Source organism: Nuphar pumila, chromosome 7 (assembly GCF_984573655.1).
Source record: "Nuphar pumila chromosome 7, dmNupPumi1.hap1.1, whole genome shotgun sequence".
NCBI lineage: Eukaryota > Viridiplantae > Streptophyta > Magnoliopsida > Nymphaeales > Nymphaeaceae > Nuphar > Nuphar pumila.
The window spans coordinates 24,551,796-24,623,884 of record NC_143255.1 but is presented as its reverse complement, the minus strand read 5'-3'; the positions used below and the strand labels follow the sequence as shown (position 1 = coordinate 24,623,884).

At 36.1% G+C, this 72,089-nt stretch overlaps 1 protein-coding gene across 3 annotated transcripts; it reads right to left on the bottom strand.

Moving 5' to 3' along the window:
• Positions 1-27,973: 27,973 nt before the first annotated feature.
• Positions 27,974-52,437, bottom strand: LOC149831564 (uncharacterized). Of its 3 annotated transcripts, none has more exons than XM_090013964.1 (14): positions 52,312-52,437; positions 52,115-52,233; positions 44,479-47,446; positions 44,284-44,391; positions 44,110-44,210; positions 43,818-43,908; positions 43,385-43,495; positions 43,221-43,286; positions 40,142-40,201; positions 39,459-40,013; positions 38,628-38,747; positions 38,401-38,520; positions 28,683-28,829; positions 27,974-28,203 (listed from the first exon to the last, which is right to left on the bottom strand). In XM_090013964.1, the coding sequence occupies exons 3-13, from the start codon at positions 47,362-47,364 to the stop codon at positions 28,764-28,766; spliced, it is 4,284 nt and encodes a 1,427-aa protein (XP_089870090.1). In that variant the 5' UTR covers positions 47,365-47,446; positions 52,115-52,233; positions 52,312-52,437; the 3' UTR covers positions 27,974-28,203; positions 28,683-28,763. The 3 variants fall into 3 exon arrangements, with proteins under 3 accessions (XP_089870090.1, XP_089870088.1, XP_089870091.1); XM_090013962.1 differs by having other exon boundaries at positions 44,479-47,388; positions 52,312-52,387; XM_090013965.1 differs by lacking the exon at positions 52,312-52,437 and having other exon boundaries at positions 44,479-47,442; positions 52,115-52,213.
• Positions 52,438-72,089: the final 19,652 nt, after the last annotated feature.

Genomic DNA, 72,089 nt, shown 5'->3' with positions numbered 1-72,089 from the left:
AAATCTGACATATACATTAGAAAAACATAATAATGGTCAGTTTTTATTATAAAAAATAAAAATAATACTTTTTTTCACTGGAGGATTATTCCTTACCTGCGAGGATAGCAAACATTAACCATACATAGGATTTTGAAACCCACCACCCACCCCAATGGAAAACCCTGTCAAACCTAACAAATAGATGTTTTATTGGATTTTTGGTATTTTTTTTTTTCAAAATTTCAACCGTACAGATGTAATCTATATGCTTGTTTTTATAGAAAACAGTTCTTGGAGTGTTTGATTAAGATGCATGGATACAATTTTATAAGTTTCAAAATTTAATGACATACAATTTTTATAATTTTTTGAGACTCCAAATAATATTTTTTATCCAAGATTCATGATCTAAGTATATTGATTTCTAGTAAATCAATCATGCTGAACACATCTGTATGGTCAGAATTTCAAAAAAAACATTTTTTTTATTTGGTAGGTTTGGGACCGTTTTCATTGGGAAGTTTTTCATCCCCCCCCCCGACCACACACACATAGATATATATATGATAGTTTTGATTCAATCTAATAATATTTTTCGTGCATAATATAAAATAAAATGTATATACTACATAAAAAGAAATATAAATGTTTAATGTAAGAAAATATAAAACATCCCATTTTTATATGTAGCCAGTGTAAGCATAAATATCATATAATAAAAACATGATTTTGTGTTAAAACATTAATATCAGGATATTTTGGTTGTTTAATATGATGAATAAAACATCTCATTTTTTTCATGATATTTTAAAAGTATTACTGGGATTTTTAAATAAGACAAAATAAGACACCAGCCTAGCTCGATTAGGGCCCTATAGGCACACATACCCATGAGCACAACCGGCCTAACTTGATTTTAATTGGTGATTGGGCTGGGCCGTTAGGCCCAACCCAGTTAACAAGCCGGGCTTATCAGGCTATATATGCATTTTGCAATGGACCCAGCCCAATTACTTTATCGAGGCAGGCCCAGTTCGACCTGTCAAAAGTTAGGTCAGTAGCCGGCCAGATATGTATCCCAATGCCCCCTCATACCAAAGTTGACTTGGCTGAATGCTGCCTGATGCTGGAAGACCCTACAACATTCATTTGTAGTCAACCAAGCCTGGTCCATAACTTGGCTCACAAGTTAAGTAAAGGATGACAATTGAATTGGTTGCTCCAAATTCAAGTCTATACACCACCACCACCGTACTACCTTCTTACTATGCGTTATGCCCCTTCAAATTGTTGGTGTCTTCAGAAGAAGTTGCAAAAGAGGCCCACCAAACCAACGGAGGCTCCACTTGGTCAGTAGAAGCTGTCAGTGCGCGTCTTCTTGTGGCCGGACATTGCTGGTTCAATACCGAGTGGTACCTTGAATAATAACTGGTAGGGTCTGCCTAACCCCATATTGCCTTTTTATTATTAAAAAAAAAAAAGGGCCCACAAAGCATTATTTGAGAAAGTGCACCCACTAAGTTAGGGGGGCAATATTAGTAGTTGTGATTTCACAGCCTTAATGCCAATATTCTTTTTGTTTGTTTAATGGCAAGGAATCTGCCGGGATGTCAAGTTGCTGATAGCCCATTTGATGGGTTACTCTTATATATATATATATATATATATATATATATCCTATAAAATGTGGGGCCTATGAGATGGAAGACATTCAAGGGTAACGGCATACTTTTAGGGCACGTTCTGACTTGCTTTCTCATTTGAATGAGAACATAAGCAGCCGAACATAAACAGTTGAGCCGTGAGAAAGTGAATTCCATTTGCCTTTTCAAATGAGAGTCACTTTTTTATTTGCTTGATATATTCCAAATCACATGAGACCCGTGTGATTTTGAATCTCAAGCAAATCAGAAATTGATTCTTAATCATGTTTTTTTAAAGGTGCAAACATACCTATACTGTGCAATGTGATTGCAGCTGACCCACCCTTACGTACCAGTTACTGGCCCTGCTCAACAACTCTGCAGTGCACAAAGGCAATGCAGCACACTTGTTTGGGGTGCACAAGTAGGGATTCTGAGACGGGATGTCAGACAGAACTCAGACAATCACGTACAGTTTTAAGCATGTGAGGAGAGAACTATATATGTGAGCTCATCATGAATAATTATAGCCAAAATCTTTAAACCTTTCTTTAGTTAAGCATAGTTAGAGAGAGAACCCATATTCGACCTTTCAACTTTTCTTTCGCTGAGCACAGTTATAGATAACCCCTATTAGATTCAAAACTGAGATCCCACCCTTCAATCATGCTAGTGCAACATAACCATCCAGCTATCTCATTTGACTCCAAAAATCTTACAAACTTCCTAACTGTCTACTGCAACGTTGCTGAATGAGTACATGAAGGTCCTTTGCGGCATTTGTAAGAGCTTGAATCATGAACGAGGACTTTGAGTCATGCCCTATAACAGTTTTGATTTTTTGGATATTCCAATGGGAAACCTCCCCCCCCCCCCCCCAAAAAAAAAACATTGACCTTACATTGGCTGGCCTGCAGTTGGTGAAACCCTTGAGGACCTTCCTACCCAGGTACACCCAGCTTCAACCTTGCAGCAACGGATGCCACCTGTGGGTTTTGAACTTGTGGCATCCTATCAACTTGATGGCATTCACATGTTTTCCCTACCAAATGAGCAGAGCCCTTGTGGGCTATAACAGTTAGTCACACCTATAATTAGCAAACTCCTTTTAAAACTTCTTTTTTGGGTAAAACTTTGGAAACTCAAAAAAACCCAGTGTTGTCTCTTTCTAAAACTCCATTTCAAAAAATCCACAAAAACACTTGTTCTTAACAGAGAAACATTTAGAATACAAAATATTGTATTTATGGAATTTTTTTTTTTTAGAAAAACTCAAATACAGACACAAATTTGTTGGAGCTTAGGTTGAATCATGTCGTGTCTTGAATTTGAACCCTTTAGTTCCAATTTGTCTAACTAGATTTTCAATGAAAACTCTCATATACATGTTCAAAGTTCAAACCAAATTAAATCTCTTTTAATCATACATACTATTTATTGATTAAATCAATATATCTTGTTTACTACAAATGGATTGGGCTTGATCATACCTCATGTTCACATTTGTGTAGACACCTAAATCTTGACCAAAATAGTTTTTTTACAAAGTTCCTTTTTGAAAGGTACTTCGAAACACTTTTGAGGTATATCATAGTTTAATCATAGTTTTGGCCTATAAAATGGTATTTTTAAGAATTTTATTCAAAAGACGAATTAAACTATAAGATTTCAGCTTTTAAACAAGACAAAAAACAAGTCAATTCGATATTCTAATCAAAAGTTATGACAACAAAGCTAAATCAAACATGCTATTGGATTTTCAGTGGTCTATATGTTTTTTAACTAGAAATCACTTCTTGGAGCATTTGATTTCAATGCGTGAATAGATTTTATAAGGTTTCAAAAATCAACGGCTCACAAATTTCCATACATTTTTTAGGCTCAAAATATCATTTTTTTTCATCTAAAATGCATGATCCAAGTATCGATTTCTAATAAATCAATCATGCTGACCATATCTATGGGATTACAATTCGAAAAAAATACTAAAAATCCAATGGCATGTTTCATTTAGCACAAATGTATTACCCATATATATATATATATATATATATATATATATTCGGTGCTAAATGGGCATTGGTATTAAATGAAACACAACATTTCATTTATGGGTTTTTTTCAAAATTCTGACAGTACAAATGTGATCTATGTTTATTTTTACAAGGATCATTTATTGAAGCATTTGATTCCGATGCATGGAGAGGTTTTTAATTATAAAGTTTCAAAAATCAATCGCCTACAATTTCTATACATCTTAGAGGCTCCAAATACCATTTTTTCATCTAAAATGCATGATCCAACTGTTGATTTCTAGTAAATCAATCATGTTGAACACATCTATATGGTCAGAATTTTGAAAAAACACTTAACACTAATGTATTACCCACACACACACACACACACATATATATATATATATATATATATATTGTTACAATCGAAATAGGACACTTAAATCCTCATCAAAATTGGGGAGGATTCTGTGTATACTTTAACCTTAGCATGGACCACGTGCCCAATTCATTAAAGAATTGTGAGATTCGTGGTATTTAAATCTGTCACAGAGACAACCGATTTTGGCCGTGTGTACCTGGTAGCATGACACGCTGTTTCAGACATAGATTCGTATGGACGTTATTTACTATTGTTTAATAATTTTACATAATATTTAAATAAAAATTCATCTTAAACATTAAATGAAAAAACAGTTTCAAAAAATCCATCATCGGATCATGTTTAGGAAAAATTTTGAACTTTATGTCAAACCTGCATCTCGTATCTAGATATCCCCGTATCTTTGTGGCAGCATTAAATGCAATTCAATGCCATATATATATATATAGAGAGAGAGAGAGACTTAGATTTCTAGTCTTTTTTATCGCTTCCTTCGGAAGCTTCCACTTCAGATCGGGGTTTGGACTTATCAGGCTCATAATTTGAATTCAAAAGATTTCCGTGTCAAACCCGTTGCAGGCCCACAGCTTAATTTCCTGTCAACCCCCAACAAAAGAAAATCAACAAACACTGAACACAAAGAGACAAACTCATTAAGAAAAGAATTTAATGCACCAAAAGTCTCAGTGCTGCCTATTATATATATGTCATTCTTAAACCCCACATCAAACCATCCATGCACCACTCACAATCTTATGTTCTCACCCATCTCCTCCAAATCCTCACAACCCATCTGCCCTTTCACAGATTTCACTCACCACCACCACCAACATACAGAACAAGCCCTCCTCTTCATCTTTAGTTTGATTGTGCAAACTTAATGGAGATCTCCATGAGAAAAGTGTTGGCGGTGTTGGCCATGATTTGTGTTGTCTTCTGCATGTGGGCACAGCCTCTTGAAGGGATGAGGCCACTTGAAGAGACAAAGTTGAGAGAAAGAAGTTGGTTGCTATTTGAGTCGCTGCCAAAGGAGCCTATGGTTCCATCAACACCTTCATGCGACACCACCGTCCCGACTCCATGCCCATTCAAAGAGATGAACTTTGCTGGTGGTCGTGTAGTCCATGGCTCAATTATTCCCCTCCCTAAGCCCTACGTACCCAATTGAGATGATCAGTATCTGCCCATGTTGACAACTCTACACAAAGACTAAGGTCATCTAGATCAAAGGTCCTAGGAAATACAGCTTCCTTTCTTTTCATTTTTTTATATTGATTAAATTGTTTTTGAGAAAATATTGATTGATTTGTTGAAAATCAAGGTTCTGATACCAAAGTAAAAAGCAGAAAGTATATGTTAAATATTTCATACATACATACAGGAAAATAAAAACCTACAAAATGAGCATGATACTAAATGAAACATGCTAATAGATTTTTTATGTTTTTTTAGAAAATCTCACCCAATAGATGTGTTTGATTGATTTAGTAGAAATCAACACTTGGTTCATTCGTTTTGAACTAAAAAATAGTATTTGGAGCCTCAAAAATTTATGAAAAATGCAGGCTGTTGATTTTTTAGAACTTTTAAAAACCAATTCATGCATCGGAATCAAATGCTTCAATAAGTGATTCCTAAAAAATAAACATATAGATGTCAGAAAAAAATACTGAAAAATCAATACTATGTTTTATTTTGCATATATATATATATATATATATATATATATATATATATATATATATATATATATATATATATATATATATATATATATATATATATATATAGAGAGAGAGAGAGAGAGAGAGAGAGAGAGAGAGATCTTTCTCCTTTTCTTCCTTGGAACGTGGCAAGGCATTATAAAGAGGAGGTGAATCGTGGACCACACGAAACTAAGAAGGCTACATATGTGTTGTTAATTTTGAGGCGGTGAGTGAATTTTTCGTTTTGTTGGTCTTTAGATGATACATACAGTTTATGATGATGAGGTTAGTGTTAAATAAGAATGACATTTGTAAGTCAGGATTAAAGAAAGTGTGCAAGAAAAGTGTCTCATTTCCTTTGTCAATTCTTTCTTCATGAAAACAGTTGATTTTGGAATGGAATTTTATGTTGTGTTTCTGCATGTGGCTGGTGCTGCATGAGTTCATATTGTGTTCTCCTTGCCAGTACTACTCTCTCTCCCTCAAGCATATTTTTATTTTTAATTTGTGTTGGAGAAAAGCAACTAATCTTTTTTTGTCACCAAAAGGTGCAACATTGACTGTATGTTCTCCTTTCTGCCCACCAAAAAACAGCTTCCCCTCATGCTTTGACTTTCACCATCCAAACACGCTTCCAAGTTCTGATGGGATTCAATGCATTAGTAACCCAATAAGTTACACCGAGAAATAAAAATTATGAAAAATCAAACTCATTTCAATTTGCCATGTTGGCCAGAAAGTTTTGCTGGTTTTATTTAAAAAAAAAAAGAAAGAGGAAGAAGGTTGTTAATCTTACAAATCAAGAATGTTTACTAAAAAATTAAAAAAAACGGTTTAAAAAATTGAAAGTAAAGTTGTTCAGTATTGTAAACGAATAGTTTTATTTTTTTATCTGTGGACTCTACCATGAATATCTAAAAGCCATTGATATCGAACGTCGAACAACTAATATAATGTCAAAATAAATGTTAATATTTGAAAATTTTGAGGTTTCCTAAACATCCAGGAGTCGAGATCATGAGCAAAACACTGAACTTTAGAGGGATGGGATTGGGTGAGTTCAGTTTTTTTTTTTTGTTTTTTTGAAAGGCAAGCTGGGGTTAGGCAGACTCCTACCAGTTATACAACTATACTATTGGGTTTTGAGCCGGCAACGTCCCAATACAAGGTGACATGCACTAGTTAGTTCAGTTATTGTTGCTATGCCTATCAATATTTTTTTTCAATTTCAATAAAATTATTTAGTGTAAATTAGCTCATAAATCATTGTGGTTCCTTATGATTTGCGTCACTTGTTTAATACAAAGACGCTACCAATTCTACCAACGGGGCATAATACAACTGGTAGGGTCTGCCTAACCCCAGCTTCCTCTGGGGTAAAAAAGAAGAAAAGAAAAGAAAAAAGAAGCTACCAATTCTGTTCACGAACAATAGAGACCTATCATTAACTTGACAAATGTTAAGAGTAGTGGTTTGTCACTTGACATGGGATGATCACGGTTGAAACCCACCAAAGTCAGCCCTTTCTATAAGGTCAAAGCTGGGTGTACTTCCTTCAACAAATGGGATTTTATTCAATATACAGCCAAATCTAACTCTGTTTAGCCCAATTCAGTGGCCAAAAAACTATTTCCAATTATAATCCAATTCATCAACAGGGGCTCCGCTTGTCTGGCAGGAGCAGTTAGTGCACGCCACATTGTGCTAGGACATTGCAAGTTCAAACCCCAAATAGTACAGTTGTATAACTGGTAGGGGTCTGCCTAACTAGGGATGGCAGTGGACCGGGGGACAACGGGACCCCACCCCGCCTCGCCCTGTTTGGACCGGGGATGAAGGGCATGAAACGGGGATGGAGGCGAGGATGAAGGTTAAAATCTATCCCCGTGCGGGGATGAATTTACGCTTTCCCCCGCCCCGCCCCATTCCCGTCTCAATCCTTGCCTTTCCCCGCCCCGCCCCATCCCCAATCCTTTAAGGAATGACTATAGACCGAGGGGAAACGGGGCCCCACCCCGTCTCACCCCCGTTTGGACCGGGGATGGAGGACATGAAATGGTGATGGAGGCGGGGGTGGAGGTTAAAATCCATCCCCATTCAGGGATGGAGGCGGGGATGAAGGTTCAGATTTTGAAATGGGCGGGGGTGGAGACCTTGTCCCCCACCCCGCCCCAGTCCACTACTGCCATCCCTATGCCTAACCCCAGCTTTCTCTGTCAAAAAAAAAAATTATAATCCAATAATTCAGATAAGGTTTTGAATTTTGATACTAAATCTAACAAATATTTATATTTGATAGATATCTATATCCACTTACACGTAAACATTCAGATATAGTATGCGGTTTTCTCTTTCGATATACAATGTCCAACTTGAGAAACCTCAAGGGAACCAGAGGCCTTCCAATGTGCAGTCGCCAATGGGGGATTTTTATTTGTCAAGCAAGAAAAAAAAAAGCCATCAGCCTTTTTTTTTTTTTTTTTCTCCCTTGATCTAAAGAGCTTTTGTGGTTGTTTTTGTTTGGCCGGTGTCTAATATTGACGATTTTTTTCTTTAGTTGACATTGTTAATGCACCAACGAAAAGAGGAACAGATTTTCCGATTTTATTTTTTGAAAAGGCATGCTGGGGGTTAGGCAGACCCCTGGACCCCTACCACTTATACAACTATATGATTGGGTTTTGAACCTGCAACGCCCCAACACAAGTTGACGTGCACTAGCTGCTCCTACCAGACAAGGCGGAGCCCTCATTGGTACTGATCTTCAGAATTGGTAATATAGGCATCCCTCAGATTATTACCTTACGGTAGTACTACTACCCCAAAAGAAGATTACTCTTAGATTTTTGCACAGTGATTCTTACTTTTTATTTTATGAAGGATGGGGAAACCACCCTCAGGATCAGAGATATAGTCGTGCTAGCTCAACCTGCCGTAGTTAGTGTACACCTGTGGCGCATCCCTTGGCCAAAGAGTGCCGCCCAGCTTCGGCTGAGCAAGAGATAAGCAAGGACTTATCCCTTGCCTTCATTAATGCAAGGGGTTTGGCACTTACAAGAATGGAGGGGTGGTCAGGGCCCCTTCTAGTTCACCAAATCCCCCCTTGGGGCCAGTGATTCTTAGAGTTTAGCTATTGTGCCCAAAAGCAATGTCGTCAGTATAATTACGAATCGGCTGATTCGTATTGTATTGGCAAACAATTGATACGAAACAAGCTGAATTGGTTTATTTTTAAATAACTTTTAAAAGGGTTCAATTTTAATATTTTTCTGATGTATGTCATTTGCTGGTTAAAAATTGGCCGATTCATCTTTATTCAGTTCAGGATCGAAATCAACCAATTCCCTGAATCGTTTTGAAAATAGATTCAAGGTCTGAAAACATTGCCCAAAACCAATGTTCCACATTGAGAAGATTTTACTCAAAAGGGGTATTTTCTTATTTAATTAGTCAAAAACAGCAAACATTCATCTTTATACTTTCAAAAGCAGATTCAGACAAATTTTTCTAAAGTTTATTTTTGACTAATCATCAATTTTTTGGCGATGGTAAGTTGAACTTTATCTATAATAATAACGGGGGCTCAGCTTGTCTGGGTAGGAGCAGCTAGTGCACGTCACCTTGTGTTGGGACGTTGCAGGTTCAAAACTCAATGGCATAGTTGTATAACTGATAGGGGTCTGCCTATCTAACCCCATCTTTCCTTTCAAAAATAAAGTAACGAACGAGAAACATGTGACCACAATTGCTTAACAAACATAGATTCATAAGTATTAGGAGAGTATGTTGACGGAGCATGTGAACCATACGAACTAAGGGTGTATTGATTAATTGGTTGGAAGCTTCCCTCCACAAAGAACCATGTGAACCACGCTCAGATAAGATTTGGCCAGTACTAGATCGATTAATCGATACTGGCTAAATGGATTGGGGTTCCGATTTGAACAAAAGAAAAAAAAAACTCATATCTAATTTGATTATTTTTACTTGTAATCAGATTGGGATACCCAATGGCAAAATATCAAAAACAAGATCAGAATCCGATGTTTTTTTTTAGACAGAAACATATTTCATTAAGGATTGGAAGAATTACACCAGGTTACATGGATCGAACCACGAGAAATCACTCTTAAACATGAGTAGAAAATAAAAAAAACAGGTGTAGAGATGCGGGATGGGCGCACCAGGCCATTTAGAGTGCAACATAGCAAGGAGCTCACGATGAGCGGCTTCGGCAAGTACAGCTACCTTGAGTGCAGAGATTTATCCTCATGAATTCTCCCGTTACGTTTGAGCCATATAAAACGCCAAAGTATCAAGCAAAGGTATATTTTTTGCCCCCAATGTTTGGCAATTAACACAGCCCTTAGATCATGCACCCTATTCCAATGAGGGTCGAGAGTGTACCAAATACAGTATCAAAATTTTTGTTAGATATCAAATAAAGTCTGATCCTTTGAGGTCCCTGGACTAGGGTGGGATATGCAATTAACAGGCTTTCATATATTTTTTTTATTGGCAGACCCCTACCAGATTACAAGATGATTAGTAGGCACAATTACAAGTATGTGAATGAGGGAAACCAATAAGGTAGTCTGTCCTTCCACACTCTATATATTATTAGCCATAAAGTTCATTCTTGCCAATCTGCAGGCACAATAAACCAGCTCGCCATGAAGAGGCTAAAGGAATCCATATATGCTGAAAATATTTATGTTTTTTTTTGTTGGTAAGCAAGCTGGGGTTAGGTAGACCCCTACCAGTTCATTCATTCAGTATGGAGGAGTATACAAAATTGGAAGCGCGCCAGTCAGGGGGACGGTCCTTCCAAGATCTTTCCAAACCCCCTCTAGCTAGTTTTACTAAACATTTACACAAAAAATTGAGACCTGTATTTTTTGTCTCTAACTAAAATTCTGTCAAAACTCAAAAGTCTATTTACAAGATCAGCTGGTGTCGTTCAAATGCTCCATTCCTTATCACTTAGCATACCCTCTCTTCTGCTGCACCCTGAAACTATTATCTTTCCTTCATGAGACCAGAACCAATGTATGACAAGGAAATGATTCCCTTCGAGTATGCTCTACGAGTAAAGTGACAATTTATCTCAATGTGCTTTGTCCTCTAATGGAACTCAAGATTCTTAGCTATCTGAATAGACTCTGATTGTCACAATGCAAAAGAATCATGCTATCAATTTTGACTCCAATATCTTCCAACAACCATCACAGTCAAACAATCTTTGCTGCTTCAGTTGTGAAAAGTGACTCTTTGTTGCTTTTTGCTCTTCCACGATATCAAAGATCCATTCAAGAATATGCAAAATCTAGTGGTGGAATTTTTGTTCTGTGATACCCCTCCAAAATTTGTATCACAATAAGCCCTCAACTCTAATGCAGACAAAGCAAAAAAGAATTAGGCATAAATCATAGTGCCTTTGACATATCTAATGATCCTCAAAATTGCTGCCAAGTAAGTGGATCTAAGAGAACTCATGAACTGGATCACCATATGAGGTGCAAAAGTAATATCTAGTCTTCAAATGGTCACAATAAATCAAACTCCCTACAAGGTGCTGATACACTATGAGATCATCAAGAAGTTCTATATTTGTATGCTTCAATTTGCAATTGGCTTCCATGGGAGTGTCCATTTCTTATCATATGCTAACTTGGCTTTAGTAATCTACTTATGTTGTGTCAACTAATAACCTCTTTGTGAATATGCCACCTCAAGCCCCAGGAAGTACCTCAATGTGCTTAAATCCTTCATTTCAAAGTTCTCTACCAATTGAGTCTTTACATTCTCAATCATAACTCTATCATCACCAACGATGATCATATCATCTACATAAAACAAGAGTATGCATTGTCCTTGGCCATGCACGAGGAGCTTGTTTTAAGTCATACAATACTCTTCTTAATTTACATACTCTCCCTTACTATCTGAAATTCCTCAAGGCAATTTCATACATACCTTTTCAAATCTACATTAGAAAATGCATTTGTAACATCTATCTGCCATAAGTCTACTTAAGCGTGTCCCTGGCCCCTCTTTGTTGCTGTTGAGAATTCAACATATGAAGCATGAGGTTGCTTATAAACCTGGCTGTAAGCATACACTCATTGCCAAAATCATGACTCCTCTTGACAGACCAAAACATCTAACAGTTTTTTAACGTACGTTGAGAGAAATCAAGCATGAATTGATAGCAAGGCAATTAAGTAAATTATAATAAGAAAGAGGTTGATTTATTAGTGAAGTAATTCATAAAAAGAAAGAGATTTATTTTTGGGAGAACGAAATTCCTTTTATCCATAATTTTAAACATGGGCCACACGTTTTATGAAATTCCAAATATGGGCTAATTTTTCCCTAGAAAGTAACATCAAAGGGCTGCATTTATTATTCTCTTTTAACTCAGGTTAAATAATAAGTTAAATTACAACAATGGTCTCCATCATTAATTAAGAGTTTAAACTGTTTAGGTTTTCTTATTGATGAGGATGAATGAATACTTTTCAATGTTTATAAGAAACCCAAAGGAGTCACATTTTCTAATAATGTTGATAGGGTGTCAACGTGGTTTGATTCGAACCCAGGCAGAACCAGACTCGGGCCTGCATTGAGATGCTGGTACCAGGTATGGACATGGGTCCAATCAGACCCACCATAAGAGAAACCATACATGGATCCTATAAGGATTAAATGAACCAAACCCGAAGCATACCTGATAAAATAAAAATTGTTATGCTTTTTACATTGAAAAATAGCGGATCTTTGTCAAAACTCAAGTCCGTTCTGGCTCTGGTATGAAATTTCACAAACCATTCACCGCTCCATATATTAATTGAGCCCTTCGAGTTCGACCTGAATTCTAATTAGACCTTTTTATTTATCACCAAACCCTGACCTTATAGGGTTTAGTATGGATCAAGTCCAGGTCAAACCCAACCCATTGACAGCCCTAAATGTTGACCTGAGGTCCGTATTTGATTTTTCAAAAAAAGTTTGGCCCATATTTGGAATTTAAAAAAAATACGAGGCCATATTTGGAGTTTGTGACAAAGGAATGTCCTCTAAATAAAATTTTCCTTTCATTTTTTTCGACAGAGAAAGGTGGGTTAGGCAGATCCCCCACCAGTTATACAAATATTTCCTTTCATTTTATTAGTCATACCCTGGAATGAAATAAGTATTGTAAACAAGTTCTTTATCATCTTTAACGGCGGAGGCATGGGGTCCAAATCGAGGAATGGTCCAATGATCGCCACCTTTGGAAAAGGGGGAAGAGGTGTGGGACCCCACTCCTAAATGAGGGGGACAAGCATACTTGCATCCAGTGGTTGGGACCCAACATATCCAATGTGTTCAGCACCGATCAGTGGATCTGCTCACGATGTTCAAATCCCACCAGAGGTCATTTTTCCCACTCGTCCATTAAAAAAATACCTAAGAGAAACACACACAGCACTGTAGGAACGCATGTCCATGCGGACAAGATCTGGATGGAGCCCACCATCCCATCCAGTATGGACCAAGGTCTTATATATATAAAGAGAGAGACAAGCAGAGGGTGAATTTCATGAGTCTTTTGATCGACTTGGTTAACGATGCCAGCTTAATGGGAAACAGACTTTCCAGAGTTGGCAGGGAGTAGTATTGGCAGCTACCTTTTCTTTATATATATATATATATATATATATATATATATATATATATATATATATATAAGTCCGTGCTGCAAATGTGTATATAATATCAATGAGTTGAACGAGCAATACCTAATTGCATGTATTGAATCTAACCTTACAAATATAACCTACAAGGTCAGTTTGGTGGGGCTCAAACTTTAAATCACTGAATCTGTTATTTGTGCATGTTTTTTGGTGATTTAAAAATCAACGTTTGTAAATACATCAAATTTTTCTGACATGCAAAATGCATTTTTCATCGAAAATACCCATTTCAAGAGTCGATCTCTAATAAATTCACTATGCTGAACACATCTACAAGGTCAGATTGAATCAAAATAATTTACACTTGTACACTTCAAGTGATTGATAGAGTAGTGCGTAGGTGCATGCATGACCACTTCCGAACACGACAAATGCTCACATGATGGACATTCAGCATCATTGTTTTCAAAAAAAGACTTTAAGCAGCGGCAAAAGTCGTTGCTAAAGATCTGGGGCTGTTGACAGCAACTTTTGTTGTCGCTAAAAGTCTTAGCGGGGACCTTTAGCGGTGACTTTTGTCCTGCTAAAAGTGTATTTTGATGCAAACTTGTGTTGAGCATCCATCGCATAAGCAATGGATGCTCATCGCAAGTTGGTTTTGGTCATGTTTGAAAGCGGTCATGCACCTATGCATTTTCCTATTGGATGCACATCTAAGAAAATAATCGTACTACCATTGAGAATAGTGGTATTTCACAAAATAGCCAAAAAATATGACAATATTTCTCGCATACAACCCAACTGATTTTTGCTGAAATTTAGTGTATTTTTTATGATTCGCAAAAACATAAAAGTGACTTTCGCTTTCACTAATCCAACGAAACTCAACTTTTAACGGAGAGACTCACAATTTCAGCAAAACTCGTTTTGCCAATAAAACTCAACTTTCACCAACGAAACTGAGATTCGCTTATACATCAAAATAGTAAAACTCAATTGTGAAACCTAACCGCCAAATAACTAATGAATCTCAATTGTGACTTACTTTTTTTCAACTACTTTTTTTCTACTACCCCCATCATCTCCATCACACCACCACTGTAACCACTACCATTATCACTATCATCACTTCTTGATCTTTATCACCATCACCATAATGATCGCCACCATTACCACCATGACCATTTGTCACCATTGTCATCACCACCATCACCACTATCATTATTATTACCATAATTACTATTACCATCACCACCATCACCATTCCATTACTACCACTTCCGTCCACCATTATCAACACCATTACAACCATCATCACCATTGCCACTATCTCCATTCAACATAATGAAAATGGTGATAGATGGTAGTGGTGATGACAATGATGATTGGTGGTGGTGGTAATGATGATATTGGTGGTGATAATAGTAGAAAAGTAATGGTAGTAATCGAGATGGTTGTAATGATGATGGTAATGGTGGGAAAGTGGTGGTTGTAATGATGATGGTAACTTTTGTTAACAAGATCAGTCTCTTTTGAAAGTCGACATCCTAAATTTTTTTGATATTTTGAGAAAAAAATAAAAAATTTGTTTTCTTAGTAAAAAAATCTCTACTTTTTTTTATATCATTTTGGACAGAAAAGCTCATTGGTATTTTGGCATTACAAATGGTGTATCTTCGCACTCCGAAATCCAAATCTCATGTTTTTTTTCTTTTTGAAGATAATACCATCCTCTTGAAGGTTAGTTGATGATTTTTTCTTGAATCTTGAATATAGGATTTTGCATTAGGTGCATGCATACATATTAGGTTTAGGTTTTTATCACATATTTAGAAACCCAAGCTGGAGAAATTCATGTCATATAGAAAATAAAAACAAATACAACCTCCAACAAGTTAGGGTTTGTTTGGGTCACTGCTTGATTAATTGCATGCTCTTCATATTTTTATCCCCTCTTTTATTGGGGTTTTTTGTAATTCTCACATCTTATCATTCAGATCTCTGGATCCCTCCACTAGTACTTTTAAGCGATAAGCTTGGATATATAAGTGGTACCTTAAAACTGGATAATGCATTCATCAGTACCTTTAAGTGGTTAGCTTGGGTATTTCGATAGTGGATTCAAAAGGGAGCCTTGACCCATAAAACTCCAAGAGACCTCCCATATCCGTGGATACATCTTTCGAGGAGAATTAGGGTACCCATCAATTTTGAAAAGCTCTCGTTACTTGTTTAGGCCTATGTGAACTAATTGCTTGGGGTATAATGAATACCTAATCTAAAGCTTAAAAACTCTAAATCAAATCCATCCTACAGGAACCACTTCTAGATAATCTCATGTACATGATGTCACCCCATATGATGCCAAACATCATATTTAATGATGGTCTTGAAGAAAGGACCTATACTAACATTTTTTATAAGTCTATGGATGACCGAAAAAAGAAAAAAGCCCCAATATTCTTTGAGTCCAGCTCATGATGGTACCCTCATTAGTCTTTAAAATTCATGTCTTCATGTAGGTTACGAGATGGGTAATTTCAGCACAAATGAGTCTAGCAAAAATCAAGTTTTAAAGAAGTCATGTATTCAAAGCTTAGTCTGAAGAAATGTACCTTGACCAATCTCGTAAAGCTCTTCATGTGGGTTACGAGATGGGTAGTTAAAGGTGCCTAAACATACATGGGGCAAAAAAGAAAAACTTGCATAGGTTCTGAAAGTTCACTTTAAAGGGGTTTATCATCATTAGCAACCCGCATGAACTCAGCCTAGGCTCACAATGGTCAAACAACAATTTGAGCCCTTCCACCACTCTTACTAAAGGAGACCAGCATACTTTGAGTAACTTAACAACAAGTCAAAACAGAACTATAATAATATCGACGAGGAAAGATCTCTTGCATGGGTCATCATCCCATAGCCTTAGGTAAGCCTTTAAAACCTGAACTTTGTATATAATTTTTTTGAAAAAATAAAAAAATTAAAGAAAAAATCATTTTTATTAAATCTTAAAAAAATGAAAAAGTCAAAATGATAAAAAATATATTTTCTTTTTTGGGGGTCCAAGCTATGCTCTTTTTTGCATGAACATGCTATTTTGTTGACAAGACTAAGGAAGCTTTTGTCAAACTCTTCTTTTATTTTCTCTGATTATTCTCAATGATGACTTTCTATCAAAATCATGTGGGGGCATGTCAAATGAGTATGAACCTATTAAAAAACCAAGAATAGGGCATCATAAAGCCATCTCATCCAAATCTCTTAGACAAGAGAAGACCTTTAACAACCAAGCATACAAACAATCGCTCTCAAACTAACTCAGCCTCATTTGACAAGACTCAAGTGGTCTTAAAACCCCAGTTTACCACTAAACACTAACCCGACCTTGTTTGACAGGACCCACAATGGTCTCGATATTTCAGTTATCCCAGACACTGACCCGACCTCATTCGGTGGGACCCACAAATAGTTTTCACATCTTAAATGTCCTTGGACTGGTCTTACCTCATTCGACAAGACTCATAACGGTTTTGACAATCCAGTTCACTTTGACTCTAACATTTATAGGAGGAGGATAAAGCTTCATCATGATGCATCATTGAAAGATCATTGAAGGTCAAGGATCTTGTCCTAAAATGAATCTGGCTCTCTTCAAAATGATCATTCCCTCAAGTATGTCTCTTCACCCAAGACTCTACCATATAAGACATACAAGTCTTAGAGAAAGATAAGAAAGTGACACAATGAGGCTAAGAGACTTTAATGCAATGGTTCTAACCCATGAGCATATAAGAATAAATTATAAGGGCATAAGATTATTATCAATACATAAGTGTAGTTTGTGGAAACCTACCTTTGCAACCAACTCTCTAGAAAAAGAGCTAGGAGTTGAATACCTCCAATACCCATCTACCTTATAGGTCAATCCCTTGAAAGGCCTTTTTTTATCTTGATAGGAAAAATATTGAAAGAGAAAAAAAAAGGCGACCAGTACTCACCTCTAGATCTATGACATGGTAGCAAACTCCGATCGTATGATTGCCTAGGAGCAGAGGTTGAAATAAAAAATAAGAGCTGGAAGAAAGTCAATACTTACCTCTCAACCTATGGCGAGCTGGTAGACTCTGGTCATATGGCTTTCAAGAGGTAGAGTTTTGATAAATAGTGGCGTCCGTCCTAAACTGAGTAGTCATGAAACTCATGATTTTCATGTCTCAAGTCAAAAGATAGCAAAAGTGAGGAATAAAACTCTCTTGAATTAAAATCAAGACTCTAAGAAGCTCACCAAAAGATAAATAGTGCAATTGAACATATTCTCATCAAGCTCTAGTCCTGTAGAGTTTAAGCCTTAGTGAGGATGATTAGACCTAAAAAAAATGCTTTGAGACTTAATCACAGGGTCTCTATAACTAATTTCATGAAGCCAAGGTAGAATTAGAAGAGAAAACTTCCAATGAAATTAAGTTTTTCTATCTGATCTAATCCAAGACAAAGAAAGACTTAGGGGTGAGAATCTCATGGGCATGAATTGTCTTGTCACAAAGGTATCAATCTTTTGAGATGGATAAAAGAGAAAAAAAATCTCTAACCTTATATAATCAATCATTCATAGTTGTCACAAGCTACCCACTCTATTACAAATGCATGAGTCACACCGCATATCATAAACATTCATTGCATACATCATAATGCACCAAAAAGTCTAACCATAGGGATCCTGAGTCTGAAGAGTATATAGAAAGAATTTTCCTTTTCTTCGGTGCCACCAACCGAAGTATGCTTGACCCCCCTCATTGGGGCAGAAAGTCTCATGTCTAAATTAATTATCCTAAGAAGGGTACCTCCAACCTAAGGCCTTACTGGACCAACTCTACCCTATCTACGAACCCATAATAGGTATAGAACTCCTGATATTTGTCTCCATATGGTTAATTGAGATGTGTCACATGATATGCTATTTAGGGTGTGTGTCATGGTTGGCATGAGCTGGACATGCTTTGATACATTGAAACGACTCTACCATGTAGGGGTATTGTCTTGGTATTTTATTATTTTTCTAGAGATCTTTAATAATATTTCAATAAAAATACATGTACATATTAAAATATAAAAAATAGATTTTCTTTTTTATTAAAACCTTAAAAAATAATATTGTCCTCATATCCTATTTTCCCAGACAACTTTGGAACTCACATGTTGGGCACTAATCACATGTCAAGCCATACCCATATTTTTATGACATAAGCATTGAGATTCATCAAAAAAGGATCTCGCAAGGAGTATATGTTGGGAGTTAAGTCTGAACTGGGTCATAAGGATCCGAATAATTTGCATCCCCAACTTGGTTGCTAGGACTTTTTTATTCCTTTATGTTTTTCATTTAGTAATTAAGTTAATTATTGCCTTCACTTTACATAGGTATCTGACATGCAAAATATTTTATTATATTACTTGGATTATATATTCATTACATATAAAATCTTAAAAGAATATGCAAAAGCATCAAAAATCAAAATGGTCCTAAAAGGCATAAAAGGAAGACACATTCTTGTGCTACCCTTGTTTGAAGCCCAACATTTTTTTCTCTACTACAAATAAAGTGGTTCCTGAACTAGCCTGACCTCGTTCGGTGAGACCTATAACGGTCTTCACATCCCAGTTCTTTTCCTTTTTGGCACTGACATGGACCTCATTCAATGGGACCGCCAAATGATTTCGGCAATCCAGTTGCCCTTGTATTGGCACCGACCTCGATCGAAAAGACCATCAAATGGTCTTGGCAATCCAGTTGTCCTCGGACTAATCCAACTTCTTTCAGTGAGACCCATAACAGTCTCAATAGTCCAATTCCCCACTTTGGATGTTGGCACCGACCTTGCTTGGCAGAACCACCAGTTGTTAAGAAAGTGACTCACCTCGTTCGGTGAGACCATAAATGGTCTTGATAACCCAATTGTCCCAGCACTCATTTGACCTTATTTAGTGAGACCTAAAAAGGTTTTGACAACCCAGTAATATAAAAAATTGGTTGATTGCTACAAGTGTACTTCTTTGTCATAAATCAAACAATATTTGATTAATGCCAAAGAGTGGTATCTATAGACACCTTAATTTTGACTAGGTCATTTCAAAGTTCTTCTAGCTTAAACTTTTCGACTCAAAAATGGCATCCTTTAGACTTTTGTCTAAAATATCAATTAAACTATAGGATCTTAACTTTCCAACAAGCTAAAAATTAGGTCAATACGATATCGGAGCAGAAAGTTACGACAAAAATAATGTAACTTATTCAATGAAAATCATGTTTTCAGGTAGGGTCAAATTTGAGCACATTTTTTAATACTAAAATGAGTTAATTTAGTTTTTCACTTGCAATATAAATTATTGGGGTTGTTAGCATTCCAATGCATTAAATTGTATCTCAATCTAAAATTTGGATAGAAAGTTATGGCCAAAACTAGTTACCTTGTCATAATGGATCTGAAGTACAACTCAATTTAAGCATGGAGATCCAAAATTTCATTACCTAATATGTAAAAAACCTGTAAAAACTCATCTACACATGTCATTTGGATAGAAGCCACTCAAAAGCCTATCCTTGTCTCCCTAGAGCCCCAAAAAAATAGAATATTCTTAAATCCTATCTTACCCAAAGTTTTATCGCAAGCAGAATTCATCTTGGATTAGTCGTATCTTTCATAAGGATAAGAACATATCCATTTGATTTGGATTCAAACAAAAAAAATAATAAATTCATATCTGTTGCAGAATTCTATAAAATGCCTAATCAAGCTCTACCTGCACTTTGTCCTAAAGACATTTAAGAACCTTCATACCTACGGCGAAGTGTTGTTGGACTAAAATGAGCCCAAAAGAACTAAACAGACTCTCGAGTCTAAAAAAGGTACTTTGCAATTCTTGGCTCATTTATCTTGGTTTTATTTAATCTATCAATCAATGCTTATATAGTTTAATATTTATTTGTATACATGAACCTGTAATTGTGTGTTTCGAGTTACGAAAATTGAGAACATGTAAGGGATTTATCATTTCTTCAGGCAAATGATGGTCAAGACTTGCAAACGGCATCCCCACATCTTTGAAAAAGGATTTTAGAAAATTTGAGTAAGTCAAATTTTTCCCTCACAAATTTTTTATCAATAGTGTGCGAGAAATATTGTGATATCTTTTAGATATTCTATGAAATACCATTATTCACAAGGGTAGTATGATTATTATATATATATAATAATATGTATCTTCTAAACCATTTATGTCCCAGATCATTCTAGCCCCTTTATAAAACATATTTGCACAAGTTTTTTGCTTAATCCAAACATGTAGATTTTTTTATTATTTGTTACTTATTAATCCAAAAATGCCCCTAATTTAACAAAAAAACTTGATTTATAGCTAATCATGTTTTGAGTGCAATATATACCATTGATTTATTCATTGGGCTAAAAATACATCTAAACATAAAAAATGCTTAAACTAATTCATATTTTCTGCTAAATAAGGCATAAAGATCACATCTATGGTTTTAGGTTAGACAAAAAAATATGCAAGTATGTTTTCTAAAGAGATTTGTTATTGTCCAGGAGATAAATGGTTTGGAAGATACTCTCTCTCTCTCTCTCTCTCTCTCTCTCTCTCTCTCTCTCTCTCTCTCTCTCTCTATATATATATATATATATATATATATATATATATATATATATATATATATATATATATATATATATATATATATATATGTGTGTGTGTGTGTGTGTGTGTGTGTGTGTGTGTGTGTGTGTGTGTGTGTGTGTCCAACACTACAAGAAACATGTTATTGCTGACTAAAATAACAACACGATAAATTATTGTCGTCACTAATAATTTAATATCGATGACATATAGTGTCGTAGTGAAATTTATTATTGATTGTGAATATATTGTAGCTCTTATCCCATCGATAATATGAATAAGAAGATGCAGAAGATGGTTGGAAAGACATATTGTCGATGATATTATCATCAGTTTTAAAATTATGATGATAATTAATTATTGCTAAAAATCTTTTATACTCATGATGATAATTAATCATCACCAATTATAAGATGATGATAACTATCATCGATTTTAAACTAACATAGCCGACGATACTTGAATGTCGGTATTAGCAATATAGCCGACAACTTTTATTGTCGCTATAAGACACATAGCCGATGATTTTATCGGTGATTATATCCCTTTTTTATTTTAAAACTAACATAGTCGACGATAATTATCATTGGTATAAGAAAAACTGATGATGATTTTATCATCGACTATGTTAGATTAAAAATTTAAAAACAAAAATTGGATATAGCCGACAATAAAAATTATTGTCTATATTGCTTATACCGACAATAATTAATCATCGGCTATATCAGTTTCAAAATTAAAAAAATAGACATAGCCGACGATAAAAATTGTTGGCTATATTCCTTATACCTATGATAAATTATCACCAACTTAAAATAATATAACTGATGATATTTATCATTGGTTTTAAATTAACATAATCCTCCATAGATTACAAATAATCAACATATTGATGATGATAATTATCGTCGTCAATAGATTAAAAATAATCAAGATAATTTATTTTATTGAGTAACTAAGAGTGATTTTAAATGAAAAGTGACTATATTGTATAACAAATATTACTAGAAACAAAATGCACATTATGTTTTCATGAAAATCACTAATTTTGCATGATATCCCATACGAAACTCTTAACAATCCTTGCAAAACTCTCTCACAATTTTTGCTAATATAATACTAAAATTGCAAGAATCTTTGCAAAAATCCCTTATTGCAGAATTGCACAGTACACATATATATACTAAAACAAAATTGTGCATGTTATTAGTGTAACACCCCTAGATTTTCAACTTTGAAAATGTAGAATTTTAACCAATTTTTTTTTTGAAATAGCACAACGGATATAATTGTGTTTTCAAAAAGTCAGACAATTCCAATGGGTTACAGAAATGAAGTAATTGCTTGAGAAATAGATTCATCCTTAACTCATAAATTGAAAGAAATGATTTTCATTTCATCTGTCTCACATAGTTTGAAATATTAAATTATAAATCTCCAAATATCATCAAATCATTTGTCTCATATAATTTGAAATATTAATTTATAAATCTCCAAATATCATCAAAACATCTTATTTATAATGAGACACCCAAAAGTTTGTCCATGATCGCCAAGACTGTTAGGAAATTATGGTTCATGGTCTTGCCGCACATCGCACTTTTGTGTTGCATAATCATTCATCACTTGTGCTCCACGAAATGAGGTCAAAACTTTTGTGAGTCGGTAAGTAAATTCACATAATATGCATCATGATAATTAATCAAACACCTATCATGGATATCATTGCATGCTTCATGTTAGTCATATAATTATAGATAAATTGTCATATAAATTCAAGATCATAGCAAGGAATCTCAAGTAAACAACATGAATAACATGAAGAAGCAATAACTATGTTAGTCAGTTAGCAATATTAGTAACTTTAATTTCGACAGACTTACACAACTCTAGGTACGCATAGGTAATTATAATCATTTCCGCTAGAGTATACTATGTTGTTCATTATGCAAATTGTATATTTGTCGTTATACTTATTGACCAGATAAACAAACCCAAGCCTGTGATCCATAACCAAGAAATTTTTGGCACAAGAGTAAACCATATTGCAATCCCCTACTACTGCAGTAGCTGAGGTATATCACTTTTGTGCAACTTTGACCTCCCTAACTCTGAGTGACTGGAGGTCCAAGGACATCTTTGCTACTTAATTCAAGTCAATATGACATGTATCTCAAACCTACATACGACATCATCACTCGGAGTTGTATTGTTTCACCTTCTCTAAGGTGGACCATGGTGTGAATGGGTTACATGAGCAGTTTAATCTTTATTGGGGTAGTTAGTATTCTATGCCCTTGCTTTATGAGGAAAATAGACTTAATGGCCTTCATACTCCGCTCAGGGTAGTATACATGTATTGGTATGGTTTTGCTCAACCTGATTCATGTGTTTTGGTGCTTTTAGACCATATAAGCACATCGTCGGTGAAGGCAATAACAAGGATCTTTAATATATAGATATTTGCATGTTAAGTGAGACTTCCTCTCACAATATGGAGTTACAACCCACCCAAACTCACCATAAAGCATTATCCAGCAATGCATTTCAACAGTTAGCTCATTTTTCAAACAATATCCACACATAAATCCAATGATGTTTATATATGCTTAAATGTGTCATGTTATAGCATAATATTCAAATGCAAATAAATGTATCTATACATGTTATATATATCATTTATGTGTAGGCTTTATAACCAATTCGGGAGGCAACAATTTAAAAACATGAACATCATTATCACATGCTTCTATGCATCATATGCTACTTATATGAGCTTATGCAAATTCTTTAAGTATAGCCTTCATGTCATATGCATTTCTTTAATATTTTTTGCATAGCCTTAGAATTTCATATGCAATTTGCATTTCACGTATACATGATCAGTTGTTATCATAAGGCACTTGACACTAGTATAGACATTCCCTATGCATGTTATGACATATTTCATTTGTGTCAAGCATAAGCATAAGTTAAGCATAGTTATTTCATGTACTATGTCAAATTGCATTTATCACTAGTATGAGCATAGGTAAACATGTTTTTCTCATGAGCAATGTTATATTGCAATTATCACAAGCATGAGCATAGACAAGTATGATCATTTCATGTGCAATATCATCTTGCATTTATCATAAACATATGCATGAATATGTCAATTCCATGTGCATTGCACTTATCACAAGTACGAGCATAGACAAGTATGATCATTTTATGTGCAATGTCATATTGCATATATCATATACATATTGATTCTATGTGCAATGTCATATTGCATTGTTCATAAGCATATGCAAAAACATAGTAATTGTCATAGGGCATTTGAATTATCATTTTCGAACGTTCACATGCATGAGCATTCAACTCATTTTCACTCAACACGAGGATATTCAAACGTTCACATGTAGACACTTAATCCTACGCATAAATCTCTATGCGCATAGGAAAATTTGTGTGAACATGAAAAGGTTCACAAAGACAAAAATGATCTTCATGGCACAACAAGCAAACAAGCTTTTCTGGAGACATTGTTGGGGCAGGCAGACCATACAAGTGCTTGCAGCTCAATCAGCAACTTCAGTGTAGGGAACCTATTGCAGGTTCTGAACAAGAACCAGCTTCTAGATCGTAAAATTAATTGGAAACTGATCTGAACCCATCTCAAAAGTATGGTGCGAGGGCTTGAGATAATACGAGTATTTGGTGAATGGGCACCTTGTTAAACATTATTGATAAGGCTTTCATTTTAGGAGACAATTTTATTTCAAGTACATTGATAAGGCTTCATTTTTTTTTCAAAAGCAAGAGGGGTTGGGCAGACCCCTACGTACCACTAGTGTATTGCATATCAAAATCGGCACATCAAAATTTATTTACAAGCTTTCCATGATTTGGGTACTAGTCCGAAGGTGTTGACGCCAAATTGGCATGGAACCTAGCTAGTTTATTCCTTAATTTGAATAAAGCTGTTGAATCTATTGAATTTACAATAGAAGTCAAATGCGTGGTCCTGATAAATATTAATACGATTTTTAAAGGAATTAATACAAAAAATATGAAGTATATATTTTTATAAGATACCTAGGAATTAAAATAGTTGAATGTACACATTTGATAAATCCTATACCATAATGTCTGAAAGTCTTTAACAACTATAGTTTTATAAAATGACATGCAAATATCTTAATAGCAGCAAATTTGACACTCAAAGTAATAGAAATGAGTTTCTAATAGAGATGGCTTGAGTTTCTCACATAGAAATTGACTTCAGTAATTTGTTTGTTCTCAATGCCACATACTTCCAGGAACATCAATTATCTTTGATGGTTATATGGATCATAGTTGCATTGTTACTCGGTACACCCTAGTGTATCACTTGCAGGCATACAAGTACCAGATACCAATATGAAACTCGTCTCCCAAACTATAGCCAGAAGTGTCAAATGTTTACGAAACTCATCTCAGTTACTTGAGAAATATATACCATCTAAATAGAAATACATTTCTATTATATTATAAGTGAGTATCAGCTTAGCTTCTATTAGCATTTTTGCATACAAATAGCAATTTCATTTTGCAAAGACATTATTTTTAAAGATTTTTAAATATTAATTTATAAAAAATAATGATATATTTAAATAAAAAATAATGATTGATTTACATATTATGCTTAATCATTTTAATTTATAAGTATCATTGTAAAAATATATACTTCATATAAACTTTTTAGAAACTTGCACCAATTCTTTTAGGAACCATATCAATGTTTACTAGAAACTCATATTGATATTTTTTGAAACCATATCAATGCCTTTCAAATAAGAATATACCAAAGAGTTTTTGAGCCCTCATGTACCTGTACCCATTTATTGTAACTATGATACAGATATCCAAAGTGTGAACAAGATAGATGTTTGTTGTCCTAACCATTCTTGGTAGTCCCAATCCTAATAAGAAGAAAGAGGAATTATATAACAACTTTCGTGTTGCTGATTCTTAGGCTTCTTCCCCTATGCTACCTACCAAGGCTTTTATCCTAAGCATTATTCTCAAGCGAACGGCTCTAATGGCCCAAAAGGGGTTGGCGTAGTGGGGTAGGGCCTTGCCCACTAAACGGGTGTTCAAGGTTCGATTCCCGTGGGCGTCTCCTCTTTGCCCAAGCCGATGCCCTGCATAGGCCCCAAGGATGTGTTCCTAGCCTTGGAATTTTATACCGCCAACACAATGACTGTAAGCATGGCATGTTGATTCAACGCTAGTTTTCTGTGCCGGGTGCAGTTTCTTCCAGTAATAAATCCAACAAAAAAAAACCAAAAACTCTATGAATTACTCTTAGGGCAATTGTGCCTGCATTATGGCTTCAAGTCACATGGTGGGCAACTTGAATAACATGAGTAAAATGGCTTTAAATGTGATTTCAAAACTCACTGTCCCTTTCTTCCAGGTTTATTTGCACGTGAATGGGGCAAATGAGAACGTTCTCTCACCATTGCGAGAATGATTCTCATGTGGGGCAAAGACAACATACCCTAGGGGCATTTGATTCATACAGGCCTGGACAAGGACACATGTCCTGGACAAGGATGGTGGACACCACTTTTTAGTTTTTCTTTTTCTTTTTTTCAAAAGTGTCAAGAGTATCCTATCCTCTCCCCTATTTCAAGGGAGAGGGCATTTCCCGCTAGTTCAAGCATCTTGCATTTGTGTGGGTGCACGTGCGCCCCATGGGGGCCAACTACAACCGCCCTTACCCCCTCTCAAAAAAGAGGAGAAAAAAGTACAGAATATAAAGCCCCATAAATTTATATGGAATCACAGATAGTGAAAACATGAAAATAACGGTGATTACTGGGTAATTTGTCTTGTTACTAGAAAGGTCTGCATTCACATGGTATAGTCATTTAATTCTTTACTCATTAATGAGTTTAAAAGAAATGCAAGACAATTTTTTGCTAGGTTTTGCAGTCAACAAAGAATTATCACAAACTCAGACTCGATAAAAATCAAGACAAGACTAGATGAACTTTATATCTAAATGAAGGGACATGATGAACAAATAACGGAAGCACAAGCTGTAAAGATGTGCGGAAAAAACTTGCAATATGCTATCAATAAAGCCAAATACATTTAATCAACTCTCACATTGCTCAGAGCATTGAAAGGACATAATTGGTCAAAATCTGATGAAAGAATAAAGAATACCCGCAGTAAGAACACATTGCAATGTTGCTGAAAATGGTATCAACTCTCAAATCAAAAGTCGATGAATCCAAACAAAAGAATGAAAAAAAGTAAAGACACTTAGGATAACAACACCAAGAAGTTGGCGAAAAGGGTAAGGCCAAGGCCACCCTAAAAGAAAAATTAAAAAAACTCTTTCAATGATGATGTAAAAGAAATTCTAGAATACCTGTTAGAAATGGAGATGATTGAACTTCAAGGGAAAGGCTCTGATGAATTAGTTTTAGGGCAAGCATGCCTGCATTATGGCTCCAAGTCACGTGGTGAACAGCTCAAATGGCACGAGTAAAATGGCTTTAAATGGTGGACACCACTTTTTTGTTCTTTTTTTCTTTTATTCAAAAGTGTCAAGGGTATGCTGTCCTCTCCCCTGATAAAGGAGAAGGCCAAAAACAAAAACAGTACATAATATAAAGGAAAGCTGATGCTGTCAAACGCTGGGTGAGATTGCACAACCCCACCCCTGTGGGTCCACTTGTACTGAGCTACAGTAAAGAGGGTGGGGGCGTTTGACAGGATCCGCTCTCAATATAAAAACCCCTAAATTGATATCGAACCACAAACAGTGAAAACATCATTTATTTGCTCATTTTCCAAGGATACCATGCCAATTGTCAAGAAACACAAAATCGCTCCATTTCCAAATAACTAACACAAAATATTATAATATAACAACTGTAACAGATGACACCATTTATTTGCTCATAAAAACTTTACAAAAATTCAAAACTGGCTCCCGCAGGGAAAAAAAGCCAAGGAACAAGGCAAAAAATAAGTGAAATCAATAACAGGCACGCAGAGGAATCGAATGAGAACCAAGAGTGAAGCACAAAGGCATAATCATGTGACTGGAGAGTCTCAGAAGTCCTGAAAATACAAAGGCAAACAAAACTCTTTATAAGAATTCTAATAGGAAAAAAGCAGCGCAAATAAATAAAAACACTATAAATGAATAATAGAAAAGGCTTTTCTCCGGACATAAGAAAACAGGTTCAATTATTCATACCCAAGGCAGCATTATGCAGTGAACCTCTCAGAATGCAAACAAGATGAGCATGATGAAGGGCTGGAAATTGAATTATTTTTTGAGTTTCTGAACACAAACTCTAGAAAGCAGCTAGAAATTTATGTTACTGTTTTTCTAAAAACAATTTACAACTTTTTCTTGGCAAGATATGAAATTTTACTAAAATCCAGATTGGTCCACACTTATTGGTACTGAAAGAAGAGGGATCGTGGCTAGTAGATTAATCCAAGCTCATCAAGCTTTTATATTTGCTGCCTTGCTAACAATTCAGGCGGACATGTCTAACCAAATAAAGAACTAAAGAAGAGGATGTTAATACCTGCATTCCTGAAATGGGATCACTTGATAGACGCACGCATAACCTTACAGCTTCCAGAATGACAGCCTTAATATTTACAAGTCATTGTATTTTGAAGAGACTTTTGAGTTTCACAACCAGCCTCCACTCATCATTAGTCAAATCTTCCTGCATATTCCATTAAACCAACAAAGACGTCATGGTGTATTCTATAATAGTCACAATTCGGAAAGAGTACAGCAACCGTATAAGAAAATAAAAGCATCCATGAAGCCCGGACATATTTAAAAGAAAGAAATCACACATATAGAAGAAAAAAATCAAAATGAGCATGCAGGTGTTTCCTGGAATGTGTACGGGAAACTTGGTAAATGAACATGCAGGTATTGCCTGATCTGAGTACAGGCAATCCCCTCTTTCATTAGAGAATCATGATGCTGGTTTTATTATTCACACATGATGTCTACAAAAAGGACGGCATGAACCTAAACTTTAAGGGTATGGATATAGAAGGACTGCCCAATAACTCATAGGAAGCAGAAGCCCTGTTTCACATCAAAGGGGATTGTGCAGCTGAGAATGAGAACATGGGAAAAGAAAAAGGTTATCTACCTTGATAGATTCAGATTGGTGAGAAGAATAACAATTCAGCTATTAAAAATCAAACAGCCAATAGAGCCAATAACATCAGCTGCTCAAGGTAGTTGAAATTGTAGTGAACCAACCCAGATTTATACAAGATTACTCATAAACTAAGTGCACAAACTTGAAGCACACAGGCGAGAAACCTCTGATGAACTCACTATCAAAGCATGCTCAAGACTCATGTCCTACATGGATTTCTGTATACTAGAATACTCCAACCAATCCACTGAGCAGAACAGTCAATGTTGCCACCTCACATAGACACAAAGGCAAAACTGACCAGTGTTGGAAAAATTGTGCCGCAAAGAATATCATTTCATATGTCCTTATGTTAAAATATATATATATATATATATACATATACTTATATATATACATTCGTATATATACAAGTATATGTATACATATATGTATATATATACATATTCTATTTTATTGAAATACCCGATAGGGGTATTATTGTAATTCTGTCAATGTACTTTTCTTTTTCTTTTTTATCTTTTTTCCCTTTTTCCTTTTTGCTTTTTACTTTTTATCTTTTTATTTTTTCCTTTTAGGATGACCACAAGGGAGTGTAGTGAAGCTTGGTGAGCAAGATATACCGGTGAATGATTATTTCAAATATTTGGGATCCATCATTCAAAAGTATGGAGAAATTGATGGAGATGTAAATCATAGGATAAAGGTTGGGTGGATGAAATGGAAAAGTGCTACTGGAGTGCTGTGCGATCGTAGAATGCCATTGCGGTTGAAGGAAAAGTTTTATAGGACGACTATTAGACCCGCTTTACTATATGGTACGGAATGTTGGGCTGCCAAGAGACATCATATTCAAAAAATGAGTGTAGCTGAGATGCGGATGCTTAGATGGATGTGTGGAAATACAATAAAAGATAAGATTCGGAACGAAGAGATACGTAAGAAGGTAGGTGTTGCACCCATTGAAAATAAGATGCGAGAGAATCGTTTACGGTGGTTTGGACATATTCGGCGAAGGCCTAATGATGCTCCAGTTAGAAGGTTGGAGAAATGGGAAAATATATTAGTTAAAAGAGGTCGGGGTAGGCCTAGGAAGACTTGGATGGAGATGATAGGAAAGGATATGAATGCTTTGAACCTCACCGAGGACATGGCGTTGGATAGAAATGATTGGAGGAAAAGGATTCATGTGGAAGACCCAAAATGAATTTCTTTTTTGGTTCATATCGCTGACCCCAATTGTTTTGGGATGAAGGCGTAGTTGTTGTTGTTGTTGTTGTTGTAGGATGACCACAAGGGGCCCCACTCTTGTAGTCGTTGGGGCCCCAACGGTCATATTTCTGACCGTTGGAGCTCCCAACGACTACAAGGGAGCCCCCTTGTAGTCTCTTCCTTAGAGCCTCCCTCCTCTATAAATAGAGGAGGTGTTCTCCTTCTTATGTATGGGTTTTATACCCCTCTCTCTTCTCTTCTTCAATATCCAACTTATGACTTTAAGTCATTTCCATATTTGAGAGTTTTTGTGTGTGCACATTTGGTGATTGTGTTCTTGGCTTTAGTGGTCACTCTTTAAGAGTGACATTTGCTCTATTGGTGCTTCCGCCTCTTTTCATTACATGGTATCAAAGCTCGGTTGGTGATTGGGCTTCTCTCTTGTCATCTTGGAACGCGTGCCTCTCAAAGTTTTTTTGAAGAAAAGAAGAATATTTGGTGCCGATGGAACGTGACTCTAAAGTGGAGCTCTCTTTTAAGCTAAATGGGTCCAACTACCTCATGTGGGCCTCCGCTATGGAAAATCACCTAAGAGGTAAGAAACTTTGGGGTTTTGTTATGGGAACTACTCCCGAACCCTCTCTTGTTCTCACCAAAATTAAAAATGAGATTGAGAAGGCTTTAGATGGCGATGAGCGCATCAAAGCCATTAATGATCATCAATCCAAAATTGAGGATTGGGAAAGTAACCATGCCAAAATTTTGGCATGGTTTATTAACAATGTAGATCTTAAAAATTGTGCTAATATTGCCAAATTTAGAAGGGCCAATGAGGCTTGGTTTTTCCTTAAGGGTATGTATACCCAAAAGGATCTTGCTCGACAATTTTTTTGTCAAGAGAAAATCCGTTCTACCAAACAAATGGACATGAGTGTCCGGGACTATTTTAGCTCTCTAACCCCCCTTTGGGATGAGCTTGCTCTTCTTGAGCCTAAGTGGGTTGCCCCACAAGATATTGAGCTAAGAAGAGAACAAATTGAAAATGAGCACTTTTTTCAATTCCTTCATGGACTTCGCCCGGAATTTGAACAAGAGCATCTCTTCTCCATAGAAGCAAAGCCCTACCTATTGAAGATGCCCTTGCCGAGATATGTCAAGAAGAAACTCGGCTTGGTTTGAGCATTAAGAGTGATGATGTTTTGGCCGTTACTAGGCCCGGATCAAATGTTAAAGCATATAGACCTCCCCACTTTAACAAAAATAACTATGGACCTAGAAAGGGGATTATATGCCATTATTGTAATGAACCGGGGCACATAAGACCCGTTTGCCCAAAGCTTAAAGGAAAAGTTGCCGCGGTTGGAGAAGATTCTCCAAAGAAGGAAGAAAGCACCAAAGAAGGAGATATCAAAGAAACTCTAAATCACATCTCTGAAGTTCTCCAACATCTACTCAAGGCTTCTCCTTCAACATCCGGGGCCGCCATTGCCTACTCTTCATCTCCTCCAGGTATGTGGATACTAGACTCCGGTGCTTCTTTTCATATGACATCTCATAAAAATTCTCTTTCAAATATTTTTTCCGAACCTATATCTTCTTGTGTTTCAACGGCCGATGGTACATCATTAAAAATTGAAAGTATTGGATCTCTTAATTTTAAGAATTTTTTTGTTCCTAAAGTAAGAATCGTTCCTAAAATAAATTTAAACCTTTTTTCCGTATCTCAAATTACCGATCATGGATGCCAAGTCTCTTTCTCACCCAAGGATTGCACCGTGCAGGATCTCCAGTCAGGGAAGCTGATTGGGCAAGGCCATAGAAGGGGTGACATCTATTTCATGGATTTTTTGACTCTTCCATCTAAGCCATCGTGCAATCTTGTAAAAGACAAAAGTATTGGAATATGGCATGAGAGACTTGGCCATCCAAATTTTATAAAAATGTCTCTTTTTCCGTTTTTGAACAATACTTGTAAAGACAATCACATGCCTTGTAAAGATTGCATTTTTGGGAAATCTAAAGCTATTCCATTTCCACAAAGAAGTTACTTTACCACTCGGCCATTTGAACTTATCCATTCCGATGTGTGGGGACCTTCCCCTATTTTGTCTAAAGGTGGTTTTTCGTATTACGTTGTATTTATTGATGATTTTACTCGATTCACATGGATTTACTCCCTAAGTCGTAAATCCGAAGTTTTTTCCTTCTTTAAAGAATTTCATGCAATGGTCAAAAACCAATTTTTGGGAAATCTATCTATTCTTAGATCCGATTCGGGAGGCGAATATATGTCTAATGATTTTCAAACCTATTTGAAAGAAAATGGAATTTGTCACCAACGTTCTTGCCCCAACACTCCGCAACAAAATGGCCTTGCGGAAAGAAAGCATAGGCACATAATAGAGACTACAAGAACATTGTTAATCTCAAAAAACATTCCAAAATCTTTTTGGGCCGAAGCGGTTCTAACCTCTTCATATCTTATCAATAGAACTCCTTCGTCCTCTTTGAAAAATCTTTCTCCATTTGAAAAACTTTACAATATGTCTCCCGATTATAAAAGACTAAGAATTTTTGGATGTAAATGTTTTGTTTTAACCCACAAGAATGATAAACTTTCCCCTAGGGCTATTGAATGCATTTTTTTGGGATATGGCGAAAAACAAAAAGGATATCGATGTTTTGACATACTTAAAAACAAGCTTTATATCTCTAAAGATGTCACATTTCTTGAAGAGGAAAGTGGTTTTTCGCACCAACCAAATGAAAATATTGATTATTCATTCTTATTTGACTTATTGCCTAAAGATGATCATATTGATTCTAATGAATCTCTTAGTGAAGATCTTGTTGAACATCCAAGCGATGATCAAAACCTAGAAGAAAATGTTTCAAGACCAATACAAGTCTACTCTAGAAGGAATGAAAGGAATCCTCCTTGTGCCCTTGAAAGATTTTCCCAAAATGAGTCCATCGAAGAGACTTCTCAAAGAAGGTCAAATCGGATTTCTAAAATACCAAATAGATTTGTTTCTTATGACTCTTTTTCGCCTAATTTTCGAGCATGTCTACTTGCCATTCACTCTTTTCATGAACCATCTCATTACAATGATGCTAAGCAATATGCTCATTGGAATGATGCTATGCAACTTGAACTTAATGCTCTTAAAAAGGCACAAACTTGGGAAATCATTGATCCTCCCAATGGCAAGAAACCCATTGGATGTAGATGGGTTTTTAAAGTGAAAACTAAGAGTGATGGTTCATTGGAAAGATATAAGGCTAGGTTGGTAGCCAAGGGATATGCCCAAGAGTATGGGGTAGATTATGATGAAACCTTTGCCCCCGTTGCTCGAATGACTAGTGTTCGAGCTCTTATTGCTATAGCCGCAGTTAAAAAATGGCCAATCTTTCAACTAGATGTCAAAAATGCCTTTTTGAATGGTAATTTAAATGAAGAAGTATATATGGAACCGCCTCCGGGTATGGATTTAAATGGAAAAATCTTGAAATTAAAAAAGGCCTTATATGGTCTTAAGCAAGCCCCTAAAGCTTGGTATGATAGGTTTAGTAATGTATTAATAAATTTAGGTTTTTCTTCTTGTTATACTGACACTGCTCTTTTTGTTAAAAGGACAGGTGACTCCATTATTATGCTTCTGTTGTATGTTGATGATATGATCATTACTGGGAATGACAAAAAGGGAGTAAATAATGTAAAGTCCATGTTAAAAGAAACTTTTGATATGTCTGACCTTGGTTATTTGAGATATTTTTTAGGGATTGAAGTAGCTTATTCCCCGCGAGGATACATCTTATCTCAGATGAAATTAGCTGCAGAAATTTGTGCCAAATCAGGAATATCTGATGAAAAGAAAGTTGAGACTCCTGAAGTCATTAATGCAAAACTGAGACTTGAAGATGGTGTTCTTCTTGAGGATGCAACCTCCTACCGTCAATTAATCGGATCTCTCACCTATCTATCCATCACACGTCCAGATATTGCTCATGCGGTTCATGCAGTAAGCCAGTTTCAGCATGCACCTACTTCGGTTCATATGGCAGCCGTATTGAGAATTGTCAGATATATCAAAAATACTATATCCAAAGGACTCTTCTTATCCTCTTCCTCCTCTCTTGACTTAACTGCTTTTACTGATGCTGACTGGGGAGGAAATCCCAATGATCGTATCTCAATAACGGGTCTGTGTATTTTTTTAGGTGAATCCCTCATTTCGTGGATATGCAAGAAGCAGCAGAAGGTTTCACTGTCATCCACTGAAGCTGAATATCGGGCCATGGCAATGACAACTATGGAAATCGTATGGCTCAGAAGTCTCCTTGCTGACATGGGCGTCCCCATTTCTACTCCCACCAAGCTCTGCTGTGACAACAAAAGTGCGATTTACATTGCTAGTAATCACACCTTTCATGAGCGGACCAAGCATATTGAAATGGACTGCCATTATGTTCGAGACGAATACCTCAGAGGGACTATCTCATTACCATATGTTACTTCAGAGCATCAACTAGCGGACTTCTTCACCAAGGCGCTCCCAACTCCACGATTCATGTTTCTCCTTAGCAAACTTTCGGTCTTCTCCCCGTAAAGTTTGAGGGGGCGTGTTAAAATATATATATATATATATATATATATATATATATATATATATATATATATATATATATATATACATTCGTATATATACAAGTATATGTATACATATATGTATATATATACATATTCTATTTTATTGAAATACCCGATAGGGGTATTATTGTAATTCTGTCAATGTACTTTTCTTTTTCTTTTTTATCTTTTTTCCCTTTTTCCTTTTTGCTTTTTACTTTTTATCTTTTTATTTTTTCCTTTTAGGATGACCACAAGGGGCCCCACTCTTGTAGTCGTTGGGGCCCCAACGGTCATATTTCTGACCGTTGGAGCTCCCAACGACTACAAGGGAGCCCCCTTGTAGTCTCTTCCTTAGAGCCTCCCTCCTCTATAAATAGAGGAGGTGTTCTCCTTCTTATGTATGGGTTTTATACCCCTCTCTCTTCTCTTCTTCAATATCCAACTTATGACTTTAAGTCATTTCCATATTTGAGAGTTTTTGTGTGTGCACATTTGGTGATTGTGTTCTTGGCTTTAGTGGTCACTCTTTAAGAGTGACATTTGCTCTATTGGTGCTTCCGCCTCTTTTCATTACACCTTAATGTTACTATTTAAGGGAAATTTCATCTTTCGGCACTTTATATGCATATATCATTTCTTGTATTTTATAGGGTTAACTTTGTCATAGAGATGTTTTACTTGTAACATATGCCCTTGAACGTGAGGAGGGAGTATCGATCCCTATTTTTTTTCTTCTTTTCATCATTTGCTCTAGTCCTTTCTTTTTCTTCAGCTTTTTCTTCCATTTTTTCTCCTGTTTCTCGCCCAAACTAACAGAGACTCCTACATATCCTGTCTATGTTACAGGGATATTCGCTCCCATGTTGTGTTTATATATTATTCTTAATGGAAAATCACACAAGAACAGTGTGTCCCATGTCATTTTTGATGTGTCCTTGTGATGTAGTCTACAATGATGAAGATTCTCTGCCAAATTCAAAATTCTACATAGATTCACGGAAGAGTATACTACCATACTGGTATACAAATATAGAATTTTCTTAAGGTTCTCCCCTTCGTTCACTTTGTATGCTTGCTGGCTTGCAGGCAGAACCCGAAAATATTTCATAAATGCACTAGTGGCAAGTGCAAACTTCTGCTATGGTGCTTACAACTGCTATGCAAGCCTACAGATTTCTTCTTGCATCTTGAACTACCATCTTTCTTTTGGTATGCATTGCCTAGAGAAGTCGGTGTCCATGACCACAAGAATCAGGCACTTAAATGGAGCTCTTTCCTAGTCTACTTGTTTATAGACCGAGTGCCCTAGGACTTGCAGGTGAATCGATTCTGGTAGCCCCTTGTGTAGGTGTGACACAAACATGAACAACCTCTCATGCCCTGTCTGTCAAGGAGCTGTTAATCAACTATATGCTTTCTACTATTCTGTCAAGCATCTCCCATTTGATTTCTTTCTTCTGAACACTTGATTCCAAATGTTTTGTTCTCCTACCTAAAACATCAAATGGACAATGTCCCCCCTAGGGCTGTCAAGTGTTGTTTTACTGGATATATTAAGGGTCAGAAAGGGTCTAAACAATATAGGACACCACCAACCACACTTGTCAGATTTATCAACCATTTAGTTCCAGTTTTACACAATTTTTTTTCAGTTCCATGTTTCATAGTGATCCAAGAAATCAGTAGACCAAGTACAAGATAATTTGGGCAAACTTGCAATCACCCCTCCTCTCACTTGAAACATGATTCTCATATTTTTCAATCACCAACTTCCAGATTTACACTAATTTTTCCAGTTCCATGTTTCACAATGAAACGACAAATCAACAGGCACCCACCACTAAACCAAGTACAAAGATAATTTTCGGAAAACCTGGAATTACCCTACTCACTTTAAACACTATTCATGTAAACATATATATGTTAGGGTTTTCATTTAAGCTTTTTCCTTTTCTGGAAATCAGAGTACAAAAAAAACGATAAAAACCAGAAAAACAGAATTGAAACAAGTCGATGAAGCAGCAAGTATGATGAATTATCTTAAAAAATAATTAGTACAGTTGACTCAGTTGCTTCCCTAATCTCAAAGTTTTTAGTATTAATTTAACAATAACATAGATGTTATTGTTAATTATGGGATTCTGATAGCATCATTTTGGAGAATTAATAAACAGTGTTGGGAAACATGAAATTGGCCCCAGTACTTCCTGATCAATTTCAGTGGAAAACATAACCAACATGGCAAAGTTGGAACTGGTTCCAGCAAAGGAACAGACCTACCAACCTCCCATTTTTTCTTGAATTAAGATCCAACATATCCTAATTAATTAAGTCACTGACATTGTCAAACTACAGCTGGCTCCTATGGATGTTATTCATGCACATGAAATTGACCCTAGTACTCTCCATTCATCTGGCTGTCTCCCTGCTACGACTCAAGGTTAACCTACAAAAGGAAGAAGACCTCAAAAGCACACTCAGATTCAGTAGCAAGAAGCGGCAAAGTTGAAGACGCCAGAGCAGAGGCGGATGGAAGGAGGTTCCTTATCATTTTCAGTGGAAAAAATAACCAACTTGGCAAAGTTGGAACTGGTTCTAGCAAAGGAACAGACCTACCAACCTTCCAATTTTTCTTGAATTAAGATCCAACCTATGTCACAGGGATTCGGCCAATTAGGTGCCGCACCCACGTCGCATCGACGCGGGTGCGGCAACTGGTGCGGTCAACCCGACCCTGGGTGCAGTCATAAATGTCCAAATTTTGGATTTAAAAAAAAAAGAGCCCAATGAAATGGGCTGAGAGGAGGATTAGGGCAAAAAAAATTTGCCCTCTCCTCCCGACCCTGACGCTGGCGACGACTATGAGCTACCACCGTCCGGCGACACCTCCTCTCCATCTTCAACCTAGGTACGCATTCTCTCTCTCTCTCATTCTCTCCAATCTCTCTCTCCCCTCGTCTCTCAGTCTCTCTTCTAATATATATATATATATATATATATATCCCTTCCGCACCCCCGTACCTCCGTACCCAAGCTTTTTTAAAGTGCCGCACCCGCACCCATGTGACATAGGATCCAACATATCCTAATTAATTAAGTCACTGACATTGTCAAACTACAGCTGGTTCCTATGGATGTCATTCATGTGCTCATGCAATAACATAACTATATAGTCCAACTTGTAGCCATGGTGAAGACAATGGACAAAAATATTAAAGCACCACAAGTAAAAAACTTGTGCCAGAAGCAAGGACTGATAGAAAACCATACCTTATAGTTCTCTTTGAGCACATCAATAGACCTCCTTGAGATCTGACTAACAAGTTCATCCTCAATGAAGAAATGTCTACCAAACATCTTCTGAGCTTCCTCAGGGTTGCTTCCAACAATCTGCAAACAAAACGTCGACTGCATATGATCAGACAAATAAAAGAAAAAGAAATGGAAGTCGAATTTAGACCAAATCATATTAATGCATCTACAATGCTGCACTTTACCTTCACAGCAACTTTTTGGCCTTTCTTGGCAATATCAACATGTTTGTGGTTATCCTCAATAGAAGCAATTCTTCCGATGGTAATAAAGTCTCTTAAAGGTATACAAATTGGAGTACCGACCTAAATCCAACAGATAGACATAGTTAGCAAACATAGTATTGCTCATACATTTAGATTAGAAAGCTGCAAGTCCAATTCACTGGTTTGTTTGTATAAGCTATGGTTTCTAAATTCATGAGTAGTTCACAATCTGCCTTAAAGCCTCTATTTTCCAATTTACAGCACAACGTTTCAGTTAATATTTCAAACTTATATGATGCTTTTCATAGAAACAATTCTTCCGATGGAACTAAAGTCTCTTGAAGGTATACAAATTGGAGTTAGGCCAAAGGACTGTTACCATTGAGGTTTTATCCTTCACATGTTAAGTTTCTCAATGAGTTTGATTTGAGGCAGGGTAATAATCTACAAGCAAGATGACGTTTTCACCATTGTGGAACTCTTTTTTGTTTTGGGATACTTTGATAGGCCTCCCAAATCCGACACATAGACATAATCATCAAACATAGCATTGCTCATACATTTAGAATAGAAAGTTGCAAGTACAATTAACCGGTTTGTTTGTATAAGCTATGTCTCTAAATTAATAAGTAGCTCAAAATCAAACTTAAAGTCTCTTTCCAATTTATGGCTCAACATTCCAGTTAATGTTTTCAAACTTATATGATACTTCTCATAAAGGTCATAACAGATAGAGGCGTTAAAAGCACAACAGGTTATCAAAATATGATCTATAGAGGGTAAGTTTTTGAGAAAATGATGAACACAAACCTTTAAAATTCCTTCAAGAACATCAACCCCCAAGACAATTGGATCCTTCGAGTTAAAAACACAATTAGGCACAATTTTAAGAACACATGGAAAAACTGCTTCATCAGCTGCCTCCTTCTTCCTCTCCTCTTTAAGGTTGTTGATGTATGCTGTGAACTGGTCAAACAAGTGATAGATAATATCTGCCATAAATATCTTAACACCAGTCTCATCTGCAAGTTCCTTAGCTTCTGGCGTTACTTTGACATCAAATGCCAAAATAATAGCATATTCCTTCTTCTTCCTTTCCAGCATAACACTGGCTCTCATAACATCCTTCTTGTGTACTGGACCAATATTTATACCACTAACCGGAATCTTAACACTCTTTAAAAATTCTAATAAAGCTTCTAATGAACCAAGAGTTGAGGCTTGCACACACACACCCTCACCACTTTTGTCAATCCTTTTCATGATATTCTCCATATCCGCCATTGCTTCTTCTTTTATTTCTTCCAAATCATCATCAGGCCCTACCACATACAATTGGGTACCTGCAATAGCATGTTCAAGACCCTGCAAGACAGGAATTGTATATATACTTTAGTAACATAGAGTGTAAAGCATTTCAAGATTGTACCATGTTGAGCACTATGCATGATAGCATTGATAACTATGAAGAGGAAAGCAGAAAAGGAAGTCACCGGGGCAGTAATCTTGATTCCTTGTGCAGCTTTGAGCTCTTTGTGATGCTGATATGTTCCCTGCAGTTTAGAGACAAATATGATGAACATAAACTACTAATCTTTTTTCTCTTTTTTTGAGCCAAAGATGAGGAAACCTTAATACAAAATAATAAAAAGAGGTTCAACCATTCAGGGCACCTCATATGTTCATTAACATATAATCTAACAATATTTTATGACCGTGATTTTGTTATTTCTGAAACAATTTTCATTTGTCATGATGTTTCAATGTTATGATGTGTAAGGGATCCCCCTATATTGTAACATCACATTTCAAATACTTGTGTTCTATCTATGCATTTTCACTAAACCATAAACTTAAGTTTTGATATATAATATATTGCAACGGGATAACCAAATATGCTTAAAAAAGAGAGAACAAAAGAAGAGGCCAAGATCGCAGTACTGACCATTTTATATGAGGCATAGCCAGTGTTTAAAACCCAAAGGTTACAACTTGTCTCAGCATGGGTTGACTCATGACTTGGCGGAATCAACTCAGACATGGCCAAGTCATGAGAATTTCAAATTTTGTAATTTACATAATATGTAAATACATATAGTATGGTTGTTACATATTATGTTATCAATGTATGTATATATCTTTTATACACTATGTCACATGGGTGCGGGTGCGGGGGTGAGGCACTTTCAAAAAACTTGGGTGCGGGGGTGCAGCAAAATATATATATATATATATATATATATATATATATATAAAGTCTAAAAGTTGGACATAAATGACCCTGGGTGCGTTGACCGCACCAGGTGCCGCACCCGCGTTGCGTCGCATCGACGCGGGTGCAGCACCCAGTTGGCCGAGTCCCTGTGACATAGTTTATACATAATATATGTAGCAAGAGGGTTGTAAAAATGTATGTATGCATGCATGCATGATATATATATATAACCAACAAAACTCAGTGTGATGCAGCTTGACTCAGCAAAGTGCTACCTAGTGTTGTCCATTCACTGGGTTAACCTAGTAAATGAACAAGCTGGGCCAAATCAAATGATTCAACGAGTTTGCAGGGTTTTAAAGCATTGGGTGTACCCAAACTACCCTTCAAGACTAAACTGAGAAGACATCATATTTAAAGAAACAACAATCAACTCACATGAAAAAAAAAGAAGATTGTCACAAGATCATAATGAGCAACAACTCATCATGGTTCTGCCATGCATGTAATAACAGCCTAAAGTCAGGAATTAAGTCGAAAATAAAATAGAAACTAAAAGTCATTTTCTCGGTCTCCATGGTTGTTTGTATTGTTTGACAATCTCCAAAGCACCAAAACTGACAGCAGCACTAGAAAAAAATTGTATGCCCGACCTTGAGAGTGATGAATTCCTGCAGATCTTGGAAGCATAGGGAACTGTTATACACAAAAATCTTAACATGGAATTCTTAGTATCATCCTCACACATTATCAGATTGCAATAATGAACTAAAGCACAAAGAAAAAACTACAACAAAGTCTAAATTTTGTGATAATGCTGAGAGGAAAATTTTCATTATTGTGATAGTGTTGGGCAACTTATTGAGATATATAGAGAGAGGAACAAAGATTTGCATATGGTTTTTATTGATTTGGAGAAGGCATACGATAGAGTACCTAGGGACGTTCTCTGGTGGACAATGATGAAGAAAGGTGTTTCTCTCAAGTACATTAGTATAATTAAAGATATGTATGAAAGAGTAGTAACCAATGTCCGCACTTGTGGAGGGGTGACAACCAATTTTCCTATAACGGTTGGGTTACATCAAGGATCTGCTTTAAGCCCTTTCCTATTTGCTATAGTGGCGGATGAGCTTACGAGATCAATTCAAGAAAATGTGTTGTGGTGTATGTTGTTTGTTGATGATATTGTTTTGATTGATGAGTCTAGAGCGGGGGTTAATGCTAAGTTAGAATTATGGAGACAGACATTGGAAGCAAGAGGTTTTAAGTTGAGTAAGAGTAAGACAAAATATATGGAATGTCGGTTTAGTAAGCAACGAAGTAGTGATGAGAGTGTAGTGAAGCTTGGTGAGCAAGAAATACTGGTGGATGATTGTTTCAAATATTTGGGATCTATCATTCAAAAGTATGGAGAAATTGATGGAGATGTAAATCATAGGATAAAGGTTGGGTGGATGAAATGGAAAAGTGCAACTGGAGTATTGTGCGATCGTAGAATGCCATTGCGGTTGAAGGAAAAGTTTTATAGGATGACTATTAGGCCCGCTTTACTATATGGTACGGAATGTTGGGCTGCCAAGAGACATCATATTCAAAAAATGAGTGTAGCTGAGATGTGTATGCTTAGATGGATGTGTGAAAATACAATAAAAGATAAGATTCAGAACGAGGAGATACGTAAGAAGGTAGGCCTTGCACCCATTGAAAATAAAATGAGAGAGAATCGTTTACGGTGGTTTGGACATATTTGGCGAAGGCCTAATGATGCTCCAGTTAGAATGATGGAGAAATGGGAAAGGAGGTTGGGGTAGGCCTAGAAAGACTTGGATGGAGATGATAGGAAAGGATATGAATGCTTTGAACCTCACCGAGGACATGACATTGGATAGAAATGATTAGAGGAGAAGGATTCATGTGGAAGACCCAGAATGATTTTCTTTTTTGGTTCATATCGCCGACCCCAATTGTTTTGAGATGAAGGCGTAGTTGTTGTTGTTGTGATAGTGTTGGGCTGGTAGCTAATTCATCCTTGGTCAAAAACTAAAATGAAGTATCGAAGGATTTGGTATGGTGTATCATCAAACAAATAATACTGCTAGATTCTAAAGAAATTCCAAACCTATGAAATTTTACATAAAATGGACTTAAATATATGGAATTTACATAAAATGGACTTGATTTAAGATTAGTTCAGCAACTCCTTGCATACCCAACTCCCTCAGTCTGACATGAGGCCCATAACTTTGACAGAATACCTCCAAATGAAAGGAGCATTATAGAAAGATTTCTGCCAATTGATTTTTGTAAAATGACTCCCAAAAGAAAAATTATGCATGCATAGAACTTCTGCATACCTTAACTCTTAGCTCCTTCATTGGATGAGGTGTCAGTAAAGCTCGAATATTCGTTACAATAGGACCCTGATAATAAGAAGGAATGGGGTATGCATGATTTAAAGTGAAGCACAAAACTAACAAATGATCTTGAAACCAAAGACAAACAGAGTGCAAAGAATTACCTGCATACCACACACAACAATCTGATGTCCCTCATGAAGCACACCATTAACTAAGACAACATCAATTGTCGTCCCTAACCCTTCAATAACCTTAACCTCCAGGACAGTGCACTGTGGAACAGTTTCACAAAAGCAACATCAATAAGTAATCAGAATAAATTAAAGTAAGAGCTAACAAAGATGAGTGTGATATCTACAACAAGAAATGACAAGGAGCACTAATGAGTATCTCAAAAGAGCCCTAGATTTTTCCTTTCTTGTTTTCTTATATAGAAATTTCGGATTTAAAAGGGAAAATTACCACAATGCAAATAAATAAAGAAATTGAAAACAAGCAGTAACAAACATTTTAATGAACAGAAACTCGCAAACTAAATTGTCAAATACATGACAGTTCTGTTCTGACATAGCATTCTTACTCATACGAAGATACCTCTATTTCACTGATGAACATGAGCTTCTGTTCCATCCTTTTCTGTGTTAGCTGAACCAACAACATGAGAAGATCTGGAATGCCTTCACCACTGGAACACCAGAAACATTGAATACAAATAAGTTAAGACAAATAGTAGTATCTTAAATACTAGTCACCTCCATACTTTTGTTTTGCTCGTGTTAAATTGCATCCTCAAATATTTTTAGCTTAAGTTGCTTCCAAGAATGCAGGATGAATCTAAGGAGAATCTAGACAAGTATAACTGCTGCTATGGACCAATGGCACATACCTAATGGCACTTGTGGGCACAATACTGACATATCTTGCAACTTCTTTATTTTTGTAGTACAACTCAGAGTTCAATCCTTGCTCCTTCAATTGAGTGATGATCTAATAGAAAAGAAAAAAACAGATGTAAAGAATGCACAACTTACATCAAGTTATAGAAAGATGAGGAACTGACCTGATTAAGCCTCGTCTCAAACTCTATCATTACATCTTTCGACTGTTGTTTCAGGACTTTTTGAATTGGCCCATTAGGAACACTTTTCCACCCATATAACCTATCCACCTTTACATCCAAAGCAAGTATTACAACAGATCACAGAAAGTTATGAATAAAAACATCCAATCAGCTTGAAAAAGTTAGCACATTTACCTTATTCAAGGCAACAACAAAAGGTGTCTTGCGAAATTTTAAAAGGTTCAGAGATTCAAGTGTCTGTGGTTCTAGCCCGTGCATTATGTCAATAACCAAAATTGCAATATCACATAAACTTGTACCACGTGACCTCAAATTCGTGAAGGACTCATGCCCTGGAGTGTCAATTACCAATAAACCCGGTACCCTTAAGTCTGCACTAGATTTTAACTCTTTGGTCCTCTCCCTTATGTTCTCCATCGGAAAATAGGTCGCACCAATCTGTTGTGTAATGCCTCCAGCCTCACCTTCCTGAACATTTGTGTGCCGGATGCAATCAAGAAGTTTAGTCTTACCAGTATCAACGTGACCAAGGATACAACAGATTGGAGAACGTAGATCACTAGCAGTCCTTTTGGCAAGAGCCTCTTCTTTCCGCTGCTCCCTTGTCTTCACTGCTTCTTTCCTTTTATTGACCTCTGCAGCTTCACCACTACTTTCCTCTTCTTCATTTTCACTGCCTTCATTCACCTTTGATGCAGTTGTAACCTTGCCAGAAGCAACAGGCCTCACCGGTGCAGCGGACACACCATCTTTTGTACTGGAAGGATGTGCACTAGATGCAGTCATCTCTTTGGAAGATACTGAGTCCACAGATGGACCCATCACACGCTTTGTGCCTTTCTTCACCACAGGATCACCCTCCTCCTCTGAAAATGCACTTTTAACAGGTAGGACAACATCTGCATCCCAGCTTTTTGCATCCCATTCATCCTCATCCTCATCCTCATCCTCTTCAGCACCATTCTCTGGATCAGGTTCATGATCAACTTCTAGCTCAGTCACATTTTCCACATCCAACTGTTCATTTTCAAGAACCTTCTCAACATCCAATTGTTCCGACATTGGCTCAATGTCATGCTGATCTTCAACCATTTCTTCTACTTCTACAACCTTTTCAGAAGTACTGGCATCCACTTGAGCAGAAGGAGGTTTTTTCTTCTTGTTCTCATACTTTGGCTTTTTTGCTACACCACCACCATCAGTGGGAAGCCCACCTTGAGCAAGAAACTGCTCTCTCATGAGTGCCAACCGGCGAGCTTCTTCTTTTTGCTTACCTGTCAAAAGCTTACCTTCTTGCTTTTTCTTCTGAAGTTTTTCCTTCTCTCTCTCTTTCTTCCGACGCTTAGCCTCCTCCTTCTGCCTTTCAAGCTCTTCAAGGCGAAGCCGTTCCTCTTCTTCCTTCCTCAATCTTTCCTCCTCCTCTTGTTTCTTCTTCTCTTCTTCTTCTTTTAACTTTGCCAGCCTTTCTTGCATTTCTCTAACATGCTTGGGGACCTTTTTATCTGAGACCTTATTCTTCTTATCCTGTGTTTCTTCCTTTAATAATGTGCCTTGGTTTTCATCTGCACCAGCTGCTGCTGCTGCTGCTTTTTTCTCCTTTTCCTTCTCTTTCTTCTTCTTTTTCTTTTTTACAGCTGCAGATTCTTCAGCCTCAACTTCAGCATCCACTGTTACAACAGGTTCAATGCTTCCTAACTGAACTTCCACCTCCCCTGGATCAGGTTTTGCACAAGGTAGGCCATCACTAACAGGTTCATTTTTCGTGACCACAGGAGTGGGTTTTGTAGCTGGCAGACCCTCACCAAGTTCAGCAAGAAGTCTGTCAAGATCCTCCTCCTCTTGAGCTGTTCTTCCACTCTTCTTCTTCTTCTTTTGCTTTTTAGTTGCAAGACCTGGGTCAGGTTGATCGCTGCTTCCCTGTGCATCAACTGCCCTACCAAAGTCATCCTCTCCCTTACTATCACTTGCAGGAATATCAGCTGCAACTGCAGTCTCCTCCTCCCCGGGAATCATACCATAACCAGAGGAAGAGATCAAACTACTTTTCTTAGACTTAGACTTCTTTTTGCCAGAGAAAACAATTGTAGGTTCATCATCTTCTTGTTCAATGGATTTCTCTTCACCAATAAGTGCAACAATTTTTTCACTTGACTCAGGAAAGGCACCACTGTTGGCCTTCTTTCCCTTTTTCTTCCCCACCAACAAAGCTTCTGCATCTTTCCTGATGTCATTTTCATGTTGTATTTCATCCACTGAAGTTGACTTTTCATCTCTGTTTGAAAATTCATTAGCAGGAGATTCGGTCATGGTAGTTTCGTCTAGAGTCTCAGTAGTTTTAGCTCTAGAACCTTTCTTCTTTTTCTTTCCTGTAAAAACAATGCCTTCTGTCTCCTCATCCACTTCTGCACCCTTTTCTGCTTGTGATGGTTCCTGCAGACTTGCTTCCCCATCATCATATGAAGCCAACAAGGAAAATGCATCCATTTGTGAAGCCTTCTTTGATGATTTTTTCTTAGTTGGTTTAGCAAACATAGCAGCATCTATATCATCCAGAGCACCAACATTATCTGTTTTCTCTTGCAAATCACCATCAACTTCCTTTGACTTTTCACCCTTCCTTTTCCCTGAACCTGCAGCCTCCATGTTTTGTTCTTCTCCTTGTATTGACTCGCTTTTAACAGAACCACCAATATCAAATTCATCATCATCAACCTTAAAATCCTTCTTCCCTTTCTTTCCTTTCTTCTTCCCAGACTCCGCCTCCTCAATGTTCTCCATAGGTGGTTTCTTCCCTTTCTTATCTTTCTGAATCTTGTTAGGGAGGACCACATCATCGGCTGAACCAGTTAATGCTTCAATTTTCTGATTAACTTCATGCTTGCCATTTGCAGTTTGCTTATCAATTATCCTCTGTTCTTGATCATCTATGGATTCAGTTGCGATCGAGTATTCATCATCATCAATTGCATGATCTTTCTTCCTGTTTTTCTTGCCAACAGCAGCACTCCTGACTGGAGGCTCTTCTTCATCAGGCCCAGCAGCAGGCTTTTTCCTACCCATTGCAATCAGGTCCTCTTGTACCGACTAACCGAGAAAAAATCCAGCCGCAATCATCAGAGAAATAAAGACAATCATAACCTGCCTTTAGGTTCAATTTAGCAAAAAAGACTGATGAAATGAATATGGATTGGCGGCCTCTTTAACACAAACTAATTCAGCAAATTGGTTGAAATTCATCAGCGAAAGCAAAATCTAGCCAATTACACAAGAAGAGTAGCAGTTTAGAGAACACTTGGCCCATATTCCAACTGAACAAATCATTAAAATGCTTCAGTGTGTGTCAGCAGCCATCACCAAACTGACAACCAATCACATTTTTCCTCACACAGATTTTAGTGAGAACAAAACATGAAACCAAAAAAATCCCAGAAGAAAAATTGATGTAGAAGCAACAAGACTTCAATACACCATCAAAGCATACACACACAAATACCATGGAAACCTTAGGGCGCATTTAGATAGAATGGAAGAAAGAAAAATGAGAATTTGAATTCTTCACCTACTCTGACAATGTTGTTAAAATGTAACTCCAAATTTCATTGCATGTATATATATATATATATATATATATCATGTATGTATGTATATGTCTCTCTCTCTCTCTCTCTCTCTCTCTCTCTCTCTCTCTCTCTCTCTCTCTCTCTCTCTCTCTCTCTCTATATATATATATATATATATATATATATATATATATATATATATATATCTTTTTTATTATAATACCCAAAAGGGTATTTCTGTAATTTTCCCTTTTACGCTATTCCCTTTGGAATTATGCTTGTAATTTTTTTCTTAACTTTTTCTTTTTCTTTTATTATTTTTTATCTTTTGTTTTTTGTTTTTTGTTTTTTGAACCACATTGGGGGGCTCCCAATAGAGTCGTTGGGAGCTCCCAACGACTCCTTTGGGAGCCCCCATGTTGGCTCCTCTTGTGTGGATGTGTATATATAGGGGTGCTCCCCCTTTGTAAAAATAAGCTTGAGAGTCTCAAGCATTCCCTTTTTGATTAATGCATTCATCGCATGCCTTTGTGCATGTTTGATTATTTTACACTTGTATGCGTATTTGTTCAAGTGTTGTTTGAGTGCATTTGAGCACATCTTTTATAAAGTATTAGTGCTTGGACGTGGATTGTCTCTTCATGAACATTTTTACAAATGTAAGATTCCAGTGTTTGGAGTTATAAAAGGATTCTTTTGGTGTTCCAAAAAAGTTCACACTTCCTAATTTTCAATTCCCGCCACCTTAGGTGGGAACTGCAATCATGAAAATCTGGGCTCTCCTTCCCTCCCATCGCTCCTTCTATCCTTTGGTTTCAGTCCCATTTCATTGTTCCAAGGAGTTTGGTGGGTCCACGATCTTCTTCCTAGTCTTTCAACCTTGTTAGCTTGAAGCAGAAAGCTTTGGGAAGGAATGGGAAAGAGAGAAAAGTAGAAGATGAGGACAATGAACAACAATCACATCTGACAAGCAGAACAATCACCATGGAAGCAGCCCATCAATCATCATTATTTGGAGTCTCAGCCTATCAGGTGAAGGCACTGATCCAATCATAAACAATACCCTCCTATGGAGAAAATGTGGATGTGCTACCAGGCATGCCACCCACAGCCTCAGGAAGCTTGCCAACAATGATACCTCCTTTGCCTTCCTCCAGCAACCCCAATCAGATTATCTTTTATTCCATTTTGTGGTGTGTTATGATCTGTAGGCTTTCACCATTTGTTTTGATCAGTTTTAGGAAAATAATACAGAGAAGAAAGATCTACATTTGCTTTGTTCTCTCATAATGACTTGCTGCAGGGTTTTTTCATGTTTCTGGCTTTGATTCTTGCCCCTTTGGGCTCTCATAGACTTTTGATAAATGCAAAAGTGAATTCTCAAGTAAGAGTATCTTTTTATTATGAATATTTTGAATTAGAATTCTCATTTTCCTGAGAGTTCTTATGCAAAGTATCTTGACACTCCCTTACGATGGCCTCTAAGGTAGGACATGACAGTGTTTTCAACCGTTTATCACTACTTCGCAAGAAATAATAGAACCCCAAAAAATGCAATAGCAGATGACTACCTCTTGCATAAACATGAAACAATGTCACAACTGGATTAACATCAAGCAGAGCAAAGTGTAAAATCCTAATTATCATAAAACATACCAGCAATCAAGTCAACAACAAATAAACTACTTAGCCAGGATTCTAAACTAGGGTGGAAAGAAATGAAAAGTAAAAAAGAAAAAAGGATTACTAATAAACTATATTAATTCACAACATTAAAAAAAAATCAAATCTCTAATCCTACAAGCTTCATAAATATGTATTAAAAAAAACCCTAGTATCTAACAAAAATCAAATTAAACAATATTCATGAATACATGCCTAATGGTAATTAGAAAAAAACACAAAAAAACCCTAACACCACAACTTAACATTAATGTCTAAATAAACCATATCAAAACCTAATCCTTACAAAACATTATAGATTATGCATTTATGTTAATTGATAAAAAAATCCTAATATTATTCTAACAAAAATCAAATCATGCAATATTCATAGATTCATGCCTAATAGTAATTTCACAATTAAACATTTATGTTATTCTAGAAAAATCAAATCAAACCCCTAATTTCTACAAACATCACAACTATGTGTTGGAAGAAACTCCCTAGGAACCCATCTAATCCTGGAGCACTATCCTTATCCAAACTGCAGACTGCATCATTGACTTCTCCATCTGACACTGGGACCCTCAACAACTCATTTCCCTTTGAGCTGACCCCTGGGATTAACGGTCCTCCCATCGGCTCCATATCAATTGGTTCTTTGATGAAGAGGTCTTTAAAGTAATGGTTCACTTCATGGAAGATCTCTTCTTTGGAACATGCATTGACATCGTCGTCCGTGATGAGGGACACGATTTGTTTGCACTGCACACTGCATGTTATGGTTGGAGATAGAATGAAAGTAAGAGGTGTTTCTATCACCCTCTCATAACAATCAACAACCCTAAAATCCTAACTAAACATTCATAGTATTTCCAATAAAAAAATACATCAAAAACCTAAACCCTAACAATACATTATGCTAATTAAAAAAAAACTATAATTAAAAACCTATCAAACATTTTGAAAAAAAAAATTGAAAAGAAGGAGACTCAGCATCTCAACCACATGGCTAGGGTCGTGCACCAGAAAGGCCACCGGACAGCAGCTAGCCAAACCCAATTTGGCAAAGTTGAGAGAGAGAGAGAGAGGCGAGTCAGGGTCAGGGATGTGGAGAGGGAGGGGTATGGGTCGGGTCTAGGTGTGCCCACCCTTACCCGACCTTACATAGGGTCAGGGTGGGCACCAGCCATAGTGACAAAAGTAAAGTTTAAAACGGCAATTTCTCAACTATGAATTTCTCGTGAGATTTTCAACTTTCTAAATAATTCTCAAGTTTATTTAGCAAAATCAAAAGAAAAATATAAAAAACAAATAATTTCTTAAAAAATCTAAAAAATAAAAAATCAGATAAAAAATAAACTAATTAAACAATTAAATTTGACATGAAAAAATATAAAATCTATTTTTAATTATACAAACCATATCTAGGAAGTATCAAACATCAAATATGTAAGAAGAATCAACTAAACCATCAAACACAGCACCATTGACCATAAGAGTGCAAAAATTAATAGAAGTCTATATGCCAAGTCTGTTAAAGCCAGGAACAAGAAGACCCTCACACGCACACTATAATCACAGGTTGATCACCACACACAAACATGAAAAACAATTTAAATTGGTTCAGCTTAACGGACGACCAATGAGTTTTTTTCTCTCTCTCTCATTCATGCTCCTTGAGAGAGAGGAGCTTGTATTTATAGATGGCTGGGGTGTACAATTGGGTAGGTCTCCAACCAACTTCTCCTTCCTACATTGGTTGGGACTACCTTGATAACAAGAAATTTGATCACATATAGTCTCGGTGTTACACAGAGACTTTATCAATTTGGGCTCCATACATTTAGAACTCTTGTGTCCTTCTTCACGTTGAACTCTCTTGGACTCGTCACATAAGAATTCCTTGTAGGACATGGACTCCTTGCCATACATGGACTTCTTGACTTCATCACATGGGGACTCCTTGTGGGACATGGACTCCTTGCCATACGTAGACTCTATCACGGTTGAGAATCCTACTCCTTCAACAAAGTCCACGTATTTACTTACTCAATTCCAAACAATATATATCAAATCGTATCAGCAAAAGAACACCAGAAATGGCCAAGAACATAAATTGGATATTCTGTTTCCATGATCAACAAACTACGAAACAAGTAGACCAATCTAGAAGTCCCATAACCTATCTTAAGTTTTAGAGAAATACCAATCACTCAATCAAACGACTCTACTCCCTATATACCAAATGTCATTCTATGTCTCTCTACTAAATCCACAAATTTATTTATTCAATTGCAAACCATATAGATCCTAGAATAATGTCAGCAGAGGACACCAAAACACAAGAAATATTTTTGGATTTTCTATACACGACAATAAGATAAGAAGCAAATCCCCATCACCATCCAATTGCACAGAAATACACAGAAAAGGGCTTTACTCTGGCCCTTTCCCGGCCAAATTGGACAGATGACCTAAAAAGGCCTCGCTCAGCGAAGAACCGTGGACACGGAAAAAAAGGACATAACAGAAGAAGAAGGGGAAGGGAAGGAAAAAAAAGAGGAGAACCAGAGAGAGAGACTCACTGATGGATTGACCAGACAACAGCAACACGCCGGAATCCTTCAGACACGGTGAGAGTGATGCAGTGAGAGTTAGAGAGAGAAAGGGGTGAGGAGCCTTAGGGCTCAGCTCAAAGGGGATTCTGTTGAAAAAAACGAAAATATGAGAAGATGAAGAAGAAGGAGAAGGGAAGGACGAAGAAGAGGAGAGAGAGACTCACCGACGGATTGGCGGAAATCCTTCACGCCAGAAATCCTTCAGGCATGGTGAGAGGGATGCTGTGCCTGTGAGAGTTTGAGAGAGAAAGGAGTCAGGCCTTTGTTAAAAAAACGAAAACCAAGGGCACGTTTGGAAGAGAGAAAGACGTAGGAAAAGTAATGCAAAATGTAAAACTCTTCCAAACGAGTAGTTTTTCTTAAAAGAAAACTTCCGTACTTTTAAGAGAAAACATTCCTCCATGAGAGGTGGTGGAGGTATTTTTCCTATCAAGAAAAAATTTATTTTTACAGGTAGGGATGGCAGTGGACCCGGGGAAAGCGGGGCCCCGCCTCGCCTCACCCCGTTTGGACCTGGGATGGAGGGCATGAAACGGGGATGGAGGCGGGGATGAAGGTTAAAATTCATCCCCGTGCGGGGATGGACTGACACTTTCCCCTGCCCCGCCCCCGCCCCTTCATATTTTATCTTTTCTTACTAACCCTAACCCTATTTTATCAATCAGAGCCATCGTCGTCGCCTCTTTCCCTTCCCCACCTGTGTTCTACTACCTTTGCAGGAATCGGCATCTCGAACACCCGCACTTCATCGAGGTCCCAGTTTCCTCCTCTCACGGCATCTTCCTTAAAGGTGATCGTGAACGAAATCGAGTCCCCAAACAGGAACTCCCACGATGGGTTTCTATGTTTTTGCTTTTTTTTTTCTTTCAAGATTCTTGATTCTTACCCGTGGTTACCTTGTTTCAGATTTTGTAGACCGTTTGAATGTTCTAAGAGGGAAGGGGATGTCTGCATTATACTCATGGTCCTATAAAAGGTATGAAAATGAACACACAAAACTGGGATTTCTTTGGTTGGCACCATTTCTTTCTCCATTCTTTCATCTTTTAAATGTTAAACTCCCATACCCACTTAATGCTATTCTCAGACACCTCTATTTTCTTTGATTCTATGGCTAGCAATGCTAATTATGTATTTTTCTCTCTTTTTTCTTCCTTAAATATTGCATTGGAAATATTAGGGTTTTGTTAATCTTTCTCTTGTTTTTGTGAAAAAATAGAGGCTATAAGAACGGGTTCGTGTGGCACGATCTCTGTGAAGACGATTTGATCTATCCCACAAATGAGAACGAGTATATCTAAAAGGCTCTGAACTATTGGAAGAGATTATGTCCCCTTCTGGTAAGAATTCTCATTTTTTTTATCAGTTTAACTTATATGTTGTTCACGATTCATCTTTTTTCTTCAAATTCTTGGATCACATCTTCTTTTTTTCCTTCAAAATTCAAACTACCAACATCATTTTTTTCTTCAAAATCATGACCTCCATCTTCAAAGTTTCAACACTTTGTTTCATAGATCGCCAGCAACACCCGCCACCCATTGCCCAGACCAAGCAACACCGAGAATCCTCTTCCTCGACATCCACCTCTTCCTCCTCTCTCGACTCCGAAAAACTTATTAGATGACTTGTGGCCAACTTATTAGATGACTTGCAGAAGTAGGGGATGGGAACTGGGCCGAGGACGAGGCGGGGATGGGGTTTAGTATTTTAAGACGGGGCGGGGGTGGAGGACCAAAGTCTCCCCCGCCATGGGGGTGGACTGGGGATAAAGGTTACATTTTAGAGACGGGGCGAGGGTGGAGACCTTGTCCCCCGCCCCGGTCCACTGCCATCCCTATTTACACGACAGAAAATGTGTACACATGATAAAACCAAATATCACGTAAAAAATAACGATTTTAACTTATCAAATATATATTGCAAAAAAATGAGAAATTTCATAAATCACATGATATTTGTTAGTGTGCACTAGCAACTAGGGGTATCAACCCGAACCAAATCCTATAGTCTCCGTCCAGGTAGGGTGATAAATTAGAAGACCTGATTAAGATTTCGGTCTGGATCCAAAGGTCTGATTAATACATGAATTTGAGTATAGTTTGTGAAATTTTATGCCAGGCCCTGGCCCGACCCAAGTTTTTATTAAGACTCGCAAATTTTCAATATAAAAATGTGAAAATATTGTTTCATCGAGTATGACTCGAGTATGGTTCATGTAGTTCTTATTGGGTCTGGGTATGGTTTCTCTTATGTGGGTCTGATTAGACTTAGGTCTGGATCTGATACCATACTCAAAAATTGAGACTAGGTCTGGTTCCACATGTGTCTGAACCAAACCCGACCCGTTGACACCCATTGTAACACTTGTGACTTTTCAGAGTATTTTTAACGTATAAAATAATATTAACAAGGATTTTTATGTAAAAGAAATGTAAAAATGCAATTCGGTCTAAGTTGAATTTTAGAAGATATTTTATGAAGAATTAAAGTGATTTTAGTAAAATTCGCATTCAAAATTAAACGTATAAAAAATTTATAATTTTAGAGAAATAACTGGTAAATTTTGTTGAAATCAAAATTGAATATGATTTTAGAGGAATTTAGGTTTAATTTGATATGTAGGTAATGTAATTAATTGTATTAAATTTGGGTGGATTTGAAATCTAAATTCAAAAATAATATAAATTATTAAATAGATATTATATGGAATTGAAAAACTTAAATTAGTAAGTTTTATAAAATGATAGAGGTCCATAGGGTGGAATGTTCCCTATGTGGCATTTTATTTCTAGAATTAAGTTTGAAAATTGGTAAGTTAAAACTCTAGAAATTGATATTTCTATGTTTTCAAAAAAGAAGAAGAATTGAGTAAAGAAGAAAAGAAGGAAAATAAATTTAAAATTTATCAAAAAACAACATAAAAGAAACTTTATGTGGACTTTGGAGGCATAGAGAGAATGTTCTCTAGGGTGGAACATCCCAGCCTAGTGAACCCTCTTGGTTAAAATATTAACCAACAAGCAATAGTAATAAAGGTCAAAACTTACCAAATAAGTTGGAGAGGTTAGTGTATTAGTACCTAAGCTAAATGGTTTTGATATTTAGTAAGTTAGAGAAAGAGAGCACAAAAGAGGATATCTTATGCTTGTGGACCCCCATGTGCTTAGTTGGAACTTATGATACATATTATATGTGGTTATATAATATAAAGTTTAATATTTAATTATATTAATATAACTAAGTAGAAGTAAGTAAATATATGAGAGGTGATTTAGAAATTTTCAAAATGCATTTTAGAAAGTTAGTGCTGAAAATTTAGAAAAAATTAAAAGGTTTGAAAAGTAGAAGGATGTCATAAAATGGCCTAGCGGGGGCTCAAGCCCCCCTTCCTCCCTCTCGCTTTCCTATTTCTCTACGAATCACCCTCTCTCTTATCTTCTCTCTCTTCTTCCTCTTTTCTCTCTTATTTTCTCTCCTTCTTCCATAGGTATTGAATAGTTCTGAAACTCCATTGGAGGGAGTTCAACTAAGAAGTTACAACCACACTACAAAGGAGGTGTATGGTTCTAGTCTACGAACTGTTCATTTCGACTCTTGCATATACTAATTTTGACAAAAACAATGTAGGGGGGTTCTATCTGACACTCATAGATCAGAGCTCGTATACATGAGAATATTCCAAGGATGGTTAGAGTTGAACCCATGCATGGATCATTACTGAAGGCCAATGTTACTTTAAACCTATTAAGCATCTGATTGGTCTCTAAAACCGATAACCGATTTCATAGACTAATCCAAGTATAGATCAGTCATGAGCATCGTTCAATGTGAAACTGAATATCTACGCTTTATATATATATATATATATATGATGGATGGGTTTGTTCTAAAATAATATATGATTTGATGGTGCATCATGAAGCTTAGTTAGCTATTTCAAGCATGGCGGATGGGTTAAAATCCATTGTGCAAGGTGATCAAGAACTGATCCTATTATGGATCAGTTCTGATTGAACTCAAAAAAAACCTGAGCAGACCTTAGTGGGCTGGGGCAGTTTAGTTTCTAGCAAATATATATATATATATATATATATATATATATATATATATATATATATATAATTAGAATAAATAAATAGACTCAGATGATATAGGTGTAGACATCCGAGCACAGGCATGTATTTGGTCGGATTTCAAAACTAATAGCATGGATTGATCCATCTGTAGATTAGTCATGCTGGGGTAGTTGTGACTGACTCAGATCAATCCCTAACTGAACAAAGATTGATTAGTGTAAAAAAAAAATCTAAAACCTATTTCACCCTACTCAAACCCCAATTTTGGCCTTAGCGGTATCTCTGATCTATCAATATTGTTTTCATCTTGAACTGTTTCGAACTACCGAAAATAAACATGAACTAAATTTTTTGTTTCTAAGTTTGATTTAGATTCACTGTAATAAAGTTTTTAGTGGTTTGGTTATGTTAGTTTGCTAGTGTCATTCATTATGAAAGAGATTTGTTTTATGTAGTAATTATGATATTTATTGTGCTAAACTGTATTGAATTTAGTGTATATAACTATACCTTAGTGGATCATGCCATGATCGTCGCATTGATTCGTGTTATGCAATAGTCTCGACTTATCGTGTTCTTCCAAAACAAAATTATAATTTCAGTGTAGACAGGCTAGGGTCTGCCAATACCCAACTGACTATTTCTTTATTTTACGTGGATGAGGATGCGCCTGCCCATGACTTACAACAGACTAAAGTTGTTATGTGGGTCAGTGGGTAGCTACTGTTGCACCGAGTAGGTGCAACATATTGGGGTCAACTTGACCCCAGCTCCTATAACAACCTCGGGTGACCAACAACGTGCTACCTTGCTGGTGCATCTTAGATGGACTGCAGTAAGTTGTAAGGCTGCCCTATGCTTTTCATAGTTTAGTTATGGTCCCGGTGTAAAACCTGTAAAATTTTAACAATTATTGAAATAAATAAAAGTGAATTTTCTTCAAAATAAATATAATAATATGATATTATTTGAATGGATTTGATCCAAATGGATCTTGGATCCGAACAAGATCGTATGGATCCAGTATTTCAATTTAGATATATCAAGTGGATTTGAATCTCGAATGGATCTGAAACCCAATTGAGATTCAATTGAATTTTTAATAGATCCAAAATATGATATGACCCAACCAGGATCCAAAATCTAGTTGAGGAGTTTTAGAAGATCCAAAGTATGATAGATCCAACCCAAATTCAAGATCCAACCCAAATCTGAGATCCATTAGAAAACCCATATGCATATAAATAAATTAAATAGATATAAATTATAATGAAAAGAGAAGTGTTGTGGAGAGGTTCATTGCCCCTTTGGGAGATGATGTGAGTTTAAATCCCACTACACATGATTTTTGTAGTTCTATGTAACATTTCCATTTTTGACAAAACTTTAACTCTTATATACATACAAATAAATTAATGGAGACACTAATTACAATGAAAAAAATGGTAGTATTGTGGAGAGGTTCATTGCCTCTTTGGGAGATGGCCTAAGTTCAAATCCTACTACACACACGATTTTTGTAGTGATGTGCTACATATCTTTTTTTTTTACCAAACTTTAACTAATTAAAAAAAAATACATGTTTTTCTTAATAAAGATAAAGCCAATCAAAAAATCCAAAATAAGAATATAAGCGGAAAGGGAAAGTTGTGAATTTATTTTTGGAAACCTATTGGTTCTCTCTTAAATCTCATAATTTTTTTTATTTGGTTCAAGATAGCTGCCTTGTGGGCATGGCTGAAAGAAAAAAGGTAGGTGTTGAAATAAATAAGGAAAAAAAAAACTAATTAAGAAAAACCGAATGGCATGAAAGGACATCCTTTCATAAGCGTGAATGGAGAAAGAGGGCACTACAAGAAAAATGCGTATTAGCGACAGACACTATCCACCGCTAAGCCATCGCTAAATACGTTAGCGATGAATTTTGTGATGGATTAGCGACAAATAACATCTGTCGCATAACCCTAGTCGCTAAACTGCGACAAAATTTATTTGTCGTCAATCCATCCCTAAGTAGCGATGGATTAGCGACAGATCATGTCCGTCGCTAATTAGAGACTAATTTGGTTATGCGACAGAATTTAATCTGTCTCTAATCCATCACTACTATTTAACAAGGGATACATATCCGTCGTCAATTTGGCGATGACCATTAGCGACAGCTTAAATTTCGTCGCAAATCGCTGACTGCTTCAAATTGGCGACGGATTAGCGATGAATATTATCCGTCATTAATCCGTCGCCAATTTTTAATAATTTTTTTTTTAATATTTTGAAACTCAAGAAAAATTTCTCGTTATATAATTCATATAACCTGCTTATAGAAAAAAAGTACACATAAAAAATACATACACAGGTGAAACAAATTGAACACAAGTTTTAAGTTAAGCAAACTTTAACAACCAAATACAGTCCTTGCCAAGTTATAATTAGTTACAAGTACGTCAAACAAATTAAACAAACGAATCTAATCCTCGCCAAGATTTTGGGCATCATCCTCTTCATTTTCTCGATCTGCCCCTCCCTCCATGCCTCCATCAGCTCCTCTACGCTGATCATCTCCATCATCCTACAAGAGAACCAAAATGTTAGTATTTATAAACAAAATATAATGAAATAAATTATATGCAATGCACCTAATCTAATGCAACAAAGTAAATGGCCGAATGACACATAGATTAGCAATAAACTGAAGGACATTAACAGAATTCAAATGTGTTCTAAGACTGGAAAAAAAATTATAGTGATTCAATCATGCATATATGTGTTCTAAGGTTGTCAAAGAATGTCACAGTGATTCACGCATACATATATGTTTTATAAGGCTGTCAAATAAATGTGTTATGTATCACAATCATGCATATATGTGTTACGAGATAGTAAAAAAACTTTCATAGTGATGAAATCATGCTTATATGTGTTCTAATATTGTCAAAAAACTTTCATAGTGATTCAATCATGCTCATATGTGTTCTAAAGCAGTAAAAAAACTTGCATATTGATTCAATCATGGATAAATGTGTTCTAAAGAAAATTTTATAGTAATTCAATCATGCATATGTATGTTCTAAGGTAGTAAAACAATTTCATAGTGATGAAAGCATGCTTGTATGTGTTCTAAGGTTGTCAAAAAACTTTTATAGTGATTCAATGCATATATGTGTTCTAAGGTTGTCAAAAAACTTGTATATTGATTCAATCATGCATATATGTGTTCTAAAGTTGTCAAACAACTTTCATATTGATTCAATCATGCATATATGTGTTATAAGGAAGTAAAAAAACTTTTATATATGCTAATATCATGCTCATATGTGTTCTAAGGCAGTCAAAAAACTTTATATGTGATTCAATCATGTGTATCATGTTCTAAAGCAGTCAAATTTTTTTATAGTGATTCAATCATGCTCATATGTGTTCTAAGGTAGTCAAAAAACTTTATATGTGATTCAATCATGTGTATCATGTTCCAAGGCAGTCAAAATTTTTTATAGTGATTCAATCATACATATATGTGTTATAAGGCATTAAAAAAATTTCATATATGCTAATATCAGGCTCATATGTGTTCTAAAGTTGTCATAGTGATGAAAGCATGCTTGTATGTGTTCTAAGGTTGTCAAAAAACTTTTTTAGTGATTAAATCATGCATATATGTATTGTAAGGTTGTAAAAAAACTTTTATAGTGATTCAATCATGCGTATATGTGTTATAAGGGTGTCATAAAAATTGTATAGTGAATCAATCATGCATATATGTGTTATAATGTGTTAAAAAAATTCATAGTGAGACAATCATGCATATATGTATTCAATCATGCATATACTAGCTTGAAATCTAACGACATGAAACAAATGACATGAATCTTTATACCTGACAGGCACCAAAGCTTATGTTGAATGCAGATGAAGTTCTTCTGTCCTAAAAAAAGTTGCACAACTCATTACGGACAATGTTGGAAATGACTTCATTTAAAAAGTATTATATTTTATCCTCAAGACGCTGACAGACACCATCCCAAGACATAGTAGGGTCAATCGGACGTTGAGAGTTGATGCTGACGGGAGAACTCTGAGAGCCATGGTTGCAGGAGGCAACGACTGCTGTAGTGCTCATGTTACTCCCAAACCCGAACACACGACTCTTTTTGGGTTCACCGGTAGACTTTTAAGGCAAATATCACTGTCGCCAATTCTAGATCATGGGTAGATTCCTTTCGTGGGTTTTCAATTGTCGTGATGCATAGACGATAACTTTGTCATGTTGCATTAACACGCAGCCCAAGCCGGTACCAGATGCATCAGTATAGACCACAAATCCACTGCTCCTCGATGGCAATTTAATACTGGTGTCATTGTGAGTTTTATCTTAAGATTCTGAAAACTCTCCTCACATTTTTCATTATACTAGAACTTCACTCCCTTTATTAAGAGTTTTGTCATAGGCATGGCAATCCATGAAAATCTTGTATAAATTGCCTATAATAACCTGCTAGTTCAAGAAAACTCTGGATCTCACTAACATTCTTCGGTTGTACACAATTCATTATGGCCTCAACCTATTAAAATACTTGATTTTTAATTTTTAAGATTTTAAAAATATGATAAGCTAACAAAGAAATTTGAGTAGAGTTAGGCAATCATCTTTGTTGGATCCACCGAGACTGCATTTTTTTATATTACATGTCCTAAGAACATGACCTTGTTGAGCCAAAATTTATATTTTGAGAATTTGGCATACAACTGGCATGCTTGGAGGGTTTCCAAGATGATCCTCAGATGTTCTTGATGTTGCTCTGCATTCTCAAAATACACCAAGATATCATTAATAAAAACAATGATGAAAGTATTCAGATATGGCCTAAACACCTGATTCATCAGATCCATGAAGGAAGCTAGGGCGTTTGTGAGTCTGAACAACATTACTATAAATTTATAATGTTTGTACCTCATTTGAAATAACGACTTTGGAATGTCTTCATGCTTTATTCTCAATTGATGGTAACTAGACATTAGGTCGGTCTTCGAAAAGACCTTCACCTTCTACAACTGGTCGAACAAATCTTTTATGCAAGGTAATGAGTACTTATTCTTTATTGTTGTCTGGTTAAGCATTCTGTAGTCAATACACAACTTCTTAGATTTGTATTTCTTCTTAATGAATAGAACCGGTGCTTCTCAAGGTGATATACTTAGTCGCACGAATCCACACTCCATTAACTATTACAATTTCTTCTTTAGTTCTTCTAGTTTTGCTGGTGTCATCCAATAAGGTGCTTTAAAAACCGGCTTTGTTTTCAGCACCAACTCGATTCTGAATTTCACTTCCCATTGTGGAAGTAGTCCTGGAAGTTCTTCTAGAAATACATCGGGATAATCGTGAACAACCTCCAGCTCCTCGATCAATATATGTTTGGCCTCCATTCCTGTTACACTGACCAAGAAGGAAACATTCCTCTTCATAGGTATTTCTAAGCCTTAAGGGCAAAGATTACCCTTTTTTACACTATTCTCGAAAGTCAGAATTTGATTTTTGGCACACCAATCAAGATAGTATAACTTTTCCTTTTCTATATAGAACCTTGGCATAGTGTTCAAAAAGTCAATCCATACCCAATATGACATCTTATTCTATCATGTTGATTAGGTTATACACTAGGTTTACATGCAAGTTTTGTTATCCTAATATGACTTCTACATCTGGCATGTAATTTACATAAATTTCATTGAAGCCTATTGGGTTATACACTACCAATTCTTGATTCAATGATTCAATGGGTACTGTAAGTTGTTTAGCACAATTTACATATATAAAAGAATGTGTTGCACCACAGTTCGACAATACAATAGTTGCTTGACCAGATATTAGCATCATACCTTGTACCAAATCCCCCTTTTGCAATTGTTTCGTCGAGGTAGCATAGACCTTACTAGCCACCTTCCTATGAGCTGCTTGTGGTTGTTGCGTTTGTTGCTACTATGGTGGTCCTCCGGTTGCATGCCTCGCTTCATCAGCTTACTTCTTGTGATACTCCTTGATGTAGTATCTCATCTTTCCACAATAGAGACAAGCACCAATTTCTTGAGGACACTGCTATTCGGGGTGAAAGTGATTGCATTTTGGGTACCTCTGGTTTTGCACTTGTTTCACTCATTATGTTTTTGCTTCTTTGCTGACGGGGTAAACTTTTTTCCTCTGAATCTCTTCTTGAACTCGGCTTTCTGCACTCCAGTTTGATTCTTTTGGGACTTTTGTTCCTCCTTCCAATCATCCTTCAACAGGATAGCAACCTGCTCAAAACAATATTAGATTTGAGGGATAGATTTACTAACTGTCTTTGAATAATTTGAAATTATCAGTTTAAAATATACGCCTTTATTACCTAGATAGCCTCATCTAGGGTTTTTGGCCCCTTGTTATATAGATGGTTCCTCAGACCTACCTTTAGTCCTCAGATGATTTCATTGCCCTATCCTCATCGGTCTTGTATACATCCGGATAATATTGTTCCAAGATATGAAACTTAGTAATATAATCTGCCAAGGATAGTTCTCTCTGCTGCAGGTCCAAGAATTCCTATATCTTCTTGGTTCGCTTATGCTTCAAAAAATACATGGCATTAAATGCCTTCACAAACTGCACCCAAGTCATCAGACCATTCTAGAACTTGACTTCATGTGTAGTCTCCCACCACTTCTTTACATGCTCCTTGAGGCGGTACACTCCAAAATTGACCTGGCGGTCCTTTGGAACTTCAATCACTCGAAAGATCTTCTTGATTTCTCTTAGCCAGTTCTTTGTCACTTCTGGATCAGTCTTTTCTAGAAAGGCAGGTGGGTTCATGTCCATAAACTTTTTGTAAGACATACCTCCTCCTACAGTCATCTTCTCTTGTGCCACTTGTTGTAGATTGATGCCCATTTGTTGCATGGCCAACACCTATTGCCAAATAACCTCAGCTAGGTTGTTCAAGGTGTCCATGATGTTATTACACCTATTCTCCCATGCCATTTAACTTGTAACAAAGAGAGAAAATGAAATTCTAAGTTTGTACTCCATGTCTATTCATACATGGTGTTTTTTTATTTTAGTTCACTCTACACAATGAGTTTAACTAATTTATACTTACGAAGTTATTGCAGGTCGCTGAAAGAGCCATGAGTTTACTTTTTTGTCTTGCTCTCATACCAAAGTTGTAACGCTCCAAATATTTAACTTGAAAATTTTCGAATAATATTTTTTTAAATCACAACAAAATATTTGATAAATCCTTTGATCAAATAATTGGGCGAGTTACAGGTGATAACAAAGAATTTCATGCCAATTCAATATCATTCCATTCAAATAAAGGTGCAACATTATTACAACAATAATTAAAAATTATTTATCATAATGTTTATCAAAGATCCGCAGAACTACAAAAATTCGATCTCATGGCTCCACTCACAACGATGCCACAATACTCTCTGTGCATATCATTCACTTTTTAGAAAAATAAGAAATGATACAGAGGTCATACTACAACCAGTTTGAGTAAGGAACATTCTATCAATATATATGTGCATAGTGTCATGTGTACTGGCAAACATGCAACTATCAAAATATGAATGTACAAATTGCATATTTCATACGAATCACATTAAATGTTCTCAATATTCAATAAAAAACAAGGTATCGCCATTTCAATTCTAATAGACATATATCACTACAAATTAAAAGTAAAGATATAAGTTTGTCTTATTAACTCACTTTGTGGGTATGCACAAGCTAAACATCATAGCAGACCGAGACCACTCGGGGGTTCATTATGATTCTATTAAGTAACACAAGTGACTAGCCGTACAGATACCTAAAGGAGATGAACCGAGAGAGTACTCTCCAATGGCATGAACTAGAAATATGATGCATCTTGAAACTTCTACAGAAGACATGGATCTACCACATAAGATATATTGGTAGTCCTAGCCCCCTAACTTCGAGGACAGGGGACCGAGTAAGACGTCTCACTCTCACAAACATAAAGAGTGTTGCATGTAGTTTGTACCATCTACCTCTCCGAGTAGACCATGAGTCTGGTAACATACACCATCTTTCAGGTGTACCTAGAACCCAGGGAATCCAATAACATATACCATATTTCAGGTATACCCAGAGTCCTAAATTTTATTTAAGAGTGTTTATATTGGTTTGTATGTTATTTGGTGTGTATTACAACATCTCACAAGAATATCGTAATTCCATCCTGCACTCGGGCGGAACCAAGTGTAAACAGGTCTAATTTAGTGTAAATAAAACACTCTTATTCACAAACCACAAGCTCATGTTCACCAAACACTCTTTCATTACATGTTAAGTCATTTTGACACTCCAAATGTATATGACCGTGTCATGTTTCTTATAAATTTTGTTAGAGCTCCTATAGCTCCATACCGTTTTAGTGAATCCATAAATGCATTTCTGAGTTTTAGAAACACAATGAATCCCCTTTCAGGGTACAATTGATTTTAACCTTGACATTAGTTGGTATTCAGAGTATGAACACCTCATATGCATTCTCACAATTTGAGATGTGAATTGAGAGTCCATTGACTTTATCTCCTTCAATTTACATATCTCAGCATATATAACTATATATGCCAAATTCACACACACACACACACACACACACACACACATATATATATATATATAATTGTGTGACTTATGCGGACCGAGCTAAACAGACCTCCTTCGTTCTATTCCCGTGCCTAACCTGAAAGGGTATCAGGTTGTCCCACGTAGTAAATTTGCTTATTCACTTAGTTATATTTTTTTCATTTACAAACTGACTCCAGCAAGTCCATGACGGTCTGTTCAAGTCTGCAATGCCCAACACATATGTATTTCTTTTTTGAAGGCACTATCTGTATGAAAAACAATTCGAAGTATTCACGGACCATAAAAGTCTTAAGTACTTGTTTTCACAGAAGGAACTAAAAATGCGACAAAGAAGATGTCTTGAATTCATAAAGGATTATGAGTTCACCATTTCCTACCATCTTGGGAAAACAAATGTGGTACCCAATGCCCTTAGTCGCAAGGTTGATGGTACTTTGGCTAGTTTGGTAAATATAGGATAGAATCTGGTATCCGACTTCATAAAGTGAAAGCCTTTTGAAGACAATCGAGGAGCAATAAAAGTGACAAGTTTGATAGCTCGAACTGAATTTTAAGAAAAAGTTATCATGAAGCAGAAAGAGGATCCTCAATACGAGAAAATAGATGCACTAACTCAGCAGAAGAATACTGCATTCCAGCGTAAAGCGGACGGAAGCATATGGATGTGAGAGTGACTTTGGGTGCCAAATGATTCAAAATTGAGAGAAGAGTTGTTAGAATAGGCACACAAGAGTAAGTACACCATCCACCAGGACAGTATCAAGATAGTTAAGAACCTATAATATGAGTATTAGTGGAATGACATAGAACAAGATGTCTCTAGGTAAGCAGACTGTTGAATAAAATGTATAGATTTTTAAGTATGTAGTTTACCTCCTTTTCGACTCAAATTAATGACATAAAATTGAAATATGGTTTTAGATATGTCGTAAAATGCTTAACTTGTCAACAAATCAAGATCGAGTATCAGAGACTTAGGAAAACAATGCAGTTGATGTAGATTCCCCAGTGAAAGTGGAAGAATATTACGATGGACTTCATGATGACTTTGCCATGAACCCATAAAAATCATGATGCTATTTGAGTTGTGGTTGATTGGCTTACAAAATCAGTGCACTTTCTATCGATGCGAAAGGGACAATCTTTGGAGAGCTTGTGAGACTTATACATTAAGGAGATAGTGCGACTGCATGGAGTTCCTGTTTCGATCTTCTATGACAAATACGACTTTGAGAGTAAAATTGAAATTTAGTATAACCTTTCATCCTCAAATCGATGGTCAGTCAAAAAGAACAATACAAACATTGGAGGATATGTTGCATGCCTATATGTAAGGGAGAGTAAGATGCTCACGTGGTACTGACCGAATTTGCTCACAACAACAGCTACTACATGAAGTATCAGAATATCTTTATTTGAAGTGTTATACGAGCAATCCTACAGATCACTGATATACTGGAACGAGGTTGAAGGGAGAACAGTGGAGTCACCGATGGTACTCCAACATTATACCGAGTAGATCTAGATGATACAAGATTGATTGCATACTGCTTAGAGTAGGCAAAAAAGTTATGTTGATCAATGGCAGAGGGAGCTCACCTTTGAGGTGGGGGATTCTGTGCTTGTAAAGGTATCATCGACTAAAAGTGTATTCTGATTTAGTAAAAAGAGAAAATTGAATCCTAGATACATGAAATCATTTGTCATATTAGAGGAGATCGGTAAAACAACATACCGAGTGAAGTTACCTCATCAGTTTGCAATGATTTATAATGTCTTTTACGTGTCAATGTTGAGAAAATACATATAGGACCCCTCTCATGTGATTTAGTTTGAAAACATAAATATGCAAGAAGACTTGATAGTAGAGGGGAGATGTAATATAGTGTATTTTTGCACTTAGTCATTTTAAGATTTTTTAAAAATTTGGCTAAGTCTGTAAGAAAAATCGTTTAGACCTCGTTATTTGACTGATATTTTTGAGTCTAAGCTTGGCCCAAGTCTCATCAACTAGGTCTAAACGAGCTATTTAAAATGTAAGAAAGAATTTTATTTTTGACCTTTAAATTCAAGCAAAATTTATGCAAAATTTGGGTTGTTTTTGGGCAAATTTTGGAATTTGATATTCGTGTAATATGTCGTTGGATGCGTCTTGAAATGCTGAGTGCAACAATATGTTAATTTTTTGAATTTGAGTTCTAATTTGTCCAAAAATTATATTTTTTTTCAAAAAAGAGTAATTTGTTGATTCTAATCTGGATTTGGATCAGACTGGATTCAATGGATTTGATCTAAATTAATATGGATCTGGACTCTATTCAAGACCCATGTTAATTTAGATTTAGTCCAGTCCAAAAGTTATTTGGATTTTTTGAGATGAATTTGGATCTTGGAACTAGATCCAAATTCATGCCAACATTTTTATAGCTTTAAATTCATTTAGGAGCTTTAAATTAGAGTTAATTAAGGTTAAAAAACCTCCCAAGTTAATTGGGCTATTTTTGGAAACCTCTAGATAATTATAAATTATTTAATATTAAATAATTAATTAATTTTAATTAATTTTGAATTTGTTTTTTAGGGTTGTTTAGGACTTCTTAAAGGAGTCTTTGTACATGCCTTAGAAGGCTAAAGAAAGTTTTGGAAAGGCTTTTAAAGAAAAAAACTTTGAGAAAAAGTCAAATTTGAGAGTTTAGAAATTTTTGGAAAGGGAGGGTGAGAGAATCCTCAAAAGAGGAAACTCCCCATCTCCAGAAAATCTAGAAAGGGCTGGAGAAGGGGGAGGACATCACCCCCTCTTGGCCTATTTAAACATCAAAAAAAAAAGGAAGAAAAGAAAAAGAGAAAGGAAAAGAGAAAGAGAGGAAAAGATAGAAAGAAGAGGAGAAGGAGATCAATTTTTCTTCATCCATCCACGTTTTTGAGCTTTCACCACTATTTTTGGGTGATCTACATCTAAGGTATGGGTTTTCTTTCTTGAAAAAAAGTGAGAAATTGATTATAGATTGGATTTTCATGCAATATTTTGATGAAAATCCATAGAAAAAGTGTTTATATGGATGTTTTTCTCAAAAATACATGGAGGATGATTCATGGATCTTCCTCCATGGTTGTAATCTTGATTCTTTTCATCTTTCAATGAAATAAAATTTTGTACATGTTAAAACAGAATTTTTATTAATGGTAAAAGTGTTTATTTAGAGGTTGCCTTTGATGAATATTGATTCCCATGAATGACTCATGCTATGGACTGATCATATGCATGTAAATATATGTTGAAACAATGTTGTATGCATGTATTTTTCAGTAAAAGTGGGTATAATGGTGTTGATATTGAGAAAACTGAATATGCATGTGTTCTTGAATAAGCATTTACATGTAAGCTTAATGTTCATATTATGTTTCTGAACATGCATGTGTTTTTGACTTGTGATTAAACATATACATGAAAGCTAAATGTGCTTATCATGTTTAGAAATTTGAACATTTCATGTGTTCTTGATTTGTATATAAGCATGCACTTGTAAGTTAAATATGCATGCATACTTATGATTGAAACTCATAAGCATATGCATACCAGAAATTTTTGTGCATACTCCACCATGAATCTGCATGTGCATTTCATGACATGGTTTCACATGAATGTAATGTGGACATGCACTTACATTTTTAAAAGCCCTTGTTTATGCCCATGTGAGCAGACGATTGTTGGCATGGGGCTGCAGGTAGTTGTAGGAAAGCCTGGGCAGCAGGCCAGCCGAGCTCCCGATTATTGGCATGGGGTTGTAGGAAGTTACAAGGGCAGGTCTGGCAGCACTTGTCAGGTGATGAAAAACTTTACCTGGCCCAACCGATTGGTTGGGCAGGTGTTTTCTTTAACAAAAAAATATATAGAAGATTTCAGAAAAAAAAAAGGAAAACATATATTATATATATATATATATATAAACATCTTATAATCATATACTAGCCTACTGGTTGCAGTTGGGCTGCCTAGCAGCCCAACCGAGATGGTCTCGGCTGGGCAGGCCTCGACTCTGCCAGACCTAGCCAATCGACTGGGGTGGTGCAGGTCTCGCAAACCTTGCCAGGCCCCTTTAAAAAAATATCACATATTGTGATATGCATGTTGTTAGAACAATTGTCGTACATGCTTACTTCCATGTTAAAATAGAAATTGTGTTTTTGATTTTGGGCAAAGCGGCACCCTATCAGGCCCAACCGACTGGGTCGGCTGGGTGCTGGTCTATTCCTGTCACAAAAAAATACATATTTTATTTTCAAGGTGCTGGTCTGTTTTTATAAAAAAAAAGTGATGTATGAAATATAATTTCAAAAACAAAGTTTTTATAATTAAAAAAGACTTTGCTTTGGACAGGCAGGTGGCCTATTTGAGTTCAGCTGGGTCAGGGCTGAACCCTAGTCGATGGTCTCGGCTAGGCTTGATAAGCCAACTTCAAGAGAAAAAATTATATTTAACACTGGATGTATTTAAATCTAAAATTAGACATTTAATATGCATGATAAATTTCCAGCTTTTGGTTATGTACATGTATGTGGATTTGAATACATGTTGTGAATGAAAACTTTTACATGCTTTGAATTGATGTGACATGCTTAAGTATTATGCTATATGAAGTTTGCTTCAAGTGCATGTGCATACATGAATTGATGTGTGTCTCGCATGTACATAAATGCATGAATTGTTCACTTGTCCAAATTGAGATGATTCATGAGTGAATGCATGTGTGTGGAATGATTTTATAAAGGTACATGCACATGAATAGTAAACACATGCATATGAATATGATAGCTCATGCACATTATTTAATTGACACATACGAATGTGCATTGGAAAGCATGTTGACATCATTGCATATTTTGTGCTAACCAATGCTCAAGCATCATTTATAGACCTAATGAACATGATTTTTAACACCCCAAAATTTTAACCCAAAATTTTTAAGAGAATTTTTTTTCTTTAAAAAAAAAAAATAGCAGAAACAAACTTTTCTTTAGGTTAAACATCCTGAGCAGGTTACAATATAATCAATCATCATAATAAATTAAAATGTGAATAACATTCACTATTAAAATTTAATTCAATTCTAATAATTTAAAATTTAGATCAAAGTCTTTCTAATTCAAAATAACAAGATTGTTTTTTCAAAACTATCCCCGACAAAAGAAAAGACTAGCTCTCGACGCCACTCAAGCATTTCACATTTACTCTGCAGTTGCATATCATACTTCACCTGAAACACATAAAATGGGCCAGGCTCATGAAAGCCTGGTAGGAAATGTTATTCAGTACACATAAATTAAAACAAGTGTGCAAAAAAGATATTTTTACACTCACACGTGTAGACATAAACCATTAATTTAAGGATGCATACATTGTAATGCTTCACATGATTACCAATCATACACACTTGCATATTTTTTTTAATCATAAACAGTTACATATCCATGAACATTTAAATATGCATGCACTTACCATTGCAGAACGAGTGACCATTTATGCATGAGTGAATTTATTACCTTTAATTAGATTTTTTTAAATTATGCATGCCATGGTTCACTAAATGCACAATCATCTTAAGTTCTTACTTCTTAGCTTTGTGGGTACGATCACATGCTTAAACTTGGATCAGGGCCATGGCACAGACAATGTATTCAAATAATTATGGATTTATCATGGTCGAACACCTTTCATCAGTCTCGGGTGATAGACAACCATAATCAAGAGAGAGCTCCCAACACCACCATCTCGATATATCAGACTTTCACTCATGAGTATCTTACCATCCATGCTGCAGTCTATTGTGGAGGCTTCTCCTATCTTTGTGGCTGAGGAGGAGCAACCATATTCAAATTATGTCTCTAATTAGATATTCAATACCTGCATATAATCAATATAGAATTTCATATACAGTACCATTTATTTCATCATAAAATCAGGTTCAAATACTGGCAAAGTATCACATATACTGCTAACCTGGTCCTTAGCTAGTTCAGGATCCGTCAAACCCTCAAACTATCCTGTTGTTATGACTACCACAAAACCATATACATTCTGCAGATAAAGCTGATTTTTTGATATATTATAAGAAAGTATGCCAGCTTTCCGATGTCATAAATTGTTTATAAAAATTCCTCCATATAAGAGAGATACAACCGATTTAATGTTCGCCTATACTTTTATGTTCCATCTGTCATTGTTCTTTGTAGATTCTAGGAAAAGAGCCCAAATTTCATAGATTATGTGAAATCCTTTTAGCTTTCCAATACAACAAACCATTCATAAAAACTCTCTAAATGGAAAATTTTGAGCAATTTACTTGCCAGATGTCAAGCTAGATATGCATAATAATGGGAAATGTGCATTCAGGTAAGCAGAAATAGGCCACCCGAATTGAGTTTTTCATGAAATTTCACTAGCAACATGTCATATATTAATCCAAATTTTTTAATTCATAACAATACATATTTTCTTGCAGACAAATCCCATTTTCACAGGCATTAAACTAGGAAATTGATCTGTCCTTTCGAAAACTATTTTTTTAGAACCTAATTTCATGCATTTTATATAAATTTTTTCACAGCAAACATTGCATATTTTAAAATTTTCTATATTGATAGCATATACCATGAATGAGAGAATTAAAACAAGCACACTAACTCATTTTATATATAAAAAAAACAATTACCTATCTCCCTATTGAATTCAAAAACTATTTTTTTTAAAGTCCATCATACACAGTTTGCATAAACTTTAGGCATTTCCATCAATTTATTTTTCTAGGGACTGAATTGACCCCTACTATGGGACTTGATTAGCCCATACTCATCTAACATTTGGGTCCACAAAGGGTTTTCAAGGTTTTCATTTGAAAACCCTTCGTGCTACGAATCTGGGCTAATCAGCTATACCTAATTTGCCCATATTCGGCTAAAACACAGAGATATGTATAAATTTTTCTTTTTTGTTGGATAAGACTCTAGACCAGAGTCTTTCTTACACGTATATGCATGTATATATGTTAAATTTGATATGTGTACATGCATATGTGTTCTCAGCTTGATTTTCTTTTAAAACCCTAAAACTGATTCTAGTAAAAATCGATTTTAGAAGGGGGTTTTCGATCCCGAAAACCTTCTCCACTCTAAATATGATAGATTTGACAGTGAATTCTTATATGAG

Bases quoted from the DNA above. Each gene is read 5' to 3' on its own strand.
- LOC149831564 (XM_090013964.1), bottom strand. From the start codon at position 47,364: ATGGGTAGGAAAAAGCCTGCTGCTGGGCCTGATGAAGAAGAGCCTCCA. The intron at 40,014-40,141 runs GTGACTTCCTTT...CCTGTCTTGCAG, and splicing joins GAATCAAGATTACTGCCCCG to GGTCTTGAACATGCTATTGC. The intron at 28,830-38,400 runs GTATGGTTTTCT...TGGAATATGCAG, and splicing joins TGCTCAAAGAGAACTATAAG to GAAGATTTGACTAATGATGA.